Here is a 60948-nt window from a genome sequence, read left to right on the forward strand (position 1 = left end):
TTTGTTCTTATCCTACCATATTTTCCCGAAAATAAGACATCCTCCGAAAATAAGACCTAGCGCATGGAAAGATAAGACATCCCCTGAAAATAAGACCTAGCGCAACTTTGGGAGAAAAAATTAATATAAGACACTGTCTTATTTTCGGGGAAACAGGGTAGTTCTGTGGCAAGACTTCTGGAAAGACCAGAGCATAAGCCACCATGGATGTGGGAGCCAGAATCTGAGATACAAATAATGGGGATCATGAGGTTTGAAAATATAGATTGCTTGTCTCTTCTTTCCTACCTTAAATCCTGAACTTCTCCATTTGGGCCGTGAGGAGAGTCCAATTCCATTTCTCATACTGAAACTGAAAGTTGAAGAAAGCAAACTTGTTAACAATCAAATTAGCCCCAGATAAATTGTTTGGATAAACTTGGAGACAACTCAAAACTGCAACCAAATTTCTAAGCAGCTTCAAATCTTTTGGAATCTCACAAAAATCTAGTGAACATTTTATGGCAAGCATGTCAAACTCGCTGCTCATGGGCTGCATGTGGCCCACAACGAATATTTTTGTGGCCCAGCCAATATATTGGTATGAGCAGCTGTTTACAATTATGAAAGGAAATAAGTCTCCTGTCAGATCCAGAGTTACTGACATTCACCTTAGGTCAGTTTTGAAAGTAATCACTTCGAACAAGATTTCCCCTGAGGTAGGAAAGATAGTAGCATGGAAGAGATGCCAAGTATCAGGAAGAAAACAGTAATTTTATCATTGCTCTTGTTATTCTTTTTTTTTTTTAATACTACTAGAGGCCCAGTGCATGAAAATTCATGCACTGGAGGGGGATTCTCTCAGCCCAGCCTACTCCCTCTCACAGTCCGGGAGGCCTCAAGGGTGGGAGATGACCCAACGATCAGGGTCCTGGTTACCTGAGCCTTGGGTGGCCCTGGGTGGTTAGGCAGCTGCCATCTGAGGCTTGCCTGTGCCTTGGACCAGCTCTGGGTGGCTGTGGAGCCGCCATCTGAGCCTTGCCTGCACCTTAGGATGGCCCTGGGTGGCAGGGGGTCTGAGGGGACTGGGGGACTCTCAAGGTCTCGTGGCATTGTGCAGGAACAATGATTGCTGTGAGCACTTTGTGAGCACATCTGAGAGAAAGCCTCCCTTGTGTTCCTGCCCTGATGCCAGACAGTCCAGTTTCTCCCCATATGTGATTGGGTACCCAGAGTCTGGCCTGGAACTGGAGTTCAGGGCAAGCAGGAGCTTGTATCTCCCTCCCAGCTAAAAGAGGAGCACATCCAGGTGCCAGCACTTTCTGAGCCTCCGCAACTCTTCTGGTCTCAAGGCAATTTCTTCCCCTCTCTAGTTGTGGAACTTCCATTCAGCCAGCTTTCCCATGGTTCTGGGTCATAGTTGTTCTGCCTTTTAGTTATAATTTTGATGTGGTTGTCAGAGGCAGCAGGTACAGATGTTTACCTATGCCACCATCTTCGTTCTCTCTCTCAGTTGTTTTTAAATAAGTGATACTTTTGTTTCTCTGTGGCCCCTAAAGAAAGAAGCATTTTCCTGTAATGTTTACAGGCCAAGCCCCTGTTTTTCATTTGGATAATATTTTGTAACTGTCTTTTGTTTTGCTCACCATTGTTCCTAAAACACACATCTGATCATGTCACTGTTCTGCTTAACACATTTCAACAGTTTTCTACTACCTTCAAGATGAAGTCCCAAATTCCTCACAATGACAAGCAAGCCCCCCTCCAACACTTTTTTTTTTAATCTCTCCTGAAGCTATTTCTCAGGCCTGATCTACATGCATACTTGCATCCTACACTCCATTTAAACCTGAGTATTAATTTATTGAAGCTCTCCCTTAGTTTTTCTGCCTTTACTCAAGCTGTACCTTGAATGCCTTCAGCTGAAGTACTCAACAACAACAAAAAAGACCGGTTAAATAAGTAAATAAGTGAACGAATAAATGCTTTTACCTCTGTTTTCTTGGCCATTTTTGAGAGGAGCTGTGTGGCTGTCCATGGAAATCAGTGGTATATTTGGGGAAGTTGTAGGACAGTCATGTGGTAGGATTTCAGGGAATCATTGAGATCCTCACTGCATTCAACCATCACTCCTGCTAGCCTATCACTGAACCTTATCCCATGAGAGTTTTATTTCCCTGAGCAAGGGCTTGATGTTACTAGAAGTCTCCAAGGGAGGGAGGAGTGCTGAAAAGAAAAGAGGGGATCAGAGAGAAAAATTGCAAGTAGGAGGCACCGGCAGGAAACAGCTAATAGTACCCTCTTTGCCCAGAACTTATGCTGTGATTGCACTGGAGCAGAAACAAAATATAATCAAGTGCAGGGAAATGATTAATTTAAAGCCTAAAATACTCTTTCAGCAATTTTTGATTATCCTGTTGTTGAGCTAAAAGGCAGATTAAAATCACTTATACTTCCCTTCCCAGATGCCCAAGGTAGAGAATTAAGCAGAATGCAGCAGGAGGGTTGGCCATTTCCAGAAAGAGAGAGAGAGAGAGAGAGAGAGAGAGAGAGAGAGAGAGAGAGAGAGAGAGAGAGAGAGAGAGATCATTTCTAGTAAAATCCTTTAAGTTTGAGAAGATGTGGGGTTGGTAGATTAGGATTCTATATCAGAGCCAAGTCAATAGGACAAATAGCTCCAGAAAATCCCAGGCTTTTCATAGTACCTGTGGATGGAAAGGAGAGACTTGGCTCACAGATACAATAAATCTGGTTAAGTAGGCAGTTACCTCCTCTTTTGTCCACTTTCAGGACTACCAGTAAGGATACCAAACCCACCTAGCCTGCTGGGCTTTTCTGTACGTTCACTATTGGTGTATAAAAAAGCCATAGATTTCTGGGTGTTAAGTTTGTATCCTGCTACATTGCCAAATTCATTTATTAATTCTAATAATTTTTTATGGAGTCTTTAGGGTTTTCTATGTACAATATCATGTCATCTGCAAATAATAACAATTTTACTTCTTTTCCAATTTGGATGCCTTTTATTTCTTCTTGTCTGATCACTTGGCTAGTACTTCCAGTACTATGTTGAACAGGAGTGGTGAAAGCAGGCCCTTTGAGCATCCTTATAACCATTAGTCTGAATTCTTTCTCTGACAAGTTATCTCAATTTCATTTAACTCCCTTTCTGGTTATTCCTCTTTTTCTTTCCTTTGGGGATTGTTTTTTTGTCTTCCCATGTGTTTTAATTGTAGATCTGATTGCATTGCTACCCAGGCTCTTTTGGGGATGGGTGCTACTGGTGTGATCTCTCAGGTCTCCTGGGCTTGGTAATCTAGCATAGCTCCCTGCTAAGAGTTATTTGGGTTCTCTTGATGTAGGCCTGAGAGCTGAAAAGGCACAACTGCAGCGTCTAGAAGTCAACAGGCATGGAGAGAGGTTTTCCAATTTTTGCTGTCTTGCGCCCTTGGTGGAAATTGTGCATGCCCAGTGAGAATTCACAGTGGCACCCAGGAGCTGTCTGTTGGGGTAGTGGGACGCAGGAGGCCTGTGCTCTGGAAAGGCGTGGCTGTTGTGTCCAGAGTTCAGTAGTTGTGGGGCAGCTTTTGCTGCTGCCTCCATGGTTGAATACATGTGCCCTCAGTGGTGGCTCATAGGGGCACCCATGGTGTGTTTGCCAGTAAGGTGTTCTGGTGCATTCTGAAGGACCCTGGTGCTGAAGCCACGTGATCATGGTGTCTGTGGGCAGGTATCACAGAAGAGGGAATTCAGAGTTTCTACAGCCGAGAAGTGTGCCCCTGTTTATATAAGTGCGTGCCCAGTGGGGGCTCACAGTGGCTCCCAAGAGCAGCCTGTGGTGTGGTGTGACCTGGAGACCTGTGTGTTGGAAACATGCATGTGATGCGGTGTCTGGAGTTCTGCCACTGGGGAGAGGGTAGTCATTCTGCTGCAGGAGCGGTGCCCCTTTGGAGGTGGAGGTTTCAGGGTCCGTGGGTCTGAGGGTGGGGCAGCAGGTTTTGGCTGGAGTGGCTGCCAGGTTGCAGGCAGTGTCCAAGGCTTTGTGGTGGTGCTGATGAGTTCCTAGAAGAGGTCACTCTCCCCTTTAAGATGGCATGGTCTCTGTGCTTGAGTCCCACAGTCCAGGGAGTGCCTGCAGGGATTGTAGTCTCTCCTGTCCAAGAGAGCCTGATCTGCTAGCCCTTGCTGCTCCTGCCAGATTTAACTCTCTCTCTCTCTCTCTCTCTCTCTCTCTCTCTCTCTCTCTCTCTCTCTCTCTCTCTCTCTCACACACACACACACACACACACACACACACACACACACACCACAGATCCACACACTATCCTTTCATACCCTCACTCACTGCCTCTCCGTCACCTCTGTCCTGCCAGTTGCCATCTTTTAGGCCTGGTAGGATCAGGCCTTAAGGTACAGTCAGACATTCTCTCACAATCCAGGATTGCTGGCTCACAACTGTTCGCTTGCTTTCCTTCCTGATTGCCCCTAACTGCTTTTTCCTGCAAGCCTGATTACCCCCTAATCACTTACCTGCCAGCATGATTGATGCCTAACTGCTTCCCTGTCAGCCTGTTTGCCCCTAACTTTCATCCCCTGCAGGCCTAGTCACCCCTAACTGCCCTCCCCTGCAGGCCTGGTCACCCCTAACTGTCTTCCCCTGCAGGCCTGGTCTCCCCCAACTGCTCTCCCCTGCAGGCCTGGGTCTGCCCCAACTGCCCTTTCCTGCAGGCCCGGTCGCCCCCAACTTCCTGCCTCTGCCAATCTGGTCACTCCTAACTGCCCTCCCTGCAGGCCTGGTCCCTCCTATCTGCCCTTCCCTGCTGGCCATCTTGTGGCGCCATGTTGTGTACACATGGGGGCAGCCATTTTTTACCACATGAGGTTACCCATCTTGTGTGTTGGAGTGATGGCCAATTTGCATATCACTCTTTTATTAGATAAGATCACTGGGGCAGGAGGAGAGATTGATTGGCAGGGGTCAGATTGTGAAAGTCTAGTATTCCTTCAAAAGAGTTTAGAGAGCTTTGGAGACTATCAAAATGTTTTAATCAAGAGAGAAATGCTATCTGTTTTGTAAATGAAGAAGTTTGCCCTAGCAGTACCGTGTTTCCCTGAAAATAAGACATCCTCCAAAAATAAGACCTTCTTACAGGTTTCCTTCTGAGTGAAATATAAGGCACCCCCCGAAAACAAGGCCCCCCTAGGCTAAACATGAGAGATTTGGTTCACTGATTCTGAAAGAAATGGAGTCACAAGAAATTCACCAGGAAATTCAGGAATTGGATTGTTATGATGTTCCAAAAGATGATGACATGATTGTCATTGAATAAATGAGTAAATTCTTGATACTGTAGGATTCACAGTTTGTCTGGTTTGTGTTGACAACTACCATACTACCGTACCGTATACAGGTAATAAATTTCCTTTATTTTCATTTAACAATAAATGTGTACCGTATTCTTCTTCATGGAAAAATAAGACATTCCCTGAAAATAAGACCTAGCGCATCTTTGGGAGCAAAAATTAATATAAGACACTGTCTTATTTTCGGGAAAACGGGGTACTGTGGAGTCTGAATTGGATCAAGTCAATTCCAATGCAAATCCTAATAAATTTTAGAATTCAGAAAAATGCACTTGTAAAAGTAAACAGCAAAATAATTAAGAAAGCTTTATAAAGGGCCAATAAGGGTCAGGAAGGGCAGGCACTGATAAAATAAGCCCATTGTTAAACTTAAGGTTAATGGGTCAATTTTATGATGGTTAATTTTGTATTGACTTGACGGGGCTACAGGGTGCCCAGACATTTGATCAAACACTATTCTGGGTGTGTTTGTGAGGGTATTTCTGGATAAAATTAACATTTGAAGTTAATTTTATTAAATCTATTGATTTAGTAAAGCAGATTGTCCTCCCTAATGTGGGTGATGGCCTGAATTTGACCCTTCCATGAATGAGAATAAACTCCTCCTGCCTGGCATTTGAGCTTGGACATAGGTCTTTCCCTACCTTTGGACTCAAATTGAAAAAATAAACACTTTTTAGGTTTGGTCCTGCTGGCTCTCAGTCTAGAATTACACCATTAGCTCTCCTGGTTCTCAGACCTTAGGACTCAGATTGGAAATACATAAGTTCTCCTGGGTCTCCAGCTTATCAACTATAGATTTTGGGATTTAGCAGCCTCAATAATCATGTGAGGCAGTTCTTTATATTAAATTGAACTATATACAAACATAATCTATGTAAAATTATAATTTTATATATATATATACTAGAGCCGTGGTCGGCAAACTGCAGCTCGCGAGCCACATGCAGCTCTTTGGCCCCTTGAGTGTGGCTCTTCCACAAAATACCATGGCCTGGGCGAGTCTATTTTGATGAAGTGGCGTTAGAAGAAGTTTAAGTTTAAAAAATTTGGCTCTCAAAAGAAATTTCAATCATTTCACTGTTGATATTTGGCTCTGTTGACTAATGAGTTTACTGACCACTGTACTAGAAGCTAGGTGGGGTGGGGGGAGGGTCCCTCAGCCCGGCCTGCACCATTTAGCAGTTCAGGAGCCCTCGGGGGATGTCCCATATCTTAGCGCTGCTCTAGCCAACCATCAGGAGCGCACTGATCACCAGGGGGCAGCTCCTGCATTGAGTATATACCCCCTAGTGGTCAGTGAATGTCATAGCAACCAGTCGTTCTGCTGTTCAGTTGACTTACCTATTATCATATAGGACTAGAGGCCCAATGCATGAAATTCGTGCAAGAGTAGGCCTTCCTTCCTCTGTCTGCCAGCACTGGCTTCCCTCTGGCACCTGGGATCTGGGCTTCCCTTGCAGCCCTGGCTTTGTTCAGATGATTATCTGGAAGGATGTCCTGGTCTAATTAGATTATTACACTTTTATTATTATAGATAATATATAAACACATTGAATAAAGGCAGTGTTTATTAAAATACATTTCATTTTCAAAATTGAGCTGTCAGCTGTTGAAGTGTGAATACATTTTGGGGGGATACCCTATATATACAGTGGTGCCTCGCATAAAGAACGCCTCGCACAGCGGACGCTGCACACAACGAACTTCATTTCATGATTCATACAACGAACTTCGTTTCACACAACGAAGTCGCCCGAGCTTCCACGACCGCTTTGCCCGAGCTTCCACGACTGCTTCGCCCGAGCCTCCGCGATCGCTGCCGATGTATTGCATCCTTCCGCGCAGACACTGCAGGCAGTCGTTAGTCACTGCGCTTAACTTAAGCACGTATCGCGGCAATCGTTCTTCATTACGAATTAAATCACGCACGTATCACGGCAGTCGTCCTTTTAAGTTAAACTCAATATTTTTTTTTATATCATGGCTTCTAAAAAAAGCAGGAAGGTGATTTCTGTTGAAATGAAACAGGAAATAATTAGAAGGAGTGAATGTGGGGTAAAACAGTGTGACCTCGTCAAAGAGTTTGGCCTCAGCAAGACCACCATTTTCACCATTTTGACAAATAAGGATGCAATCAAATCAGCCAAACTAGCCAAAGGAGTATCAAAACTATTTCATGAAAAACATAGGTCTTCAATCCACGAGGAAATGGAGAGGCTATTAGCGATTTGGATTAAGGACAGGCAGGTGAAAGGTGACGTAACAACCCAAGATATTATCTGTCACAAAGCCAAGAGAATTTATGACGATCTAAAGAAAAACGTCCCTGGAAGTAGCAGCAATCAAGATAATGAAGAAGAATTCAAAGCCAGCAGGGGGTGGTTTTTTAGATTTAAGAAAAGGTGTGGAATCCACAGTGTTACTATGCATGGTGAGGCTGGCAGTGCTGACAAGAAAGAAGCAGAAAAGTTCTCTATTAACTTTCAAAAATGTATTAAGGATGAAGGATACTGCCCACAACAAGTGTTCAATGCCGATGAAACGGGTCTTTTCTGGAAAAGAATGCCGAGCAGAACCTTCATTACAAAAGAGGAGAAGAAATTGCCAGGACACAAAGCCATGAAGGACAGACTTACCCTTATGTTTTCGTCTAATGCCAGCAGAGACCTCAAGATCAAACCTCTATTGGTTTATCACTCTGAAAATCCAAGAATTTTCAAGAAAAATAACGTTATTAAGTCCAAACTGCCCGTCCATTGGAAGTCCAATCAAAAAGCCTGGGTGACCCAAGTTATCTTCAACGAATGGATTCTGGAAACCTTTGCTCCTGCCGTGAAGAAATTCTTGCTGGAAAAAGAACTGCCGCTCAAAGCCCTTCTGATACTTGACAATGCCCCTTCTCACCCAAAAGACCTAGAGGAAATATTGCAGGAAAATTATCCTTTTATCAAGGTGCAGTATTTGCCACCAAAACACCACATCCATTCTTCAGCCAATGGATCAGCAAGTTATTGCGAACTTTAAAAAACTCTACACTAGAGCCCTCTTTAATAAGGTGTTTGAAGAATGTGAGTTTGGTGGAGACAATATGACTGTCCGAAAGTTTTGGAAGGAGAAATTTGATGTCCTTATGGCAATACGACTTATACAGAAGGCCTGGGAAGAAGTGTCACAAAGGACCCTCATTTCTGCTTGGAAGATGCTTGTGCCTTCGTGGACCCAGGAAGAAGCAGTAGTTGATGACACAGAAGTGGTGAAGGACATCATCACAGTGGCCCAAAGGTTGGAATTAGAGGTAGAGGAAGAGGATGTAGAGGAGCTTATTGAGGAACATGAAGAAGAGCTGACAACTGAAGAGCTCCAAGCACTTCTGGTCCAGCAACAGGACAATGCTCAAAGGGAAGCGTCATCTGATAACGAGGAGCAACAATCAAACAATCAACCAATCCCAACTGCTGACATTAAGAACATCCTGGTCAAATGGAAAGCAGTTCAGGAGTTTACCAATGCCCACTATCCGGATTCAGCTAAAGCAAACAGGATCAAAGATCTTTACTCCGATACTCTTGTCCGTTATTTCCGGCAGATGTTGGAGAAAAGAGAAAAACAAACGACTTTGGACAGGTTTTTCATGAAACCATCGGCCAAAAAGCAGAAAATGGATGAAGATGTGCAAGATTCGGTAGACTCTTCTTAGTCTGTCTTAAAATTAAAAAAATGTGTGTGTGTTTTTTTTTAAATTATGTTTTTAGATGTATCTAAATAAAAATAATAACAAAAAATTTATCTTTTTTTATGTCATCTTAGCATATTTTATGCTACAGAACGAATTATTTTTTTTAACATGTATTGTTATGGGAAAACGCATTTCACATAACGAACTTTTCGCATAACAAACTTGCTCCTGGAACGAATTAAGTTCGTTGTGTGAGGCACCACTGTATCCTGTTGGTTCTATTTCTCTGGAGAATTCTGATTAATATAGATTTTGGTTCCTAAAAGTAGGATATTGATGTAACAACCTAAAAACGTGGAAGTGGCTTTAGATTAGAAAATGTGTTGAGGCTGGAAGAGTTTTGATGTACATTCTAGAAATATGGATGTTCAAGGTGATTCTGGTGAGGACTCAGACAGAAATGAGGAACAGGTTGTTGGAAACTGAAGGAACACTATCCTTATTACAAAGTGGCAATGAACTTTGTTCATTGTGTATTAGTGTTTTGTTAAAGGTAGAACTTGATACTGATGAAATTGGATGTTTAGCAGAAAAAAATTCTAAGGAAAGTATTGAAAATGTAGCTTGGGCCCTCCTTACTTTTTATAGTAAAATGTGAGAGGAGAGAGATGGATTTAAGAAGGAATTGTTAGACAGAAAGGGACCAGAACTGGGGAAGTTGTCAGCCTATCCATAATGAAAAAAAAAAAATACATACCTTGTTCTGAAGAGAACACTAAGGGTGTGGCTGGACAGTCATTTGATAAGGAGATCAGGTGTGAGTCATAAACTTGATCAGCCATCTCAGCAGAAGCTAGGAATAGAGATGGGCTTATACCAACAGAATCACTGCCAGATAAGACTAAAAAGGACAGAAAAAAATGAGATGAAAGAAAGGAAGACCATCAGACTTTTTATAGAAGCAGAACCATAGAGTTCTTCAGCTGTGAACATGCACTATTCTTTCAGAAAGGGAAGAATGACTCTGAAGGTAATTCAGAAATCACCAGGGCTGTCTCCTCAGTTTCAAAGGGCCACATGGCTCTTGACAAGAGCTGTGGGGACAGACCTGTCTGGAGTCTTGGGGGTGGGATTGCCACCCCTGTGGGCCCAGAAGGCAGGTATCAATTCAAAGAAGATTATTCTTGAGTTTAACATGCAATGGAATTTGCCCTACAATCTCTTGGACTTGCTTTGGAGCCTTCACTCCTTCCTTCTTTCCTATTTATCCATTGTGGAATGGGCATGTCTATCCTATGCCTTCCCAGCATTGTATTTTGAAAGCACCTAACTTGTCTAGTTTCACAGGTTCAAAGGTAGAGAGGAATTTTTCCTCAAGATGAATTAATTGTCTTACCTATGCCTGATTTAGATAATATGTAGATGAAACTTTAAACTTTAGGGTGATGCTGGAATGAATTAAGGCTTTTTGGGCTGTTGGGATGAACAGAATGCAATAAAGACATGAATTTTGTTGGGCCAGGGGCAGAATGCTATGGGTTGAATTGTGTTTCCTCGCCTCACCGCCCTGCCCCAATTCATATGTGAAAGCCTTAATTCCCCATATGACTGTATTGCAGATAGGATCTTTAAGGAGATGATTAGGACTAAATGAAATCATAAGGGTGGAGTCCTGATCTGATAGAACTGGTGTCTTTGGAAAAGAGGAAGAGTCACCAGAGAATTATTTCTCTCCACTATGGGAGGACACAGTGAGAAGGCAGCTGTCTGCAAGTCAGGAGGAGAGTTCTCACTAGAAATGAACTGTGCCAGAACTTTGCTCTTTGACTTTCAGCCAGCCTCTAGAATTGTGAGAAAATAAATTTCTGTTGATTAAGCCATCCTATCTATGGTGTTTTGTTATGGTAGACTGAGCAGACTAAAATACCCATAGATCCTGATTGCTCCATTGCTTGGGTTCAAGTCCAACTCTTATCACTTGTTGAGTCTGGTGAACTTAAATAACTAGCTTGGCTTTCCTGTGCCTTAATAATCACCTCTAACATATAGTTCCATGTTTCCACACAATTTTCATTTTAAATTTGCATATAGCCTTTATCCCATTGTTGAGTTATAGATGTTTTCTGTAGTCTTACGATTATAAAAAATATTTATGCCCTACCCAGTTTAGCTCAGTGGATGAAGTGTCAGCCTCTGAACCAAAGGCTCCTGGGGTTGATTCTGGTCAAGGGCATGTACCTTGATTGCAGGCTCCTCCTGGCTCAGACCTTGATCAGGGTGCATGGAGGAGGCAATCAATGTGTTTCTCTCACATTGATGTTTCTCTCTGTTGTTCCCTCTCTCTTCCACTCTCTCTAAAAGATCAATGGAGCCGAAACCGGTTTGGCTCAATGGATAGAGCGTCGGCTTGGGGACTGAAAGGTCCGGGGTTCGATTCCGGTCAAGGGCATATACCTTGGTTGCGGGCATATCCCCAGTAGGGGGTATGCAAGAGGCAGCTGATCGATGACTCTCTCTCATCGATGTTTCTAACTCTCTATCTCTCTCCCTTCCTCTCTGTACAAAATCAATAAAATATATTTAAAAAATAAAATAAAATGTATGCAATATTGGCTGGGCTTCTCAAGAATAAGAGACATTTTTTAAAAAAAAGATCAATGGAAAAATATCCTCAGGTGAGGAGTAACAACAACAAAAAAAATTTATACATATAGTTTTATTTTCTTTTGAATTTTTCTCTTAGGATTGACACTCAGGAGCTAACCACTAGGTCAGAGAATATAAGTATTTTGATTACTGCTTATTCATATTGCCAAATTGCTTTCCAAAAGGACCAAACCTTATGGACTTATTTCATAGCTGTCAAAAACTTTCTATTTATTATTTCACTTTACATTTCCTTTACTATTAGTGACTTTGAAACTTCCCCCATATGTTTATTTACTCTTTATATGTCCTCTTGTGTGAATTATTTTCATGTTCTTAGTTTATTTTGCTAGTGTATTCTTGATACCCCTATACATAAAGATATTAATATTTTTCTATCATATTTTATGTACATATTTCCTTAACTGTTTATTCTTTACTTTTTATATTGTTCCTTATCTCTTTACTGAAGATTTTAAATATATAGTAAATCTTATTGAGTTCTATCTTTTTAAATTTTCAGAAACTAAAAAAGAAATCAAGTCATACTCTATTAAAAAAATAAACACCTGAATAAGAGAAAGTTAAAATTATCCCAAAGAACATCTAAAAGAAATCACAAGTCTTTTTTTCAAAGTTTCTTATGATTGTATTTTTATTGTTTATTCTTTATTTTTACATATACCAGAAGATGTAAATCTAAATTTTCCTTTCCTAATTATTAAATAACTAGTGGCCTGGTGCACAAAATTCATGCACATTAAAAGGGAGTTTGAGGAAATATTTTAATATTGCTACTTGCCCTTTCTCTATAATAGAAGTGTCAGAGATGAAAGAAAATTAGTAAAATGTATATAAAATCTCCCTCCTGTCAGAGTCTGGGGCATGCCATGGGACCTAGAGTCAAGTCCCCTCCCACCACCTGCAGATGCTTTGAAAACGCAGGAGACCCAGACCTGGCTGGCCCCAACCTCATCAAGTCCCTCTAGGCAGGGGGCATAGCCTCAGGTCCCCCATCAAGCCCCACAGGGTGGGGGGCATGGCCTGAGGTCCCCTGGCCTGGCACTGGTGTGGAGGGCATAGCCTGAGGTCCCCTATCAAGCCCTGTGGGGCAGGAGGTGTGGCCTGGGGTCCCTTACCTTGCCAGGCGCCATGCAGCCTCAGGTCCCTACTGTTTGGCCATGATGTTATGGTGTCCTGGCTAATTTGCATATTCCTCTATTAGATAGATTATTCTAATATCAATAATGAAATATTCTTTTCACTCCTCTATTGGTGTACTAGTATACTTCTCACTTCATTATATAGGAAATTATAGAATTATTAGAGGCCAGGTGCATGAAATTCATGCGGGGGGAGGGGGGTTCCTCAGCCCAGCCTGCACCCTCTCCAATTAGATATATTTATGTTATATTGATCTATATTTGGATAAGCACCAACACATTTCCATTATTGTTACTTTATAAAAGGTTTTAATATCTTGTGGAGTTCCTACCTCTTTCCATTATTGTCCTGACTGTTCAGAACTTTCTTTGATATTACTCTGTATATTTTCTTGGTAGTATTTTTGAAGTCACCCAGAAGAATAAAGACTGGAACATAGTTATGGTGCTTCCTTCTATATTCTTCTTCTTCTAGGTGCTCAATAAACATTTATGGAATGAATAAAAGTTAAAAGGAAAATATACAGCATGGTGTTTGATTGCTGAGAGATACCAATGTAAAAGCAAATTTATGTCTGCTTGTCTCAAACCCCAGACACTTCCAAAAGATATAGCTAGAGTATTTGACAAATTATGTTTTGCTGTTGAAGAATTATTGTTTGTTTATGCATGAAACTAATATTTATTGAGTACCAGTTATATCCCAAACATTGTTCTAGGCACTGGGGATAGAGCAAATGAACAAAAAGGATCTATAAAATGCACAAATGAATATATTATAAAAACCAAATAAGTAAATAAATACATATATAAAAATGTCACCTCAATAAATTTAATAAAAACTAAAAACTAAAAGAACAACAAGTATAGAATAAATACATAATAAAAATAAACAAATATATAAGTAATAAATATAAAATATAATATCGGGTTGATAGAAATGCTCTAAAGTAAAATAAATTAGGCTGAGGACATAGGGAGTGACTGGGATAGGGATAAATTAGAAGGGACAAAATAGGTTTCTCTATGGAGGTGTCTTTGAACTAAAACCTGAATAATGAAAAGAGGCAGACACGGGAAAACCTGTGAGAAAAGCATTGTAGTAATAGAGAACAGCCAGTGTTAGTGATCTTAATCAGGAATAAATTCTATATTCAATGAAGAAAAAGATAGCTATTGTGCTTAGAGACTAATGGACAAGGGGGAAACTGGTAGCAGATGTTACTCAGGCCTGGGTTCCTCTTTGCCTCTAATCCTGAACTTCTCCCTTGACTCAAAAGAGAAAAGTTCTGGGGAAGTGTAGGCTTTTTCCCCATGATCATAAACCATCCAAATCATACTAAATGGCAAGTGTTATGACTAGCTCTTTGAGACCAATGTTTGCAAGTCAGCGTCTGGTGGGTTATTGGCTTGGAACTATCAGGCCTAGAATCATCAGGCTTTCATCTACTCCAGGAGAAGTAGAATCTGGAGTTGCTATCTGGGAGGATTGGGTTTCCTTCCCCATACACAAATGTTCCTTTGAACTTAGATAGAAAAAAAATGGAACTAGTAGTAATTGTTTTGCACAAAGTGTCTGATTATCAGTAACCCATCATCTTTGAGAAATCAACTTCATATTTCAGGGTTGGTTTCCTCCCTATCAATAAAATGGAAGCCTCCTATACAAGAGCACTATGCAAAAAAGTAAATACATGCCTATAATGTAAAAATAAAAATAAAAAAATCCAATTTAGTGTCTAAAAACATTCTATTTGCACACTGAAATTCCATTAGAACACAACTCATTAGGACCTGCAAGTAATTATACATGGCATGGGCACACAGCCTCAGAATGTATAAAGCACTTTTGCTCCCATTAATTAATTTATCTTTACAACAAATCTATAAGATAGAGAGCATTCACTCTGTACTGGTCAGGAAAGTGTAGGTTATACTAGGGTAACAAACAACCCCAGAATCTCAGTGGCTTAAAACTGGAAAAAAATTTACTCATTCTACATGTTTATTGCTGGTAAGTGGAGGACTCTGGTTCATGCCATGTTCACATAGAAATCCAGGCCAATGGAAGCACTACCATTTGTAATGTTCAGAAGTAGGGGAAAGAGAAGACAGAACCATGCAATCTCTTAAATGCTTCTACATACAATACTTCCACTCATATTTCATCGGTCAGAATGAGTCAATGGCCACATTTAACTTCAAGGGGGCAAAGAATATATAATATCCATGTATGTCTGAAAGTAGAAAGGAACTGAATATTGGTGAACGGTAGTAATTTCTACTAAAGCCTCATTTTATAGCTGAGAAATCCAAAACTCAGGGGAATGACATGATGGAAGTTATTTGTATTGTGGACCAAGCTTGCAAAAAATTATTTTTAGCTGTCATTACCAAGAGAAAACATGCTTTCATTTTCAGAAAAACAGGTTCTCAGCAAAACAGAAACAGAGGCATGGATGCATGGAACAAACTGGCAGCTGTCAGAGGGGAGAAGAGGGAGGCGCAGGATGAAAGATGGTGAAGGGATTAGACAGAAAACTTCTATACTAATAAAAGGGTAATATACTAATTAGAGCGGGACACCTTCTGGGAGACCTTCCGGATATCCTTCTGGACAAAGCCATGATGGCAGGGCCACAGCAGAGGTGGTTAGGGGTGATCAGACCAGTGGGAGAAGGGCAGCTGGGGGTGAGCAGGCCAACAGGGGGAGTCAGTTGGGGTCAAGAAGGCTGGTGTGGGGGGCAGTTGGGGACGAGCAGGCCAGCAGGCAGAGTGGTTAGGGGAAATCAAGCAGGCAGGCAGATGAGTGGTTAGGAGCCAGTGGTCCCGGGTTATGAGAAGGATGTCTAACTGCTGTTTTAAGCCTGATCTTACAGGGATCAGGCCTAAACCAGCAGTCGGACATCCCCTAAGGGGTCCCAGACTGGAGAGGGTGCAGGCCAGGCTGAGGGACCCCCTCCCTCCTGTGCACAAATTTTGTGCACTGTGCCACTAGTATATACATAACACATAGACACAGACAACAGTGTGGTGCTAGCCAGAGGGAAAGGGGGTGAGGGTAGGTGAGGGTGGGAAAAGGAGGGGATGGAGACTGAGAGACTTTGCTTGGGGCAGTGAGTGCATGACACAGTGTGTAGATGATGTTTTATTGAGTTGTACACTTGAAACCTATATGGTTTTGGGAATTAATAAATTCCCAATAAATTCAATTAAAAAGAAATAAAATGTAAATATATTCTACCAAAAGAAAAGAAAAGAGGAAAAGACAATAAAAGAAAATATAAAAATATGAGAACTCAAGCTTTCGGTTCAGTCAATCCTGGGTTCAAACCCCAAATTATGCCTCTTACTAACAGAGTACTTCAAGCAGGTGAGATCACTTCTCTGAACCTTCATTTCCTCATCTATAAAATGGGATAAAGCCGTGGTTGGCAAACTGCGACTCCCGAGCCACATGCAGCTCTTTGGCCCCTTGAGTGTGGCTTTTCCACAAAATACCACGGCCAGGGCAAGTCTATTTTGAAGAAATGGCATTAGAAGAAGTTTAAGTTTAAAAATTTTGGCTCTCCAAAGAAATTTCAATAGTTGTACTGTTGATATTTGGCTCTGTTGACTAATGAGTTTGCCGACCATTGGGATAAAAGATTAAATAGAAAACTTGCAGGGTGATTGATGATTGGAGTTAATGTGAATAAAGTGCCTGAACCGAACTCAGTTATTCTTATCCCAAATTTATTCCTCTTTCCTCTGCTAGGTATGCCAGAATATGGGAATGCTGTGGAACAATTCTTAGGATGATTCTTCTATGGATTTCTATTTTTCACTGTGACATGAGAATCAATGAGAAGATATGAAAGAATAAGGAAACTTGAGACAAGAAGAAAGGTAATTTTTACCATGAATTCAGAAATGCTTCTTCTCTTTTGCAACGTCCTCTCTCATCTCCTTTGCCTGGTCAATCCTTTCTTGACTTAGATAAATCCAATCATTTTTTTTTTCTGACAAGTGTTCCCAGTCTCCCTTATGCTGAATTTGATGTCTTTTCTCTGAAAAACCACTCCCAATATCTTGTGCATAGGTCTATGTTAGTACTCATCACAATCCCTTGTAAACTCTTGGCATATAGCAAGTGCATAATGAATATCTAAGGAATAAATAAGATCATTACATGGCATATAAATACTTTCTTGATTTTTCTTTCTACCCTTATTTCTCCCTTTCCATCTCCTTATCCTGTCACTCCAAAAATACTGTGCTGTTTATGGACCCTGAAATCCCTCAGAATCTCCAGGTCTCTCCATCTTTGCACATATTGCTTCCTCTGCATGGCATGCTCTCTCACCACCTTTTAAACACTTAATCATCTTTTAGCAGAGTCTGGGGACCTAGTAATTTAAAGCATAGGCTCTGAAGCCAGGCAGGCTGAGTTTAAATTTCAGCTCTGGTTATTAGCTGTGTCACAGGAAAATTATCTAAATTCTCTGGGTCTCTGTGTCCCCATCTATAAAATAGGGCTAATAAAAGTACCTACCTAATAGACTTGTAATGGAGATTAAATGAGTTAATTCATTTAAATTGTTTACAAGCATATGTGGCACACAATAATATATATATGTTTGCTCTTATCATTTAAATCCAAGCACAAACACCACCTCCTTTATCTAAGCTGGGATCACAAACCACTAGCTTTCAGGCTACATTTTATTAGGACCACATGGTACATTTACATTTTTTTTAAATTAAAATGCCTTTCAGTTTAGTATAATCTTCAGCACTCCCTGAATTTACCTGTTTGTTTCATTTGCCCAGTACTGAAAGCGTTGGGTTTGCAATTTTGAGTGAGCATATCTCTTTTCTGAATCCTTTCAGACAGGGTCCCACAGGATTTGCACATCTTCATTGAAGCAGTTCTACAGACTGCTGATTGTTTTCTTGTTTGAGTCTTCACTCCCCTGTGAACTCCTTTACTAGTAGTATAGGAATGGTGATCAATAGGAATTGCTAGCATCTAGAAAGGTGCCTTACACAAAGAAATGCTAAATAAATACTTGTTGAATGACTTGTTAGATGGATGGAAAAAAAATGAATAGTTTGGGTAGTCCTAGCCCCTATTGTCAATTAAGAAAGGCCCTGGAGAGAGCTACAGGGCTTCTTTGCAAGCAAGCTTAAACTTTAAAAACCATCCACAAGGAGCTTTCTGGTCCTGGCTGGGAAATTTAAAAAGCTCTCTTTAACCCCTTTCCTCCGAGGCCACATCTTCTTTGACAGTCATTAATAGGATCAAACTAATGGGGCCTAACCACAAAGGCAAAAGAAGCAAAACACAGCACGACTCCCTTTTCCTTTGTAAGTAATTTGAACATTATTAGGATAAGAGCTGAAGTTTCCTAAAATGAAAAGACATACAAGGTTTTTTTTTTTATGATAAGAAGCTCAGGGTTTACATAAAATTGTTCCCAAACAACATTCCATCATTTCATCTTTAGAAGTGATGAGTTATTTTTTCTAAGTTAAGAAAGTGTGTGGGGAAGTCTATATGTCACATGGTTAGGACCTTAAGCTGTGAGACCCAGGGCACAGATTTAAGGACAAGGCAGGCTTCTTAGATTTATTCTACTCTGTGTTTGGAAAATGTACCTTTAAATAGGTGGACATACATTTAGGTCTATATATCATGCTTTCCTGCTGGTAATAGTGTAATCCGATAGAAGGATTCCTGGATTTGGAACCAGACAAAGCTGAATTGGAGCCTATGGCAAACAGATGTTAAATTGGCAACCATAATATCCACTTTCTGGCATTCATGCCCTTGTGTAATCCCTTCCTCTTGAGCAAGAGTGTAGCCTATGACTTGCTCCTTACCAATAGAATATTGCAAAGATGATCGCATGTCACTCTCACCTTTATACTCTGTTATATATGACACTATCTTGCTAGCAGACTTGCTCTTTCTCCCCTTGCTGGTTTTGAAGAACAAACTGCCATGAATCCTATAGCCACAAGGTGCTGAATCCTGCTGATAACCACATGAATGGTCGAGCCACCAGATGAGAACTCAGGCCTGGATGACTTCTTGATTGTGGTTTTGCAAGATGCTAGTAATCCATGCCCATATTTCAACAAAAAGAAATTGTGAGATAAATGTACGGTGCTTTATTAGTAAACTGCTGAATTTCTGGTAATTTGTTTCACAACATAGAAAACTAAAACAGAGTCCTGGCTCCACCACTCACTTGCTGTGTGACTGTGGGCATGTTCCTTGATTTGTTCATCTGTAAAATATGAAATCATGGCCAAGCAAATGCTTCTTCTCTGCCTCCCTTTCAGAAGTACTTTAGAATTCAATGAATATAAGAGTTCTTTGTAAATCATAGAGAATTATCCAAATGTGAGTAGTGATGGTTATATTTCTGTTTACACTCCCCAGGGCCTAGCAGCTCAAGCAAGTAACCTTGAAAAAAGAGAAGATGGGCAATATACAATGGAAGAACTACAGTGGCCTTAAGACTGACACTGGCTTGTTTGGCCCAAGTCCTAATATATTTTATAAAAACAATTCCGATGGCAGATTGAAACAGCTCAAGCTATTTGGAAAACTTCCTAGCTAAGTCTTTAAGGTGTCTTGCTCCTTTGGCCTCGGACTACTCAGTACTAGTGCAATGTCACACACCTTTTCTTTCCACCCATCCCACTCCCAAACTATCACTTTATAGAAGTCAGCATCAAAGGACATTTTCCAGTAGCCTCATTACTCCTGGGTCACTGCCTGAGGCCATAGGAATTATATGGGGACATGATGACCTGTATCTCTTACCTGGTCAAGCCAAAGGCTGCTGACAACTGAGGAAGGGAGGAGTTTCTTTCCAAACAGATCAGAAGTCCATATGGAGAATCCAAGATGGCGGCATAGGTAACACCTAACTGCAGCCTCACACAACTATTTCAATAAAATACAACTAAAATATAAAATGGACATTACCCAGAACTACAGGAAAGTTGACTGACTGGAAATTCTACAAGAAGGAAAGAGAAAACCAGAGGAAAATCAGAGGAGCTGTAAAAGCCTAAGGTACAGAGACATGCTGCGCACAAGCGGAGAGGACGGAGCCGGAAAGGAGGGGCGGCTGAATGCCTGGCTGGTGTTCCCTAGCAGGAAGAAGATAAAAGCTCCGGACTGTGCTGAACCCCAGATCCGACAGCACTGAACCCCAGTTCTAGGCCAGACCCTGGGGACCGAGGCTCATACAAAGGGAGCCTGGGCTGTTAGGCAAAATCTTACGGGAGCGGCAAAAAGCAGTGCCCCCGGAGGTGCGCACATTATGCGCAAAGGACAGACCATTGACTCTGCTGCTAGATTGCCCTAGTGGGAAGGAGACAAAGGCTCTGGATTGTGCTGAGCCCCAGTTCCAACTGCACTGAACCCCAGTTCTAGGCCAGACCCTAGGGACCCAGGCTCATACAGAGGGAGTCTGGGTTGTAATGCAGAAACCCAGGGGAGCGGCAAAAGGAAGTCCCAGAGGCACACACATTGCATGCAGAGAACGGGCGGTTGACTATGCTGCTGGATTGCCCTGGTGGGAGGGAGACAGGGGCTCCAGACTGCTCTGAACCCCATTTCCAACTCCACTGCCAACTGAACTGAATCCCGGTTCCGGGCTCATTGGGGGAGAGTCTAGACTGTTTGGTAGCAAGCGAAACTCGAGGGCAACTTTTTCTTAGAGGTGCTTGCAACGAGTACTGAAGGACCTTGAGGAATACTGAGACTCCGGAGCCTCATAGGACGTGGCTGACAGAAGCCAAGGCTGTAGGCTCCACCCTGAAACTTCGCCCCATCCAAGCTGAACACAGAGACTTTTAAGGCTACCAACTAAGGGAAGCTGCGAAAATGCTGAGACAAGGAAACAGATCACAAACGAAATGGAGGACAAAAAGCGACTGGATATAGAGTTCAAAACCACGCTTATAAGGTTTTTCAAGAATTTCCTAGAAAAGGTCGATAAAACATATGAGGATATGAAAAGGGATCAACTAGAAATAATAAGGGATCAAGAAATAATAAGGGATCAACAAGAAATAATAAGGGATCAACAAGAAATAAGGAATACAGTGTCTGAAATAAAAAATATTATACAGAGTCCTAAAAACAGAATGGAAGGTTGCAAAAATCAAGTCAAAGATTTGGAACATAAAGAGCCAGAGGATACTCCTCCGCAGAAAGTTGAAGATAATGTAAGAAAACTCTGGGACAACTTCAAGCGAACTACCATCAGAATTATGGGGGTCCCAGAAGAAGAGAGAGAGCAAGATACCGAAAACACATACTGAAAGAAATAGTGACAGTCAAAACCGGTTTGGCTCAATGGATAGAGCGTCGGCTTGGGGACTGAAAGGTCCCGGGTTCGATTCCGGTCAAGGGCATGTGCCTTGGTTGCGGGCATATCCCCAGTACGGGGTGTGCAAGAGGCAGCTGATCGATGACACTCTCTCTCATCGATGTTTCTAACTCTCTATCTCTCTCCCTTCCTCTCTGTACAAAATCAATAAAATATATTTAAAAAAAAAAAAAAAAAAATAGTGACAGAAAACTTCCCCCACCTGGTGAAAGAATTAGACCTACAAGTCCAGGAAGCACACAGAACCCCAAACAAAAGGAATCCAAAGAGGACCACACCAAGACACATCATAATTAAAATTCCAAGAGCAAAAGACAAAGAGAGAATATTAAAAGCAGCAAGAGAGAAACAAGTAGTTACCTATAAAGGAGCACCTATATGATTGTCAGCTGATTTCTCAACAGAAACCATGCATGCCAGACGGGAATGGCAAGAAATATTCAAGATGATGAATAGCAAGAACCTACAGCCAAAAATACTCTACCCAGCAAAGCTATCACTCAGAATTGAAGGCCAGATAAAGAGCTTCACAATAAAAAAAAAAAAGCTAAAGGAGTTCATCACCACCAAACCAGAATTATATGAATTGCTGAAGGGAGTTCTTTCAAAAGAGAAAGAAAATAAAGATAAAAATTATGAACAACAAATACATAACTATCAACTAGGGAATTAAAAATCCTGATGAACAATACTAACTGTTGAATATAAAAGAATCAGAGGTATGGAAGGGGAGTGGACTGATGATTCTCAGGGAAAAAAGGAGTGGGGGTACGGGAAGGACTGAACATAAACTGTGCACCTATGGATGAGGACAATGGGGGGTGGGGAAAGGGCAGAAGGTGGGGTAGGAACCTGGTGGAGGGGGGAAAAAATGAACTTTTGTAATAATATGAACAATAAAGGTTTATTTTTTTAAAAAGAAGTTCATATGGTCATTCACAGATATTCAATCTTGTGAACATAAGCTAAAGAAACAAGATTTTCTGTATGCTAGGGGCACTAGACCGTATGTAAAGGTTGATTACCCAGCCTGCTCTTCCTTTAAATATCCATTTGTTCAGACCTTGAAGCTCAGATTCCGTGTAACTAAGATTCTCTAAAATAATATTTTTCTTTATTGATTAAGTTATTACATATGTGTCCTTATCCCCTCATCCCCCCCCATGCCCTCACCCCCCTGGTTTCTGTGTTCATTGGTTAGGCTTATATGCATGCATACAAGTCCTTTGGTTGATCTCTCCCTCTTACCCCCACCATCCCCTACCTTCCTTCTGAGTTTTGATGATCTGATTGATTCTTTAAAAAAACAAAACATTTTTCTTGATTTTAGAGAGGAAGTGAGAGGGAGATAGAAACATGAATAATGAAAGAGTCATTGATTGACTGCCCCTGCAAGCCCCCTACTGGGGATCAAGACTGCAATCCAGGCATGTGATCTGACCAGAAATCAAAAGTATTTTCCTGGTTCATAGGTGGACGCTCAACCACTGAGCCATGCTGGCTGGGCTTAGCTTCACAGTCACGGGTGGGGTGAGTGACACACTGCCAAAAGGGTGGAGAAGGCTACTCGGGTTGACCCTGCCTGTGCCAAAAGGTCCACTACTCCTAGATTGTGTAAGAGTGTGGTGTTATATAAATAAACTAGAGGCTCAGTGCATGAAAGTCAGGCGATCAGATCCGATCAGGTCCTTCCTTCCTTGGCTGCTGGCTGTAAGCCAGGACCTCCCTTCATTTTGCACTGTCCCTTGGTAGTCAGTGCACGTAATAGTGAACAATTGAACTCCTGGTCTCCTGAACAACAGAGGGGGCACTTTGCATATTAACCTTTTATATATATAGATTTTTACCTTTCCTCATGCGGGCTATAGCTACAAAGTTTGTTGGATACCTGGCATATATCCTTATTAGAGGCCAGGAGGTGGTTAGGGCTTGGCAGGAAGAGTCTCAGGACATAGAAAAGAAAACACTGTATCAAGTGATATGAGAAAAAAGGGACATATGAAACCTTGGTAAGAGTTTCCACTCTGTGTATAGTAGGTATCTACTGGAAGAGGAGGGTCACCAATACACAGAGCAAATGAAGAACTTGAACTAGATTAACATGTCCCAGTCCAAGTTACAATTTTTTTACCTCAGACATCATCAATAAGAAATGTGGGGAGGACACCAAGGAGTCAAGCAGTGGTCCAGCAGGGATGGTTTCCAAGAATAAAGTGAATAGGGAGGGAAAGAAATGTCTGGGGATACTGTGTAGAAAGGGCCTGAGAAGATGTTTACACTTTATACATACTAAGATTTCCAGAGACATAAGTGGCTAGATTTTGCTCAGGCCGTGACCCTTTTTGGTCTGTTTAGGACAAGTGTCTCATTCCCCCAGTGCTACTGAGGGCAAGAGGAATACAATCATTTCAAGTGAGCAAAACACATTTTTTAACAGTGAGAAAAAGGTGAAGTATCTGGAAAATCCCCACTTGGGTTCTCAGAGTCCCTACTACTGGCAGCTGCTGACTGAGGTTTGAGTGGGAGGATGCAAAGGAGAGAGAAGGGTGGGAGAGATTTATGGACAGACGGGGCTGAGGGACTGATCTAAAGGAGGCTGGGTTTACTATAAGAAAGGACAATGCCTGGACTGGAACCAGTGAGTGCAGACATATTTCCCATGTGGAAGCTGGAGCAGAACTTGCAGTATTTTCTTATTTTGTAATGCGTGTAATGACTAGTGTAGGGATGGCCAAGTTTACTAGCAAGGGGGCTTGAGAGAGGCCTTGGTGATGTTTAAAAAGCCTAGTGACCTCAGACTGGATGTGAGCACTACATTATGTATCTTATGTAATTTTTAAAGATATTTTTATTGATTTTAGAGAGAAGAAGGGAGAGAAAGAGAGATAGAAACATGAATGATGAGAGAGAATCATTGATCAGCTGTCCCCCGCACACCCCATACTGAGGACTGAGCCCGCAACCCGGGCATGTGCCCTGACCAGGAATTGAACTGTGACCTCCTGGTACATAGATCAACACTCAACCACTGAGTCATACCATCTGGGCTATCTTAGCTAATTTGAATGTGATTTCAACAAAAATATATAGCTACAACTATGTGGCTAGCTGCTTGACTGGCTTGTACTACATCTAGTGTTCACCAACTGGATTTAAATCTGGATTTTTCTGAACACTTACTTGAGATGTAGCCTCAATAGAAGGGGATTATAATAGAAAAAAAGAGACTGAGACCTAGTCTTGCTATCTGAGAAGATAAAACAAACATTTGGTTTCCATTACAAAATGTACTAAAAGGCCACATAAGTGGGCTCAGAGACCCCAGGAAAAAGTGAGCTGAACTGCTACACCTTGAATGATGGTTGCATATGATAGGGTGGAAAGGGGGAAAGGCAGGGAATGGAGGAAAGAAATGCCTTAAGTAAAGGCTTGGAAGCTGGGATAAGCATGGCCTGTTTCAGATAAATGATCCTCAAGCAACATAACATTAGGACCATTATTCAAAAACACTTCCTCTACTCTTTGATCAAACACAGGTTTGGCTATATAGATAGGTGGATAGATGCATAGATAGATAATAGATAGATAAAACAGTCCTGGGCCAGAAACAAAATTATATTTAATTATTTTTGGTTTGTGATTAACTCACTACACACTAATTCATTACTTTACTATGACCTTGGGTCGGTAGGTCATTTACTCTCTGTGGCTTCTACTTTCCCAACTGCAAAAGAATGGGGGCAGTCACCCAGATTCTTAACCTGACATCCTTTTACCACCATCTCCCTCACCTATACTCTATACAGTGCTGCAAACTCAGAAGAACCCAGACAACAACTCTGCGAACAGTACTTCCCAGAGTTAGAGACAATAACATCAAAAGTCAAAGCCCATGATAGCCAGAGCCCATTCTGTTCTCTTGCTCTGAGGAAAACAACTTTAAACACAGAGAGTTAGGCAGGAGAAGGGGCCAAAATGTGAACTTGGGACCTTGACTGCGCCAGGAGAAAGAGCCCATGTGCCTTTGGGAGGCAGATATTTCAGTCTCCCAAGCAGAACCTCACAGGCTCCCCTTGGCCCCCCAGGAAACAGGCGGGGCTGCTGCTGGGCAGCCAGGAGACAGAGTTGAACCAAGGCCTCAGAGTGTCGGGTACAGAGGGCACAGAGTCCACCTGTCCCACTTCATCAGCCCTTCTGCCTCCAGACTCATCAGACCCAGGCTACACAATCTGTCACATCACCTGCTCCCACCCTCTCCCCCTGGTGAGAGACCCCTCCTCAGCCTTCCTGCCAAGCACTCCCAGCCAGTTTCCAAGTGAACTGGGCTGGACCTGGGAGCTCCCTGCCTCAGCAAGCTCAGGATTCCACTTGACAGCATGTTGTTCCTGCCCCCCTGTAACTTCCTCCTAAACACCCACGTTCTGCCCTCAGGACAACCAACCAGACAGGACTGCTCCTTAATCTCAGGAATGTCCTTCACATATTTGAACACAGTTACCTCTGCCATTCTTGCTCCCTAGCCAGGCTTCAATCTTTCCCAAGCTAAATACCCTCATCTCTTTCCTCAATGCCAAAGGAGATGATGCTTATCTTGATGCCTCCATGAGGCAGTTAATTGGGCAACTTGGGCTTGATTTACGCTTGTAAAACTTAGGGTAAGTTACTTTGCTTCTCTAAGACTCAGTTTTCCCATGTATAGAATGGTTTTATTTCTGGTAATGCAATGTATTTACATTCTATGCCAGAGGTTGTGAGACATAATTACAGGATTACCCCTGAGTCATCATGGCTCTCCCCCACCCCTAAATCTCAATGTGGTGTTAACTACTGAGGCTGTTCATAAACTACAAAAAATGCAGTGATTGGTTCATCTTGTATAACACTTAGTGAACAAGATGTTGTTTGTGTCATGTCATTTGTTCTTGTCATTTGGTCATATTCTTAATTTTGTATGTTTCATGGTTACAATTTTTTTGTATTTTATCTTTAAAATATTTTTCCTTTATTGATTTTAGAGAGAGAGAGGAAGGGAGAGGGATAGATATATAGAAACATCAATGAGAGAGAAATATCACTCAGCTGTCTTTTGCATGCCCCCTACTGGGAATAGAGCCTGCAACCTGGGTATGTGTCCTGACCAGCAACTGAACCAGTGACCTCTTGGTTCCTGGGTAGACTCTTAACCACTGAGCAACACCAGCTGGGATGTATTTTATCTTTAATTCCCAAAATGTATTAATGCCTCAAAAGTGGTTCATTCAAATATAAAAACAGTGATAGAAAACAATAGCAAGTCATGGCAGCATTAAAAACACAGTGAACTTGACTTTGGCATAAATATAGAATGTGAAGATATATGCACTAGGACAAGTAAATCTGAAAATATGATTGATGTAGAATGCAAACACTTTTCATATACACTGCTGCTATTTTTATGATTAATGGGTTAATATGTGGCTTTTCTATGATAAAAACAACCATTTCTCCTAATGTAGCAGCAGAAATTAGTGAAGAGGAATCAAAACAATGAATATTTGAACACTAACTTATATTACCCAGTGGTGCCACCATAACTTCCACAACATTTTCATAGAAAACACATAAACCCCTCTGGTAGCCTGTCAAATGTCTCCAGAATTAGCAGGAAATAATGCTTTCCAATATTAAACTGATGAATATTATTACCAAGCGATAAGAGGCCTAAACTACAGTGGTATTAACAAAATTGCACTGATTGGGTTATATGCACTACATCTATAATAATACTATTTCTAAGAAACTTACAGCACTCATCACAAAATTTGTGGCAACTATTATATTCATTAAAATTCAGAATACATTTTTGGCACAATTTCTAGCATAGCTTGCATAATATCATTGGATTGCACAGTGGAAGAACAATTCTTAATATGTGAACACGCTAAGTGATCTTTCAGTTGGCATACTGATGTGCATATTTAAGAAAAGAGCTAGTGAATTTTTGTTCTAGTTATCACTGAAAAATAAGTCTTCAAGATAAGATAATCTTCATGTACTTAAAGATAATTTTGTGATACTTGCTAAAGACTGAAAAACATCGGCCTAAAACCAATGTTGACAAGATAGCAGCTATGCATGCAACAAGGAAGGTTGCTGCAGTCACATAAATTAAAGAAGCTGTACCTGAATGACAATTCATATTTAGATGTATCAAAGAAACATTAGTGGTCAGTAATAGGCCTTTTGATATTGATTCAGTGTTGAAGATAAGGGTCCAGGTTGGGATTATGAAAACATATCCCCATTGAGTGTTTCTCTTTTCATGATGCTAAGTGAAGAAATGGGCAGTAAGTACAAGTCTATCTGATTTATGAAGGTCATTCATTGGGAAAGATATTCTCCCAAGCTTTTTGAGGGACAAAACATAAAGCATTTCTTCATGCCAGTGATAACACCAAAGACCATCTGTATTATTTCAATTGAATGTTCAAGTGGTATATCTCAGCAATATATTTTGTATTTTGAACAGCCTGAGCTTATCACTTCAGGGCTTAAATGTTACTATTTTATGATATCAGGATTTTTTATATGACTTAGATGTGGTACAATCTCTGAATCTGACTTGGTGCTTTTCTTTGCTCATTGGAGAACAAAAAAAAAAATGATATATTATATATTCACATCCACATGCTGTAATGAAATGTGGAAAAATACCTTTCAGAGCTGAATGCAACCAAAGAAAGGATTAGATCTATTTGCTACTATCTTCCAAGTAGAAAAATTCATCCTTTCAGTTTTTACGTGTGAAATGCTTATCACCTTCCTGTCTGATGGAGTGTTGAATGTAGCCTTTAGTAAGAAATCATTTCAAATTTCTAGTTTAATGTTCTATCCGAATATGCATATCCAAAACCATCTGTCAAAGCCACCAACTACTTGTTGCCATTCTCAAAAACTTTGATTTGTGAACTGTTTTTTTTTTCCTTTTAGTAAAAATAAAGGTTAAAAAAATAAAAGAAACCAAAGGTATATAAAACCTGACCTATAGTGCTAGTAATTATGTAGCTAGATATAGTTGTCTTGGTGAAATATTGCAAATAAATTATTATTCTCACTGTAACAAATCAAAAAGACAAATTACCCTGTCCAAGTTGACTCAGCTCATGAGAGTAGATCTGTGGTTTGAATCCAGGAGTGTCTGATGTCTAAGTCTCACAGGCTTTATACTACGCCATGCTGCCTTAGGAGTTGTCTCTACACTTGAGAGCTGATAGTAAAATTTTCAGGAAGTTTGCAAGGAAGTTGTGAAACACAGCCATCATTAAAATTAAATTAAAGCCCTAGCCAGTTTTGCTCAGTGGATAGAGCATCGGCCTGCAAACTGAAGGGTTCTGGGTTCATTTCCGGTCAAGGGCACATGCCTGGGTTGCAGGCTTAATCCCAAGTAGGGGAGTGCAAGAGGCAGCTGATCAATGATTCTTTCTCAATATTGATGTTTCTAACTCTCCCTCCCTCTCCCTTCCTCTCTGAAATCAATAAAAATATATTTAAAAAAAATTAAACTAAATCCCTGGCTGGTGTGACTTGGTTGATCGGGCATTCTCCCATGCAATGAAAGGTTGCCTGATCAATTCCTGGGCAGGACACAAGCCTGAGTTGCAAGCTGGATCCCTGGTTGGGGGTGTTCAGGAGGCAGCCAATCAGTTTCATATTCACATTGATATTTCTCTCCCTCCCTCTCTCTCTCTAAAAAAAAACCAATAAATAAATCTAATGTTTAAATAAAGATGATAAATATGTATCATTTATTAATTATTTTACTACGTGTTACTATTATGTATGATTTAAGGTTATTTATATCTGTTGTAGCTATATGGTGGAAATATCATATAAGGGTGCGCTACAGAGCATCACTTCTCAACTCTGTATTCAATAATACCACATTGGTAACTTGAAATTGGCCATGGTGGGGGTAATTACAAGGAAGACATTAGCAACTGCTACAAATTAAGGTCTTTCCCCCCCCCCCCCCCCGGGAGAGTTAGTTGTTAAATATTTACCAGCATACCATTGAACTTACGTCCCTTAAGTCTCTACAGAATCTAATTGCTATCATCTCAAGTGGAACACTAAGAACTCTGTCTATATCTCTTAGCCCAAAACAGTATTTCCTGGTACAGGCTTGTAATTAACCATTACTCCTCCCTACCTTATTCTCTCTCTCTCTCTCTCTCTCTCTCTCTCTCTCTCTCTCTCTCTCTCTCTCTCTCTCTCTCTCTCTCCCCCCACCCCCTGTTTTCTGTCTTTATTGCTGGTAACATTATCCATTCACTTGTTCATACATTCATGAAACTTTTATCAAACATTTACTGAGAGAGTTAGGTACTAAGAATCCTGAGGTTAAAATAAGACATGGCTCTGCCCTCAAGAATCTTAAAATTTAGAAGGGAGACAGATGAGTAAACAGAATAATGAGATAGTCTGGTAAGTGCTGAAACAGAGAGATGTATAGAGTGTGGTGGGAAATTGGAAGAGTAAACAACTTGAGCTTTTAGAGAAAGTGTAGACTGGGGAAGGTTTCACAGAAGTAACATTTAAATTGGATATTAAAGGATGAGTAGACATTATTAGTCCAAGGATACAAGGAAGGGCATTCTGAATAATAGAAACAAGGACTCAATGTATGGAGGAATGACAAGCACCATAGTCATAACAATTGCCAGACCTAAGCAAATTTGAACAGATAAAGAAATTTAATGGAAAACTTGATTAAAAGTTTTTAGAAAAAGTAAACAAAGTATGAATTAGAGTGTCTTTAGGAATCTAGGTAGATAAGAATTGAAGCATAATTTTTTTCAAGGTACCATCATATGGCTAAAACAGTTCCAACTATTTTCTGTCCTTGTGCTCAATATTAAAACTGCTGAGAGAGAATGTGCTTGGAACACCATGCATCATATGCCTACGCATGCCCTAGTAAGAGTTGGGCATGACTATATCACCAAGACTGAACCAAATGGGAGAGAAGTAGTTCTCCAGAAAGAAAATCCCATGGTGTAGATATCAGATGAAATGGAAATGGGTTTTGGCTGATCAACAACGAAAGGTATACAGAAAAATGTTCTCTAATTCAAGTGGCATCTCTGGCTGTAGCTGGGTATCCTCTTAATTTCTAGTTTCTGCTGAAGAGCAGCCCCTCAATTTTATAGTTACTACCTGATAGCCTCTACAACGAACTTGGTATCTGGGTATAGCAACACCGATTTCTTCCTGTCTTCTTACAGTCCTAGAGATTGTAGGCAGTTTCTACTCTTGATAATCTCTGGGTGCTTCACTTCCTCCTGTTTGGTCTCTCAGCTCTTCTAATGTATTTTTCCCACTAAAGTTCACCTATTGGACTCATATGCTTCGTTTTCCTGACTAAACTCTAACTGACATAGTTCATACTACCTTTACCAGGATAAAAACTGACGAAAATCAGCATGGGGGGAGGTTGTCACTGGGCTCAAAAAAGCCCACATATAAAGTCTAAAAATCAGGCTATTTCATTCACATATCTGGACTTTAATCTTTGAATCACCAGTGCTGAGCAAGACTGGCAGAGGAAACTGAAAAACCCCAGTAGTGTATCAAGGGCAAAAGAAGTAGCTATAAACTGTAACCAAATATTCACCAAGCTGTTGTTTTGTCCTAAACCTCCATGGGGGGTATTTAAAAACACGAGTTTTCCATTGACTTAGTTAATTATTATAGGCTTCTTCTTGTGACCTTGTCCTTTTTTGGAAATAAAATGTTTTGCTGTTGTTGTTTTATAGTATAATCATGCTGTGTCTCGGCTCACAGCATGTGCGTGGGGTGTGGTATGTGGACTCCTAGGGAAGCACGTGAGTGCAGAGGACTGGGTGTGCATGCCTTCAAGTCTGCTGAATACAGTTTAGGTTTTTTATCTCTACTCTTATTTAGGAGGACCTTGACTCTAGACAATGAGGCTGGAGATATTTTCTGTCACATCGGACTGGTCCTTTCATTCATCCTCTCAAGTCTATTTCTATAGATGGATAGTCATAACTGATCAAGGAATGTAGGGCCAGCAGAGGGAGAGACACCTGATTTGGTATCAGGGAAGGGATAAGGCTTTAAACCCTCATGATTTCCTCTAGTCACTCCTAAAACTCCCAGAAAAACTTACACTCTAATCCAAAATAGTATGCAAATGTAGTTTCAGAACAAATTCCCTAGTTTGCCCTCACCCAGACCATTTACAAACAGAACAATTATCCAAGCATCTCCTATATGGAAATTCAGAAGCTTTCACTGCCCCAGAACAGCATTTGTTGGAGATTCACTCAAATTTACTTCAGTCTCTGAATTTTGGTTCTATGGCCTTTTGCATGAATATTAAGACCAGTAACCCTGCCTCTGTAGAGTAGAATTACGCCACAATGAAGTCCTAGATTTCACGTGTTCAGCCATAGCTGATCTGACTTTCTCAGACTTTGATTCCTCTAGATAAAGTCCAGTAGTATAAGGGCTGTGGAGGCAATGTTGAGTGGTCATGACTATGTGTTCTCTTTGGGAGCAGTAGAGAAATGAGACATGAGTAGAGGTCAACTCACCACTGGATTTCTGATCAGAGGATGCTAAAATAGAGATGCCAGAGAGTAGCACAAAGTCCAGGAAATTGAGCCATATCTTAGGCCCATGATAAATTCTCAAAATTAATCTTGCATCAGAATCACCTGGAGAACTTTAGAATATCTATGCTCTCAAAGAAACATCAAAAAGCAATTTAAAAAGCCTGTCAGAATAAACTGTGTCAGAACTCTGGAAAACAGTCAAGGGTTTACATCAACCAACTGAATGCTTAATAAAGAAAAATGCAACTTAAAAATGGTAGGAAAGCTTGTGGCACTTTTACTTGCCTATTACCCACCTTCTCCCCAGTACAGTAGCTGTCATAGCCCATATTCCTACTGTGGGATCCTGGGCCCTAGTTCCAAAGAAAGAAGTCTTATTTTTCAAGTATTGTGTATATCTGTTCCAACCTGTCTGGGGCTACCTAATGGACTGACATTAAAGGCTCATCTCTGCTGCAGCTAACTTGAAACTCAAGCTAAAAAGTGTTAGACATTTAAAAGCCATAGACAGCAAAATAGCAGACATTTGCCCTAGCAATATCTTTACCGATACAGCTCCGAGGGCTGTGGTCGGCAAACTGCAGCTCGCAAGCCACATGCAGTTCTTTGGCCTCTTGAATATGGCTCTTCCACAAAATACCACAGCCTGGGCGAGTCTATTTTGAAGAAGTGGCATTAGAAGAAGTTTAGGTTTAAAAAATTTGGCTCTCAAAAGAAATTTCAATCATTGTACTGTTGATATTTGGCTCTGTTGAATAATGAGTTTGCCGACCACTGTACTAGAAGCTGGGTGGGGGGTCCCCAGTAGGGGATGTGCAAGAGGCAGCTGATCAATGATTCTCTCTCATCATTGATGTTTCTATCTCTCTCTCCTTCTCTCTTCCTCTCTGAAATAAATAAAATATAGTTTTAAAAGAAAAGTGTGAAAAGGATCTAAGTAGATATTTCTTCAAAGAAAGCATACAAATGGCAATAAGCAGGCCAGCTGGCATAGCTCAGTGGTTGAGGGTCAACCTGTGGACCAGGAGGTTGCAGTTTGATTCCTGGTCAAGGCACATGCCCAGGTTGCAAGCTCGATCACTAATGTGGGGTGTGCAGAAGGTGGCCAATCAATGATTCTCTCTCATCATTGATGTTTCTATCTCTCTCTCTCTTCCTCTCTGAAATCAATAAAAATATATTTTAAAAAACAAATGGTAATGAGCATATGACAAGATGTTTAACATCATTAGTCATTAGGGAAGTGCTAATGAAAACCACAATGAGATATATCGATATATACCTCTTCATACCTGTTTGGATGGCTATAGTTTTTGTATAAAATGGAAAATATCAGGGATTGGCAAAGTTGTAGTGAAATTTGAACCCACACATATTGCTAGTGGGAATGTAAAATATTTAAGTAATTGTGAAAAGCAGTTTGGCAAGTCCTCAAAAAACTAAACAGAATTACCATATGACTCAGTAATTCTATTCCTAGATATATCCAAAAGAAATTAAAACAAGTTTCAAATAGTCACATGTACACAAATGTTTATAGCAGTATTATTCACAATAGTCAAAAGGTAGAAACAATCCTAGTGTTCATCAACAGACTAACATAAACAAAATGTGGTATATTCAAACAATGGAGTATTATTCGGCCATGAAAAAGAGTGAAATTCTGAAGCATACCTCAGAATGGATGCACATTGAAAACGTTATGCTAAGTAAAATAAGCCTGACACAAAGGACAAATATTTTATGATTCAACTTATATTAAGTACCTAGAAGAAGTAAATTCATAGGTACAGAAAGTAGATTAATAGTTACCAGAGTCTGGGTTGAAGAGGGATTGAGGAGTTACTGCTTAATGTTTATAAAGTTTCTGTTTGGAGTGATGAAAATATTTTAGAAATATATAATTTTTATGGTGCCATAACATTGTGAATGTAATTAATGTCACTGAATTGTACACTTAAAAATTGTCAAAATGGCACATTTTATGCTACATAATTTTACAACAATAAAAAGAGGGATGGAATTGGATAAGGAAAAATGACAACAGTAAAAATAACTTCCAAATTGTAAAAACCAAAGACTTGAAAATGCAAACTCTATTGTGTCAGAAGGTGAGCCAGTGGTTACCTGAAAAGAAAGTGATTACAAAGGGGCAGGAAGAAATTTCAGGAGTGATGGATATAAGCATTGTATTGATTGTGGGGATGGTTTCATGATATATACATAAGTCAGAATTAATTAAAATGCACATTTTATACGTGCAGTTTACCATATGCCAATTATACCTCAACAAAGCAGTTTTCTTAAAAAATGGAAACCTATTAAGTAAAGAGTTTTATTAAAGACTTGGTCTACATAATCAACAAGAGAGGCCCAGTCCCTGTTGTTATGGAGCTTACACCCTAGTAAGAAGGATAGGCTTTAATAAAATATTCATACAAACCACTGCTTAATTAGAAACTAGGATTTATGCTAGGAAGGAAAATTCTGGAGAGCTCTGTAAGCAGATTAATTTGGGGCCTAACCTTGTCTGGGAATGATTAGGGAATGCTTTCTAAACCAAATGGTCTTTGAATTGAGGGCTGATGGATGAAAAGGTATTAATTATGCATGGATTAATGGAGATGAAGGGATGGGTAGGAGACAGACTTTTAGTACAGGAAACAGTTTATTCAAAGGTCCTGAGATACAAAAGACCTTAGTATGTTTGAAGGATTAAAAGAAGGCCAGTGTGTCTAAGACATAGTGACTGGGGAGAGAGTGGTAAGAGAAAAGTCTGAAAAGATAAGCAGGGTCAGACAATCCAGCATATGATAAGCCATATTAAGGATTTGAATTTTTATCTTAAAAAAGTGTAAAACCATTGAATGGTTTTAAGTGAAGAGTAACATGATCAGATGTGAATTTTGAAAGGAATACCCCAGCTGCCATGTGAAAAATGAACTGTAGGTGGACAAGAGTAGAGTCATATAAATTAATCAGGACCCTTCTGCAATGAATGGTCCAGGCAAGATTAACAGTGGCTTACTCCGGGATGAAGGCTTTAGAGTTGCAAAGAAGTAAACAGATTTGAGATATTTTTATGAACTGTATAAAGAATGGGTCAGAGAGCTTAATAGAAGGCTGATAGGAATGGAAGGGGGAATTACTTTTAGTGCCATAATTAGTTTTTCAGTGATTTAATTAGGGACATTAAGAGAAAATGCAAAACAGGAAAGGTTTATGACTAAATTGGATAATGAATCAGGATCCAAATTATAGCATTTATTGAGTTATCTATCTATCTACATATAAAAGCCTAAGTGACCAGAGGGCTGGAGGACCAGCCAGTAGCTATGACATGCACTGACCACCAGGGGGCAGGCGCTCAATGCAGGAGCTGGCCCATGGTGGTCAGTACGCTCCCATAGTCAACCTCCTGCAGCCAGCCAACCTCCCAAGGTCCCTTCCCACCAGTGGCTAGCCCTGATTGGGACTGGGCCACATTTGTTCCTTAGCTCATCAGACTAAACAGAGCCCTTTCTAAGTCTGATGAGCTAAGGAACAAATGTGGTGGCAGATATCATTGCTACCATTGCCTGCTCTGTCTGCCAGGCAGCCTTGAACCCATTGAGAAGGTCTGGTATGAAGCACACACCCTAATTCAAGGAGGTTAACAATAAACATGAGCCATACTTTTAAAACTAAACTCCATTTACATGAAATTTCTAGAATTACACAAATTAATAGAGACATGACATAGGTCGTCTGGGCTAGGAAAGAATGGGTTGATTATAGGTACAAGATTTCTTTTTAGAATGATGAGAATTTTCTAAAATTGGCTGTGGTGATGGTTGCCTGATTCTGTAAATAAACTAAAAAGAATTGAATTGTAAACTTTGAATGGATGAATAATTGGATGGCATGTTAATTAAATATTAATAAAACTGGAGAGAGAGAGAGAGAGAGAGAGAGAGAGAGAGAGAGAGAGAGAGAGAGAGAGAGACCTGGCTAGGGAGCAAGAATGGCAGAGGTAACTGTGTTCAAATATGTGAAGGACATTCCTGAGATTAAGGAGCAGTCCTGTCTGGTTGGTTGTCCTGAGGGCAGAACGTGGGTGTTTAGGAGGAAGTTACAGGGGGGCAGGAACAACATGCTGTCAAGTGGAATCCTGAGCTTGCTGAGGCAGGGAGCTCCCAGGTCCAGCCCAGTTCACTTGGAAACTGGCTGGGAGTGCTTGGCAGGAAGGCTGAGGAGGGGTCTCTCACCAGGGGGAGAGGGTGGGAGCAGGTGATGTGACAGATTGTGTAGCCTGGGTCTGATGAGTCTGGAGGCAGAAGGGCTGATGAAGTGGGACAGGTGGACTCTGTGCCCTCTGTACCCGACACTCTGAGGCCTTGGTTCAACTCTGTCTCCTGGCTGCCCAGCAGCAGCCCCGCCTGTTTCCTGGGGGGCCAAGGGGAGCCTGTGAGGTTCTGCTTGGGAGACTGAAATCTCTGCCTCCCAAAGGCACATGGGCTCTTTCTCCTGCTACACTCAAAGTGCCACCTCCATATTTTGGCTTCTTTTCCTGCCCAACTTCCTGAATCTAATGTTTAATCTTGAAACCAGGAGAACAGAAGAGATTCCAGGTACTGGCTGTACTTGGAAGTCAATGCTGTAGAAAGGTGAACAGCTGTAAGGATTCACCTTAACCCTTGGCCATTCTCAAACCACAGGATACCTCCTACTTGAAAAATATAGTGAGAGACCCTCTAGTTTAACTCCACCCACACCACTGAGTTGCAATTCCCATATCCAATAAGACCCATGTTGGCTTTTATTATAAATGCAAAAGAAATGGAACAGCATGACTTAAGGTCAAGAAGACAAATAACACCTGATTTGAAATTTAGTCAAGATTCCAGTGTTAGTGGTATTATCTAAAGATTTTCCAAGGTCAATGGTAGAAGATTTTATTTATTTTTTATTTTTTTAAATATATTTTTATTGATTTTTCACAGAGAGGAATGGAGAGGGATAGAGAGCTAGAAACACCGATGAGAGAGAATCATCAATCAGCTGCCTCCTGCACAACCCATTCAGGGGAATGTGCCCGCAACGAATGTACATGCCCTTGACCGGAATCGAACCCAGGACCCTTCAGTCCGCAGGCCGATGCTTTATCCACTGAGCCAAACCGGTTTCGCCCAATGGTAGAAGATTTTAGAAGTTTATTTAAAACATCTCTTTGGCTGTATACCTAATTATAGCTGTCAGGAGGAAATAAAGGAATTCAGGAATTCTCTATAGTATTATTATGGGTAGACACAGAATAGATGGCTAAGAACGCTCTCCTAGGCTCAGGAGTAATATATTGCTGGTATGCTCTGTGATTAAAACTCTTGGATTAAAATATTAACATACTTCTGTACAGATCTGCCTCTCAAGTACTAATTTGGTCATGGCTACCCTAGCTTACCCCTGTCCAGGCTCCTGCCACACCTCTCTATGAACCAGCAACTTCTGTGAACAAAGATGGTTCAATATTTCTGATTAGTCTCAGGTCTTTTGTCTGGGAGAGGGGAAATGAAACTTGATCAAGCACTTCAATAATCAGAAGCCAAATTTGGAAGAATTTTAATGTACTATATGTAAAGAGAAAATACAAAGCAATTTAGATCAGGAAGAAGAGTCAGTGAAGGGCTGGGTTCCAATTCCCAACATTATGATCTGAAGTAAGACACTAAAGCTTTTTATAACAAAGTGGATTTAGTGTTACAAAGTTTAATAATATGTTCCAAGAGCTTCCAATGAAGGACAATAAAGATTGTCTTTAAATCTATAAGTTGAGTTTTGTTAATTAATGTTATTGTCCCTCTGATAGTTCTGAGTACAGAATACAGCATTTTTTCATAACATAGTGATCCTCCTTGAAATATGTCACATATAATAGTACCAGCTAACATACTTAACACTTACCCAACCAGACTCTTTTCTAAGCACTTTACATGTAGCATCCAATTTAATGCAATGATTCAGACATCACTATCATCACTATTTGATGTTGAAGAAACTGAAACCCTATACTGATATGGTCCACCAAGCCCTACTACTTATCCAAGCTCTACTACTTCTATATGTGAGGGAACTTTAATATAAATTACCTCATTTTACCCTCCAACATCTACCTTAAGGGAGGTATTATAACCCTAATTTTACAAGGAAACCAAGGTTCAGAGAAGAAGCTACTCACCCACGGTCATCCAGTCAACATCAGAACAGCAGTTCCAACCCAAGGCTTTTATGCCAAAGGTTGTGCCTTCTTGCCTCATGCGCTTTCTCAACTCCCAAATAATTTTCCTTTTTCCTAAGGTAGGTAGTTGTATTCTTCCCTATCTTCATGTTCTCAAGGTCATCTTCAATTTCCCCCAATTGGTAATTCCCTTCCTGGGACTCCTGGTAACATTCAACCTTTAACATTGCTCTCTAACCAGTTTATAACCTGATTCTCATTAAAATGTCCCCTAGATTTAGTGTGCATTGATCTTTATCTGAACCAATCTTTAAATAATGGTTGCAAAGGGATGATTTTTCCAACTCTATCACTCCCTTCTTCCAAATCCTTCACAGCTGAAATCTCAAAGCTGCCCCATATCTACTTCCTGAGCCAGCCAAGCAAACTTAATGAGCCCTGTATCAGTTACAGTGCTTTGGGCTGAGACTACAGGTATCTGACTAATTCTTATTTATACAGTCAAGATATTTCATGATCTCACATAACAAGAAGTATGGAAGTAAGTTAATTTCCGGGTTGCTTAATTCAGTAGTTCAATAATGTCATCAAAGACCCAGGTCTTTTCTATGTTAATGTTCTATTATCCTAGGTGTGTAGTAACATCTCCTTTCTTTAATAGCACACATTCTCTAAAACGGAAACAACCACGACCCCTGTCTGAAGATACCTGGATATATGAAGCATGCCACTTTTCCCCTCAAATAATTTCTTTTTAATTTAGCTGTCCCCGATTACCCTATTAAAAATTATAAGCCCACTACTGGCATTCCCTCTCTTCCTCCCCAGCTTCATTTTTCTCCATATCACTAATCATCACCAGGGATGCCACATATTTTATTTGTTTCCTCTCTCCCACATTAGAATGTGAGCTCAATGAAGGTAGAGACTTTAGCCTGTTTTGTTTACTCTTATATCCCCGGTACCTAGGACATTGCCTGGCACACAGAATGCACTTAATAAATATTTGTTCAATTAATTAATGGCCACAAGATGACTACCATAACAATAAACATAATTTCCTCAAACAACATTCTGAGCAGCAAAGACAGGCATGGGACAAAGAGGCTGTTTTCTTTCAAAGCTTGCTGCTTTTATCAGACACTACAGTCTTTCTGAGAAACCCCACTACAGACTTTCCCTAAGGTCTTATTAATCACAAGGAGTCACATGCTCACCAGTAGGCCTCACTAGGCAACTGGGGATGGGCTTGCTATGATTGTTTTAAACCAATAATGATTCATTTCCCAAGGCTGGGCAAAGAACACCTCTGGGTTGTATTTTTAGCATAGGACTGAGCATTTGAGGCTGTCAAGTGATCAACCTACAGTGTTTGCCATAGTAACTGAGCATGTTCTTGAGAACATTTTCTAACCCCTCTTCTCCTCTCTTGTCCCAAGGCAAGGACAGCCCTTATCTATCTGACCACATTCCATAGGACCTTTCTTTCATTCAAGTCACACACCTAGTGCCAAGATTTTGCTCTCTGATACCATTTCACACTAAAAGAAATAACTATATAGTGGAATGACCAGTCAACCAAAATTAATATGCTCCCCAAAATTAATATGATTAATGAAGAGGCAAAAAAAAAAAAAAAGACATTATATGCCTCCATGTATGATTCCCTAAAAAGGACATAGCCTATATGGTATTCCAGCCTGGAATACCTAACTTGAACCTAACCATAAGGAAACACCAGGCAAGCACAGTGAGGAGCAATACACACACACACACACACACACACACACACACACACACACACACACACAGCTTGGCTCCTTCCTCCTTAGCGCTGCCACAGAGGCCAGAGTGGCTCCCGCCACCACTGCTGCACTCACCAGCCATGAGCCTGGCTTTTGCCTGAGCATTGCTCCCCCAGGCCCCCCCCCGTGGGAGCGCACTGACCACCAGGGGCAGCTCCTACATTGAGCATCTGCCATCTGCCCCATGATGGTTAGCGTTCTGGTTGTTCCACTGTAATGGTCACTTTGGCTTTTATTATATAAATATTTTCTTTTAAAAATTCTTTATTGTTGAAAGTATTATATATGTCTCCTTTTCTCTTCATTGGGAACACTATATATTTTTAAAGCATAGGGTAGAGAAGACTATATTCTTAAAAATAGCAATGCCATAAAAATAGAAAGAAATACTATGGAAATGTTCTAGATCAAAAGAGACTAAAAGTACGTAACAACTAAATCCAATACCCTATCCTAGACTGGATCCTGTACTGGCAGAAAAAAAATGCTATAAAGAACAACCAATTGCAACAATTGGAAGATGGAATGGCCTGTATATGAAATATGGAAACTAGTTGACATTAAGTATCATATTGATGTTAAATTTTATGATGTTGATAACCATATTGTATTTGTGTAAGAGAATACTGAGATATTTATCAGGAAAGGGCATGATATATGCAATATACATTTATTTATTTATGCAACATACTTTTATTTTTAAAAAAATATATTTTATTGATTTTGTACAGAGAGGAAGGGAGAGAGATAGACTTAGAAACATCAATGAGAGAGTCATCAATCAGCTGCCTCTTGCACACTCCCTACTGGGGATATGCCTGCAACCAAGGTACATGCCCTTGACCAGAATCGAACATGGGACCCTTCAGTCCCCAAGCCGACGCTCTATCCATTGAGCCAAACCAGTTTCGGCTATTTATGCAACATACTTTTAAATAGTTCAGGAAAAATCAGCTATGATTTATGATATGTATACAAGTGATAGGTAGGTAGATAGATAGATGATAGAGTAACCAGATGATAGAGCAAATGGGAAAACTGTTTTAACAATAGGTGAATCTAAGTGAAGAGTCTTCTTTATATAATTCTTATTATTACAACTTTTTTATAGCTTTGAAAATATTTAAATAAAATATTAAAAATATAACTCATTTTCCATCCCATCCTGTTTAGAACATTTCTGTGCTTACTTTTCTAGAAGCTCTCAGGATTCCAGTATAGTAAAACATGACACTTCTGGATTTGCATGTTTTGGCAAATATGAACTTATCCAAATTACTTATTGGAGGTCTTCCAGAAGAATAATAATTACTCAACAAACATTTTGAGTGTGCCAGGCACTGTGCAACAGACATGCTGGGGAAAAAATGTGACTAAAGCCAGCTTCTTGACCTTAAGAAGTTCATGAATAGGCATGTAAGTTATGAGTCAAGTTCTATAATTAGAGGAATGGACAGGTTCTAAGCGAAAACAGCAGAGAGGTATCTTATTCAGCCTGAGGTAGGGATCAGAAGTAGCAAAGGAATGTGGAGTGGTCAGGGAAATTTTCCCAGAGAAGATTATTGAGTTAAGTCTTAAAGAGATTAGCCTTGTGGATGATGAGAAGGGGAGAAAGACATTCTTGGCAGATAGAACAGAATGAAAGAGGTAGGATAGTAGTTAAGAATACAGACTGTGGAACCAGAATGCCTGGGCTTCAATCCCAAATTTTATACTTAATTGAATTACCTTTGGTAAGTTAGTTAGCCTCTCTTTGTCTCCATTTCCCCATCTGTCACATAGAGGTGATGACATTATCCACTTATAGGATAATTGCTGATGACTAAATGATAGGAAATGATATTTTTAGACTATAACATGGCATATAATAAGTGCTCAATAAATGTGAGCTAAGTTTATGTTCATTTTTTAAAAACTAAGAGTTTTAGTCAGTATAATGCAGGGTTCATATCTGGGAATATAGGGAGAAAGGAGGGAGGATGTGATGCCAAATTAAGAAATTCATACTTTAACCTAAAGGCAATGGGATGTTATTGAAGGATTATAATGATTTAATATAATTTGTTCTTTATAAAGGTCCTTCTGGCTTAGAGAATGAAGTAGGGTAAGAAAGGAGGCAGGAAAGCCTGTGAAGAGGTCATTGGATTAGTTCAATGACAGGAGATGAGAATCTGAGATAAGGTAGTGAGGCAGAGTGTTATTGAGGAGGGAACATATTCAAGAGACATCATGGGAGTAGAAGTCAAGTCTAACTCCCAGGTGCCTGACTTGAACACTAGCATGGATAAAGGCTCCATATTCTGAGATAGGGAACAGAGGTGGGGGACAAAGATGATGAGTTAACTTTTACCAAAGGAAGCTTGAAGGGGGATTTCTAATAAAAGGTAGAATAAACAAGGTTGGTATTTGCTACCCCTTAAAATTTACAAAGCAAATTCTGCCATTTTCTACCTATGTGGCCTTCACCTAGCTATATGCCTTTATGGAGTCACCATTTCCTCCACTATAAGAGGCTTGTAACAATTAAAATTCCATAGTGTACCTTCAAATAGGTTTCCTAAACTTTCCCTACTTGGTGGGGGGAAAAATAGACTTACAAGTCCAGGAAGCACAGAGAGTCCCAAACAAGATGAATCCAAAGAGGCCCACTCCAAGACACATCATAATTAAAATGCCAAAGATTAAAGACAAAGAGAGAATCTTAAAAGCAGCAAGAGAAAAGCAGTTAGTTACCTATAAGGGAGCACTATATAACTTCAGCTGATTTCTTAACAGAAACTTTGCAGGCCAGAAGGGAGTGGCAAGAAATATATAAAGTGATGAATAGCAGGGACCTACAATCAATATCACTCTACCCAGCAAAGCTATCATTTAGAATTGAGGGTCAGATAAAGAGCTTCCCAGACAAGAAAAACAAAGGAGTTCATCATCACCAAAACAGTATTATGTGAAATGTTGAAGGGTCTTATTGAAGAATAAGAATAAGAATAAGAATAAGAATAAGAATAAGAATAAGAATAAGAATGAGAATGAGAATGAGAATGAGAATGAGAATGAGAATGAGAAGAAGAAGAAAAATATGAACCATAAAATGAGAATAAATACATATCTATCAATAATTGGATCTAAAGCTTATTACAGACTGATTCATATGCCTTTCAGCATAACAATTATTGCTTGTCTCATCTTTGATTCTTATAAGTATATTTCCAGTAGGACATAATCTCACCCATCTAGGGGAAATGGTGAACAACATAGACTGATGAATAAGAACAGACCCAGAGATAAGGAGCCATGGGGTCAGATTGTTGGACCTCAAAGGGAGGGTGGGGATAAAAGGGAGAGATCAACCAAAGGACTTATGTGCACACATATGAGCCTAACCAGTGGTCAAGGACAATAGGGGATGGGGGCATGAGGGGTGGGGTGGGGGATTGGAATGGGGGGTTGAGGACAAATATATGATACCTTAATCATAAAGAAATTAAAAAAATAAAATAAATGAACGAGGAATCTAATGAATAAAGTAAACTGATGAATAAAATAGAACCAGAGGCATGGAACAGACTGATGAATCTCAGAGAGAAGGGGAGAACAGGAAGTGATTAAACAAAGAACTTATGCATTACCTATGGACACAGACAATAGGGAGGAGAAAGCCTAGGCTGAGGTGGGACCAGGGTAGAGGGGGGCAGTTGAGGGTAAAAGGGGGACATTTGTAATACTCAACCATAAAGAGTTTTAAATGCCCTAGTATAAGTGAAAAGCACACAATAAAACATAAACCTATTGTGATACATAATACATTTGTGTTATGATACAAAGCCATATATTTTTCTTCTGGTGATAGCTGACATGCAGGGAAAATAATCTTGCTTCTTAGGTAATCTTTTAGGAAAATTCAGTAAACTTTTCCCTTCTGGGGAAATAAAAGGGTTTCATGAATACATAGGAAAAAAAAAGAGAGAGAGAGAATACGTAGGAATAGACCTCCTTGTCTTAAGCCTGTGTTTCTCTCCCCTTCTAATTTATCTAGCCTAAAAATAGGTAAGAAACTTGAAAATACTAGTAAGTCTTCAATGGGATGTAAAGGGCCAAAGCTGAAAATGTGATTACAGAGGCCACAACTTGAGGTAGAATGAAAACGTTCTGGGATATGTCAGCTGAATTGAGATCCAGACACTATGGTTAAATTCCAGACCCTGAATAGAGGAGCCTTTTAAGACCTTTTGCAAAGTGCTTAGTTCTCTTCTACCCTTATGTAGGTATGTGTGGTTTGTCCCTATAGAGGCCACATAACAGGCACCCCAATTCTCTGTGCCACAGACTAACTTTTCTCTGCATGTCCTGAGGGGCTTGTCTGCAATGGACTTGCCTCATACTGTTTCTATGGAAGTCCTGACAAGACCCAGATTCTTTTAGAACAGCAGATATAGCTATTGACGTTACAAAACTGACTTCATCTATAGAATGTAGAAATATATAGTCTCTCCCTTGGAAGAGAGTACCATCTTTCTATTCAGTTCAGGTTCTCAGAGATTCACTTATTTATTGCTATTTTATTAGGTTAGCATTTTTTTGTTGTTGCAGCGCCACATCTTGTGACCAAGATCGTTGAATCATTCATCTTTTAATCTTTAGTCTCAATAAATATACTTATTTCTCAAAACCTCTGTCATTTTTTTGTGTGGGTGATAGGCGCTTCACTTTCCTCACCTATAAAATAGAAACACGAATACTTTCCTTGTGGCGTTGTTGTGAGGAACAAATGAGACTATACATTGAAAGTGCCTACCCTCAATAATATCAGTAATAAAAATAAAATATAACTTCAAAATAAAATAAAAGGATCAAAGTACCTACTCTCCATATTCATTCAAAAATATTTACTGAGAACCTACTATGTGTAAGACACTGATATGTATTGGGGATACAACAATGAACAAAGGTGAATATTGCTACCCATGTAGAGTTAATATTGTAGTGGGGGAAGTTTGACTAGTAAGTAAAATATATAATATAACAGATGGTGATAAAAGCTATAGAGAAAAATAAGATAAAATATGGGTCTAGTGGGTGCTAGTCAGACTTGGACATCACCACACAATAAGTGCTTCATAATTGGTAGTTATTTCTTTTAGGTCTCTGGCCTCTACCTTAAGTATTAATTGCATACAGATCCTAGGTACTTGCAACAGTTCAAAAACATTTATCAAAACCTAACTATAGCCCTAGCCAGTGGATAGAGTGTCAGCCTGCGGATTGAAGGGTCCCTGTTTGATTCCTGTCAAGGACACGGGCCAGGGTTGCGGGCTTGATCCCTAGTAGGGGTGTGCAGGAGGCAGCCAATCAATGATTCTCATTATTGATGATTCCACCTCTCTCTCTCCCTCTCCCTTCCTCTCTGAAATACATACATATATATATATATATATATATATATATATATATATATATATATATATGTCCAATCCCTAATCCATGGTTATATATATATATATAACCATGGATTAGGGACTTGCTAAGTTTGGGGATATAGAGATGAACAAGGCATGATGAAGAACCACAAAGATAGTTCCAATGTCTGTCATAAGTGACCAGACACACAGGATGAAGGAGAGGAGAGTGTAGAGGAGAGTCACTTAGCATACGTAGGGGTCCAGAAAGGCTTTATGAAGATGTTGATGCCTAAGCTCAGACTCAAAGGCTGAGAGAAAAGACATTGGAAAGGGTGAACTTGGCAGAATAAATTATACAAACTCATGAGGCCATGGAGTAGAGAGATTAGTAAGGAGGAACTACACGAAGTTCAGGGGGAAAAGAATGGCAAAAGATGAAGCTAGAGAAATAGGCACCGCTCAGGAGAACATGGAGAGTTAAATCATGGACAACTCACAGGAAAATGATGGAACAACTAGAAATCTTTGGTAGGGAAATCACATGGGCAAATTTGCATTTTATAAAGATTACCTTGTAGAATAAAAAGTTGCAGTTTGTAGGCTGAATTCTTATCAAGGAAGTAAAACTTAAAGGCAGAGAATCCACATAAGGCACTACTAGAATAGACCAGGAGAGCTTGATTGGCAGGAGGTAGAAAAAGATGAATTTCAGAAATAGGAAGCAAAATTGGAAGGCCTTAGTGGCTGATTCAATGAAAAATGAAGAGTGAATCCCAAATTTCTGGTTTGGGTGGATGGTAGTGCTATGATGGGAAGTACAGAACCAAAGACGGATTACCTGGGAAAAGATGCTGAATTCAGTTTTGAACACTCTAAACCTGATTCAATGGCTTATTTCCAGAAGGTCTCTCTTGAGACTTGGTATACTTTAAAGTTTTATAGTCATGCATACATAGGTCCAGATTATAATATGGGGGTAATAATATAATTTACCTCATAGGATAAGGAAGATAAAATGAGATATTGCACATGAATTGCTTAGTACCATGCTTGACACAGTAAATTCAACTATACATTAGATATTAGCTATTATTATTAGCCTCTTTTTTTTTTCTGGGCTCAGATCACACCTGCTGATTCTGCTCAACTCTCCTAAGTTTTCTTTCAAGCTTTTCTAGCTGACTTGCCTTTGGCCTCTTAGCATATTCTTTTAAGAGCTGTCTCTGAATTTCTATAATCAACATTAATCCTCTTGTTTACTCTCTAGCTTCTTCATGGATCTAAAAGGAGATTCATCTTTATTCTGAACATGGTTTCCCTGCTGAGTCACTCTCAGGCTCTCCTTAACCTTCAAATCACGAAGATTTGTACTGTTTGCTTGGAAGGAATTTTAACAGGTATGTCTTCTGAACACCAACACACTTAATATCAGCATGCTTCTTCTATCATCTGATAATTTTGTTACTGGGTAAGAATCCCCAGTGCAACAATTTCCATGATGGCAGCTATCATACATTTAGCACCTATGAAACCAGAGGCTTGACATTTATTTTTCTATTTTATCCCTAGAAGTCTTCTGAGGTCGGTGCTAGGATTATCCCAATCTTGTAGCATACAACTAAGATTTATTGAGCATTTACATATCAGGGCACTGTGTTAAGCACTTTGAATACATTAATTTATTTAATTCTCACATCCCAAAGTGTAAGCTCCATTATTCAAATGAACAAACCAAGCTCAGACAAATTAAAGCACCTGCTTAAGGTCACATAGCGAATAGTGGGATATTGAGAACGGAAATACGAGTGTGTTCACTCCTGTACCCTGCTGCATGCCACAGTGGGAGCAGAAAAGGAAGGGTTAGTCCAATGGTTAGCAAACTCATTAGTCAACAGAGCCAAATATCAACAGTACAACAATTGAAATGTCTTTGGAGAGCCACATTTTTTAAACTTCTTCCAACGCCACTTCTTCAAAATAGATTCGCCCAGGCCATGGCATTTTGTGGAAGAGCCACACTCAAGGGGCCAAAGAGCCACATGTGGCTCACGAGGCGCAGTTTTCGGACCACAGGGCTAGGGAATGACTGTGTATGTATATATGTTAGGATGAGTAAATGGGGCTACTGTCTATCTTTGTATTAAAAGACAAAACTAAGTTAAAAACTGAATTGGCTTTACTTGTAAGGCAGCGATTTTCATCTCATGGCACATATAAACTAATAGCTAAAATTCTGCAGCACACCAGATATATTTTTTGCTGATGTTCCAAAAATAGGTATAATTTTGATTCATTCACACTGGATGGCTTTTGTTGTGTTGGCTATTGTCATTTTTTTTTATTTGACAATCTAAGGGAAAAGAGGTCAGTGCCTCTGATTAAAGTCAGATATTGCATGTTTTAAAAAGTCTTGCAGCCTTAGCTGGTTTGCTCAGTGGATAGAGCTTTGGCCTGCGGATTGAAGGGCCTGGGGCTCAAGTCTGGCCAAAAACACATTCCAGGGTTATGGGCTCCATCCCTAGTAGGGGGCATGCAGGAGGCAGCCAATCAATGATTCTCTCTCACTATTTCTCTCCCTTCCTTTCTGAAATCAATAATATATATATATTTTTTAAAAGTCTTGCAGTATGCTAGCTGAAAATTGCTGTTGTAAGTTGATGAGTAGAAAATAAGAGTTAATAGAGCTGGTATTTGAAATTCCTTCTCCAACTCCTTCCCACTCCTCACCATTTACCTAAACACACATTAAAACTTCTAAAGTCAATAATCAAAAACACTGAAGTGCAGAGGAAGAGACTGTAATTCCACCCCTTACCCTAAGACTAGAATTTTCATTTCTAAGTTGTCCTCATTTGTAAAATCCTTTCTAATTTGTGTCCATATAAATATGATTTTACCTCATAACTATCTTGTATTTTGTTTTATTTAACATTATAAAATGAACCTTTTATTATTCCTATTTTATTTGGTAATAGACCCTAATATACATCAAGTTGATCAACATTAAGATTATTTCTATTTTCTTGTTAGTAAAACTGCATTGACAATCTTTGTGCCTATCGACTTTTATTTTCCTTCTGCTGATGTCTGTCCTTAGGCTAGAATTCCCAGAGAGGGATTGCACTGTCAAAGGGCAAGGAACATAATTCTGGTTCTTGATGCAAATTGCCAAATTGCTTTCCCAAAGGATCAGACTTATTTGGATTGCAGCTGTTACAGTGCAAGCTCATCACTGACTGATGAATTTTTTTTAGTTGCTATTTTTCTTTCCATGTTTTCAGTTTAATCTTAACTCTTATTGTTTCTATGATTAGATATATACTCAAAATATTATAGTGTGAAGATGGCAGGAAAATACAAATTACCAATCGGAAATGAAATAATAGCCACAATTTAAAATCCATTTCAGGTGTATTTGTGTCCACAAGGGTCTCCCTCAGGCTGCTGTTTCAGTCATTTTAAGTCCATTTTTCAATAATGAGATGGCAGGTGGAAGGAAATATGGGATAGTGGCATGAGCCCCCATTGGGAAGATTAGCTGGAGAGTGAGGAGAAGTCAGCCAGTGTTGGGGAACCTGGTGAGTGACACATGTAGCCAGGATACAGAAAGCAGAATCACAGTTTGAGGATGAACAAAGAAAAATCACTGGCATCAAAGTTTTCTCCATTCTGTAACTAGCCCAGTAGTACCTCCATCATATAAAAACTAATTTGTAGTCAGAATAAATAGAATCAAGATGTAGCACTGGCAAAAAGGAAGGAAGGTCCAGACCTGCTGCTCCTTGAAACAATGGAGAAGCAGAATAATAAAAATTCTTACACAGTAAGCTCTTTCAATGTGTCCAGTATTGTGCAAAATGCTTCCCCTGGCTTATTTCTAATCCTCACAGCAACCTTAGGAGGTGAGCACAATTAAGGTGATTTTACGGATGAGGAATTTAAAGCTCAGAGAGGTTGAGCTCATAGGAAACATGAAGAGGTAGTAAAGAAAATGAGTTCTAGAGGTAGGCTGCTTGGGTTAGAAACATGGCTTTCCCATTTACTAGTTATGTGGTTTTCGGCAAGTTATTTCACTTCTCTGCCCTTCAGTTTCTGCTTCTACTTGTAAAAGAAGATAACAGAAGAACCTACCTTGCGAGGCTTTTTGCAAGGATTGTAGGAAATAATATAGGGTAGGGCAAAAGAAGAAACTAGGCATAGTGGATAAGTAACTGATCAAAGGTTAACTTAACTGGTAGATGCAAGTGCTAGAATTTAAATCCAAGGCCCTAGAGCTCACACGTGCAATCACTACACACTATAAATGACTTTCATTAGTAGTAAGGGGCTAATTAATAGAGGATAATCTTAGTCTCTAGCATAGTGCCTAACACATAGAGGGCATCTTACCTAATAATAGACAAACATGTAAATTGACCATATCTCCCCTACACCCACAGCCAATCAGAGTGAGTATGCAAATTAGAAGGCCAAAGATGCTGGCTGCCCAGCTGCACCAGGCACAGAGTGGCCAGGCGGGACAGTACACCTGCTATGAGAGAGGGGCACGGGGTGGGGGGGGGTGGCTAAGGAATCTATAGGAATGGAGTGCCACAGCGAAGATAAGACTGCAGACTCTGAAGTCTGCAGCAAAGGTGAAGAAGGCAGACTCTGGCCAGAGTGAAGGCCTGGGTCCTGGTTGCCAGAGGAAAACAGGTGCTGGAAGCCAAGGCAAGGAAGGCCTATTGCATGAATCTCTTCATGCAACGAGCCTCTAGTTTATTACATAATTTTGGAATGTTGAGCGAGCCATTTATGCCTGTTACCATGCAACCCAGTAATAATTGTGTATTTAATCAAATATATTAGAGAAAAGTTATTTAATTTGTCTAATTATTAAATTAAACTATTTGCCTGAATTACCCTTCAGTATGGCTCCATATCATTAATCATCTGTTCAAAATGCACAGCAAGGCTATTCATTCATCCTTTATTGATTGATAATACCTACTAGAAGCCAAGCCCCCATACTATCTCTAGGGATAGTAATAAATAGACATAGAAACTCATTGTCTAGTGGAGGAGACATACATATATACAAATACAAATGATACTGTCTGATCAGAAGCATTGAAAGGGGAGGAACATGGGAGAATATAAGAGGGAAACTAAGTTTTCACATATAGGGCTTTTGCTGCCTAACATGGCTTCTTCTGGTAACAGATCTCATTCCACCTAAATGGGTACATCACTCAACTCTAGCAGGATGATTAAGTTTATATGTTTACTTGACTGGGCAAAAGGATACCCAGATAGCTAGTAAAATATTATTTCTGGGTATGTCTGTGAGAGGAGAGTTTTTCTGGAACAGATTACCATTTTTATCAGTAGACTGAATAAAGATTGCCCTCACCAATGCTGGTGGGCATCATCCAATCTGTTGGGGCCTGAGTATAACAAAATGACAGTAGAAGTGCAAATTTGCTGTTTGCTTGAACTGGGATATCTATTTACTCCTGTCCTTTAGACAGACTGAATTATACCACCAGTTTTCCTGGCTCTCCAGCTTGCAGGCAGCAGGATTTCTCAGTCTCCATAATCATGTGATTCCTATAATTAATAAAGAAACAAACAACAAAAAATGAATTCTATTTATCTGGAGAACTCTGACCAACACATATTAATAATCAGAGAACTCTGTTCTTCTGGCCATTGTTAGTAGTTTAGGGATAGACTCAATTCTAGAACTTTTGGTGGAACCATTGAGAACATGTTTCTACTGGGGTTGCTAAGTGGTAAGATGCAAATCTGTAGCTCTTGGTGAATATCTTGGCCATCATGCAGGGAGAGCCTGCTTAAGAACTGAGTCAACATAGAGATCAGGGCCAACAAATAGAAACAGATTGCTGGTGACATCATCTGAGAACCTGGGTCTAGCTATGCCTAAAATTGCCCCTGTGATTTTTCAATTAGTATCATTAACCCATGTCTTTTGGCTTAAGCTTATATTGTATTTTGGCTTAAGCTTATATTGTGTTGTATTTTTATTACTTGTTAGCAAAATATCTTCTCTTCTCTCTCTCTCTCTCTGTCTCTCTCTGTCTCTCTCTGTCTGTCTCTCTCTCTCTCTCTGTCTCTCTCTCTCTCTCTCTCTCTCTCTCTCTCTCTCTCTCTCCCACCCCCCGTGAGCATGTGCAGACACATATTCACTGATATGCTGATTAAGTAGGGAAGGCTTCCTGGAAGAAGTGAGTCCTGAGCTACATCTTAATGTATTAGAAGTTACCTAAAGCAGAGGGAAATGTACTCCAGGCAGAGAGACAGCATGAGTAACAAATATGAAGGTAGGATATACCACGAAATGATGGGGGGGGGGGTATTGTAAGTATTTTGATGTGGCCAGAGGGTAGAGTGAGAGTCAGAGGAGGAAGAACCAAGGCTAGGAGGGCAGGGCAGGGGCCAGTATGTGGAGCATAAGAAGATGGCAATTTTTATTTTTTATATTCCTTTTTTATAACTCAGCCAAATTTTTACATTTTTTTCTCCTTTTGTTATTAGTTCGCCAGTAACATGTACCATTAAACATCAAAGTAGAAATTCTTTCTAGTCTTGGGTCAATCTCAGGACCCTTTTTGGGTTCTAAATCACTAAAGGAGCCTCTTTGTAGTGTCTTAATTGCTGGCTGCTCTAGGTCAGGCTATCCTTATCTTCCATGAGGAACAGCCAGTCCAGGGAAAGAGATAATTACAATAAAAATATGAAAGGATCACAGTGAAGTGATATAAAGGGTGCAGTGAAAACATCAAGAAAGCAGAGCTTAGAGGTACCAAGGAACATTTCTTCTATAAGTATGACCTTCAAAATGATTTGAAGAAAGTATAGGGATTTGCCAGATGGACACGGGTGAAGTGGAAGGCATTCTAGGCAGAAAGAACTGCTTATAAAATGACCTAGAGATAAAAGAGAACAGGTTGTGCTTGGGGTAACTGCCCATAATTTGGTATTTCTGGAGATCTAAGTGTTTGGGTTGGGAGGATTACAAAATGGCACAGTGGAAAAGTACTGGCGATGTACCAAGGAGCCACATAATAAAGATCTTAGTCAAGGGACTTGATTTTATTCAGGAAACAATGCAGAGCCACTGGGGAAAAAATGGACAGAGTAGTGTCATATAGTTTTTGTTTAGGAAGAGTTCTCTGCAAAGTGAAGAATGGATTAGAGGCATCTGGGCAGAATAGCAGGCATCAGGGAGCTCAGTTAGAAAGCTGCTCCAATGTTCTAGTTGTGCGATGATGATGAAGTGGCAGTGGGCATGGAGATAAGCAGATGGATTTGAGAGCTATTTTAGGACTAGAAATACAGAGCTTGGTGACTAAGCGAATGCCAGTGATGTTGGGAGGAAAAAAGATGAATTAAGTAAATCCAGGTGTCTGAAGTTTAATCTAAACCAGTGAAAGAAAAAACAACCATTATAAGTGCTCTATATATTAGAACACTAAGTATTGTCAGGTTGCTGACAGCTGTTTCAGAATTCAGGAACCTTTTTCTTTCTCAATCTGAGCTGCCCAACTCTCTCTCTCTCTCTCTCTCTCTCTCTCTCTCTCTTTCTCTCAAAAAAAAAAAATAATAATGAGCCAGGTTCATTATCCTTGAATTTGAACATAAGTCATTATATATGACTTTGTTCATGAATCTACATGGGTGGAGGGGTGTATGATGTGTACACATCTAGTCACATCTTATACTTTCCTCATTTAAGGGACCACTTCCCTCGAATAAAATATTTGAAGTAAATAATCCTTTGCAGAAGCCCATCTGACACTCCTAGACAAAGGCAGTTGTCTTTGTCTTTCCTCTTTGGACTAGGTCAGTGGTCGGCAAACTGCAGCTCCTGAGCCACATGGGGCTCTTTGGCCCCTTGAGTTTTTAGCAAAGGCCAGCTTAGGAGTACCCTAACTATAATAAGTTAATAACAATGTACCTACCTATATAATTTAAGTTTAAAAAATGTGGCTCTCAAAATAAATTTCAGTCATTGTACTGGTTGATATTTGGCTCTGTTGACTAATGAGTTTGCCGACCACTGACTTAGTCACTAGGTTATTCTAGATTCAAGCCAAAAGAAAACGACTTCCTCTTCAGCCTAAGTTTCATAGGCGGGGTTCATTTTTACTTAGTTCAGAGTAAAAATAAACTATGAAACAAAGAAAAGAAGGATATATATTATTTTGCCTGCAACTATGTACTTCTCCAGAGTTTCATCAAAATGTAGTGGGGACTTGGTTGTACTCAAATGCCCATTGAATTAGTGCACCTTTTCTACAAAATGATGGAAACTTTTTGAAACTAAAAGGGCTGGGTTTTGTGTGCATATCCTTGGATTTTTCTTTTCTTTTTATAGCTAGAGAAGTTGAGGTAGGAACTTAATATTTACCAAAAATACATTTTATTAACGACTAAGGAATGATGAATGACTCACAGAAAACAGCATTTGGGAAGGTGAGAAGATGGGCTAACACACAGCTCAAAGGAAGGGCTGGCCCCTGTCCACACTGGGTCCTAAGTAGAGGTCATCTTCAAACCCACATATTGGATCGGACCAGTTCATCTGATTTTCACATCCATGATATGAAGGAGTCAATCCCTGGCTGAAACTCCTCTAGAGCAATGACAAACATTCATCACAACCCAGCTGAACCTGTACCAGGTGAATGATTGCCCCAAGGGCAAATTGAAAGTTTCTAATTGGCTGACATTCGTGTGAGTTGAGAACACAAACAAACCAACTCCTGCTCCAACAGGCCTTCCCAGAGAGCACCAGCCACCACAGATGGAAGCCTCTTAGACACACACACACACACACACACACACACACACACACACACACACAGAGTCTAGATTTATCAGCTCAAGAAGGATGAAGAGGATTTAAATCTATAGTCTCAAACACAATACCAAGCCTAGCCAAGATTCTGAGATTTCATGAGAGAGCTGGTATTTTTCTGAGTGAATAAACACACAGGATGGCCCAGATAGGATACATTGGCAATGGAAGGATTCTTTATGAAATTGCCCAAGGAGAAACGGAAACCCCAACTTTCTCTAGTATCATGTACTTACGAGGATTTATTTTTAAAAATACTGCCCAGCTATAGTATTTTGTATACTAATGTTATACTAGTTTTAACTCAAAAGAAACAGGCTTCAACCATGTCTTTCCCTAGCCCTAGGCAAAATTCCCTAGGAATCAGACTCTTTAGTGCTATAGTCTACCTAAATTGCCCTTTGCTCCACCCTACCCCCATTACAGGTACCCTTAGGTGTATAGCTAGATGGGAGGGAGGAACTTGCTATTATTTTCATGTAATCTATATATGAATAATATCTGGAATGTTACACCTTTTTCCCCTCTCCACTGATAATTATCATTGCCCCAGATCTCTCCTCTGTGGGAAACATCCAGAAGAGCCTGGGTAATTACTGGGCGGGGTGGGGATATGTGGGAAAGGAAAGAACAGGGCCCTAGAAATCCAAGTAGAATAGTCCAATAGATCCACCCAATGAGATTTTAAAAAATGAACACCTATTGATATTATTTGTGGCAAAATTTGTTTCATTAAAAAAAATTCTCTGGGTTCCTTTGCGCCTATGGATCAACTAGCCCAGGAATACTCTGGACCCACCAACACTTGATTTTCCAAGGAAGCATGGAGGGACAATTATTAGAAAAGCAATGAATTTATTCAGCCTTTGGTTTTACCTGTAAAATGATGGCTCTAATTGTGACTCTTACCTTGTTTTCCCACAGGAGTGATGAAATTAAGAAGATGACTTGATAAAATTCACTGAGAATCTTAGATGTATGTGCCATAGAACACTAGATAACAATCACAAAATGCAAGATAGATTTCTCTAATATGATCATTTGTCTATGACAAATGAGAACTTCCTTAGTCCGTAAACAATGTGCAAATAGTCTATGAGCCAGCACAGAAATGGTTTCTGAAATGATGACTACTAGCTCACAGACTGGAAATGGGAAGTTGCGGGCTCCAGAATGGAAGGAAAGATAAATAAAATTAAGCAGTCTTATAAGGCAGAACCTGCTTCTAAGGGATAAGGGCCAAGAATTATTATAAGGAAAGGAGGCCCTCAAAGCCAAATCCAAGGAACATATATTCATTCTCTCTTATTCTCTCCCCAAGACATACCAAGATCATTTCCCCCCTGAGGACCAAATGGAACTTGGACCTAACACCCACACATACATTCTGTTACATAGATGCATACACATAGAGGCACTTGGGCAGTCAGAGTTGAATTCAGAATAGGCCCATACAGACATTCAGAAGACAATAATGAATAGATAAGTGGGCATACACACAATGTGTAGAAATGGGTTGGGTAGATATATTTGGGGAGTAATGATAAATAATAATACCCTTCTCATCCACTCCCAGGTTCAGGACCAGTTGAGAGACACAAGAAGCTGAAAGGCAGAGATGAAAAAAATATCTGTTTAGCCTGGCTGGTGTGGCTTAGCAATTGAGCATCGACCCAGGAATGAAGAGGTCCTGGTTCAATTTCTGGTCAGGACACATGCCTGGGTTGCAGGCTCAATCCCCAGTGGGGGCCGTGCAGGAGATAGCCAATCAATGACTTCCTCTTTCATTGATGTTTCTATCTCTCTATCCCTCTCTCTCCCTCTCTCTCTAAAAATCAATAGCATATATTTTAAAAATACCTGATTATTACTGTTAAAAACTGGATTGAAAGACACGGAATATATAGAAAGTCATAATAAGCTTTCTTATACTTTCCTCATTTAAGGGACAGAATTGCCAACTGACCCAGGAGTGGGGAAAGAAGCCAAGAGAGTTATTCTAACAGAAGTACTCCCAAATGGAAACATGGAGACAACAGAATGGAGGACCCCAATCCCTTCCCACCACTGCTTAAAAAGGAGAGCATGACAGACACACGATTAATCGAGTTATCACAGAATGCTTTTCCAGCATCCTTGCTTTGAAATCCTGGTTTTACCACTTCTTGGCTCAGTCTCCTCACTTGGAATAAGTTAATTATACCACTTTTCAGGGTCATTGTAATCATTGCCAATAATGTATGAAAAGTGCTTTGCATAGTGCCTAGCATTTAGTAATTGTTTCTTAATCTATGGCAAATTTAACTCGTTGAATGAACATTGTTCTGTTGAAATATTGACTCAGTAAATATGTAAGCTCTTTAAAGGAACAAATGTTATGACTATACTATCCGAAGTGACCTACAGATTCAATGCAATACCTATCAAAATTCCAATGGCATTTTTCACAGAAGTAAAAATCCTAAAATTGACAAGGAAATGCAAAAACTCCCAAATAGCCAAAGAAATATTGAAAAAGAAAAACAAATCTGGAAGCATCACACTTCCTGATTTTGAACCAGTTTACAAAGCTATAGTAATCAAAAGAGTGTGATACTGGTATGGAAACAGATACATAGACCAATGGAAGAGAATAGAGAGCTCAGAAATAAACCCAAGCACATGTTGTCACCTAATCTTTGACAAGGGGAACAGATAGTCTCTTCAATAAATGGTGCTGGGAAAATTGTATATCCACATGCAAAAGAATGAAACTGGATCCCTATCTTACACCATTAATAAAAATGAACTCAAAATGAATTAAAGGCTTAAATATAAGACCCAACATTGTAAAACTCCTATAAGAAAAACATAGGGGGAAAGCTTCATGGCATTGGGCTTAGCAATAATTTTTTGGATATAACAACAAAAGCACAGGCAACAAAAGCAAAAAATAAACATAGTGGGATTACATTAAACTAAAAGGCTTTTGTATGGGGGGGGAGAGAAAGAAAAGAAAAGGCAAAGGCAACCTAGAGAATGGAAAAAATCTTTGTAAGCCATATATCTGATAAGGGTTTAATATCCCCCAAAGCAAATCACTTGATTTAAAAACAGGCAAAGAATTTGAATAAGCATTTTTTTTTTCCCTGAAGAACACATACAAATGTCCAACTTATGAAAAGGTGCTTAGCATAACTAATAATCAGGCAAATGCAATGCATGTCATTTCACACCTGTTAGAATGGCCATTGTATATTTAAAAAACCACAGAAGTCCATATTAACAAATATTGGCAAAGAAGTTGAAAAATTGGAATTCTTGTACAGTGTTGGTGTGAATGTAAAACAGTATAGCCAGTATGAAAAACAGTATGGAGGTTATGCAAAAAAATAAAAATAAAAATAGAACTACTGTATGATCCATCAATACACATCTGGGTATTTATCCAAAAGAATTTAAATCATGATCTAGAAGAGATATCTGCACTACTGTGTTCATTGTATCATTACTCACATAAGCCAAGAGATGGGAACAAACTAAATGCCCATTGACCAATGAATGATTAGAGAAAATATGGTACATACACACAGTGAAATATTATTTAGTCTTTAAAAAAAGAGGAAATACTGTTATGCTACAACATAGATAAAACTTGAGAACATTATGCTAAATAAAACAAGCTAGTCTCAAAAGGACAAATATGGCATCATTTCACTTATATGAGGTATCTAAAGTAGTCAAATTCATAGAAGCAAAAGTAGAATGGTAGTTGCCAGAGTCTGGAGAGATATAGAAATGGGTATTGCTGTTCAAGATGTATAAAGTTTCAGTCATACAAGTTGGAAAAGTTCTAGAGACTTGCTGGGATACATTGAACATATCCTATATAATAAAGAGGTAATATGCAAATTGACCCTCACACCTTTGCACAAGATGGCTGTCTCAATGTGGTCAATGATGGCCACCCCATGTGGTCAAAGATGACCTCCACAAGATGGCTGGCAGGGGAGGGTTATTGTGGGCAATCAGGCCAGCAGGGGAGTGCAGTTAGGGGAGACCAGGCCTGCAGGTGAGGGCAGTTGGGGGTAACTGGTCCTGAAGTGGAGGGCAGTTGGGGGCAACCATGCCAGCAGGGGAGCAGTTAGGCATCAATCAGGCTGGCAGGGGAATGGTTCAGGGGTTATCAAACTGGCAGGCAGAAGCAGTTAGAGGCAATCAGGAAGGCAGGCAGGTGAGCTGTTGGGAGCCAGCAGGCCCAGATTGTGAGAGGGATGTCGGACTGCTCACAGGAATCAGACCTAAACCGGCAGTCGAACATTCCCCAAGGGGTCCAAGATGGGAGAGGGTGCAGGCAGGGCGGAGGGACACCCCCACCCAGTGCATGAATTTCATACACCAGGCATCTAGTAGTTAATAATACTGTGCTGTAAACTTAAAATTTTAAGATAATAGATTTCATGTTTTCCATATTTTTTTTTTACCAATTTTTTTTTTTTTTTTTTTTTTTTTTTACTAGAGTAAGGATTCTGAAGCTAGGGGTATATTAGCCTCAGACCAAACTGTATATAACATTGGGAGATTCTGTGAGGCCTTCTAGAAGTGAGATTGTACAGCTTTTATTAGAATCTCAATAGAGTCCTTAATTCAGAGAGGTGCTCATGACACTGCTATGAGGAATATTGGAGTTTACGAAGGGTCCATCTAAGAAGGTTTTCTTTAAAGTTCAAAAAAGGACTAATAGTTCAGTTTTCTTTCTTCCCAAAAGGTAAACTGTTTGGTAGAGTTCTAATGAATAATAAACTCTTTGTGAGGATGTGTGTGTGTGTTTCTTTAATGAGGTAGAAGTAGATAACCCGTTTTAATTTCTCTTTCCCTGTTTCTCCTGATTGGCCTTTTGCCCACCTATTCTATTTGCTTTTTTTTTTTTTTAAACCATTTGTGATCTTTCTTAACTTTTAATATTAGCATAATCTAATATTCTATCTACATCCCCATTTTCATATTCTGATATTCCTGAGTGAGATGATTCTCTCCAAATGGCTTCAACTATTATCCAAAAGTATATTATTAATCATCACCTCTCTCTTGCTATGGAGTTTCCTATTTCTACCTGCTTACTAGACTTCCTACCTTTTTCCCCACAGGCAATTTCACATGCCTTAGGTGAATTACTTATGTTTGTTGGACACACACACACACACACACACACACACACAGAGAGAAATATACCCAGGGACTCCTCTCCATTGCTCTAATTTCACTTGGTTCATCTCCATCATCAAGCCTTTGTTTGCACATCCACTATGTTTAGACACTTTTCAGGAAATAGTCACAGAATTTGCAAACTGTAGAGGAATTTAAGAAATCAAATAGCTCAAGCCCTTCCATTTACAGAAAGGGAGAAAGATCTGCTTCATATCACACAGCAATTTAATGGCAAAACCAGCTTAGAACTCAGACCCCTCACATTCTACCCAGTATCCTACATAAACGATGCATCATGCTCCCGCTAGCTTACTTCTAGGGAAGACTGAAATTCCTGCTACCAGCAGTGATTTTTATCAGTAAACAAGCGACATTATCTAGCCATCAGCTATTTAAAATGTCTACTAGTACTTGTGTGCTGTGTACACCAGGGGATAGGTAGTTTATGTTCTTCTGTTGAAGAGATGTAAAGGACAGACCAAAGAGTGCAACAAGACATCAGCAGGGAGTTAGTTTTAGAATGGAAATACATTGGTTTACTTTCATAATAAGGTTGTAAGGATTTTTACTTTTTTCTTTTTCAAAGTGTTTTCATATGTTCTATTTCATTTTAGTCTTCAACAGGCCTGGGTGGGGCATATTAGCTAAAATTTACAGATGAACAAAAGGAGATTGAAAACAGTGATTTGTCCAAGGTCACTAATTTAGTTAGTGACAAGGTCAGGACTCACATGCATGACTACCGATTCTAAATCTCTTTCCTCTAGTCTAGACACATAATTCTAGTAGACCTTGAGTGATGACTACATATCCTGTGAACTGAACTTTACTACAGATTTTAATATGCTGAGACTGAAACATGCTGAGTTCTACCAAGTGATAATCATAGAGATAGGAGTCTTATCCAAAAAAAGGGGGAGAGGGATCTGAGTTTAAAGACAGGACAGAGCAAATGAATGTTATGTAATAGGTTGACACACAATTAAGAAGAGACAAATGGAGATGCCATTTTCTCAAAATTTCTGCTTTCTAGTGGGGGAAATGAAAAAAAAATGATCATGATCAAAATTATTTCTGCATGTCTAAAACACTGAAGGTGGTTTTCCATTTGATTCATCTCAGAGGACTTTTTAAAAGTGGGCTATACCTCAATAGATACCCAAACTGCCATTTTATTAAAGAGAGGTCAAGTCAACAGTGCAGAAGGCTGAGAAGAAAGGATTGGAGGAGGGAGGGAAGCCTGTGAGAGAAGTTTTGCCACAGCACAATGCAGGCCAAAGTCTGTTGAAGAGGCAAGTGACAGGTGAGAGAAATAGAAGCAGAGACTGGAAACCTTGCCTGCAGAAAGCTGTCTGTGGGAGGAAGGGTGCCAGAGTGTGTTCCTTGGCACTGAGGAAGATGCTGCCCAGGAAGAGGGCAAGAGGCTGGAGGAAGGAGAGAGTGGAAACATCCTGTTGAGTCACAAATGAGTTGTCCAAACTTTCCCTGCTAGTGGGAAGACCTTTAACAACTCACTGACTGCAAATGGCTCCAGAAGTGACACCTCAGAAAGGAATGGTAACCTGCCCAGGTCAGGCATGAGAAGTCAGCATACCATTTAGTAACAACTATACTTTTTGAGACTAATACTGTGTGTG

At 39.9% G+C, this 60948-nt stretch overlaps 1 long non-coding RNA gene across 1 annotated transcript; it reads left to right on the forward strand.

Moving 5' to 3' along the window:
- The first annotated feature begins 9785 nt into the window (after window positions 1-9785).
- LOC123651060 lies at window positions 9786-55858 on the forward strand. Its single transcript, XR_006739523.1, has 4 exons — window positions 9786-10052; window positions 46529-46658; window positions 55049-55100; window positions 55701-55858. It is a non-coding gene; the product is annotated as an uncharacterized LOC123651060 (long non-coding RNA).
- Window positions 55859-60948: the final 5090 nt, after the last annotated feature.

This window comes from Pipistrellus kuhlii, unplaced genomic scaffold (assembly GCF_014108245.1).
Source record: "Pipistrellus kuhlii isolate mPipKuh1 unplaced genomic scaffold, mPipKuh1.p scaffold_m20_p_32, whole genome shotgun sequence".
Taxonomy (NCBI): domain Eukaryota; kingdom Metazoa; phylum Chordata; class Mammalia; order Chiroptera; family Vespertilionidae; genus Pipistrellus; species Pipistrellus kuhlii.